Source organism: Hippopotamus amphibius, chromosome 6 (genome assembly GCF_030028045.1).
Source record: "Hippopotamus amphibius kiboko isolate mHipAmp2 chromosome 6, mHipAmp2.hap2, whole genome shotgun sequence".
NCBI lineage: Eukaryota > Metazoa > Chordata > Mammalia > Artiodactyla > Hippopotamidae > Hippopotamus > Hippopotamus amphibius.
In genome coordinates, this window is record NC_080191.1 from 132091452 (window position 1) to 132163540 (window position 72089).

The following is a 72089-nucleotide window of genomic DNA, read 5'->3' on the forward strand; positions in this document are numbered from 1 at the left end:
AGAAGAATCATTTCATATCTCTGTGTCGATTTAAATGAATTATCCTATAGAAATGGTAGACATTTCTCATCAAATGCTTTTACTGTACATCTATGTTGTTGAGTACGTAACCGTATATTTTGCCAGCCAAGTGTTCTAATTCTTTGGTGTAGGCATTGTACAATGAAATTATGTGTAAAGGTGAACAAAATATACTTATTTGTATATACATTTAAAAGTCTATTCATAAGTATTTTACTTCTATATAAAAGGCTTTGTGTTACCACAGACTTGTAACCTGGCCATCTGGTAGAATGACTGGAAAACATCCATAAAAATGAATGATGAAAAGAAATGTCCAAATACTGTTTTATACAGTGTTTTTTTTTGAACCCATACTCCATTTGTGATTTCAAAGCTTGGCATAAAAAAATATTAAAAAATTACTTGCAGAGTCACCTTATGTGGGAGAGACATGATTACTTCTGTCTACATTTTAAATCTGCGACAGAACTCCAAATCTTACCCAGATGCTGGTAAAGGGGAACATTTTCTTCATTTTAGAAATAATACTCAGAGAACACACCCATCTGTCTGTTGTAAGGAAATGTCCAAGTCACATTCACATGTTTATCAAAAGAACCCAAAGTTGTTAGTGAGAGCTAAAATATGCCAGGAACAGGGGGAAGAAAGTCAAGGAAATAGTGGGCAATAGTGTTTTAAAATGTGTTTCTGGTGAAAGTGGTATCTAGGGTATCAGTTATATAAAAAGTACCTCACAGTATAATAAAGTCATGATGTTAGTCTTAAGAAAGATGGCTATGAGATTCATCTCAAATGTGAAGCAGAAAATGTTGAATGAAACAGTTGGTACCTAATTCAGATTTTTACCAGGTGAATAAACATATCTTAGTTTGCAGAAGAACTTTTACCTTTGCTACCCTATATCACTGCATAGTTTAGGGACTTGTACTGTGTAGGCATTTGGAGTGTTTTAGGTTTTCTAGTGCATTAAGATAGCCTTTGGATATAACTTTAATTAAATCCAGCATCACTTATCTAATGCCCTAAAGGGTCCCAAATATAGATGAGTAAGACTGGAATATTTCCTGAAGTTTTCTTGTTCATCAGGAAAAAAAAAAGTCTTAAAGATCTCTGATTTGAGGCAGGGAAGTGCTATAATACAGGGAGAAAGTGTGAAGGGAGCAAAGGGAAGTAACTGGTTAATTTTGATGGAAGCAATCTAGGATGTTTCCTAGATGAGCTGGCACTTGAGCTGGGCCTGCAACAAATGAAGATACAGGAGAAAGCATCCAGCCACTGGCATTTTCATCCATGGGAACCATCTTATAGAGGGTTTTTAGCAGGAAGTGCTCTGATCAGTTCCGATTTGTTTTTGTTTTTCACATTTTAAAAAAGCTGTAAGATAGAATAAACTTACAAAAAAGCACATACATCATAAATGTTTGATTTGGGGATTTTTCTGAAACAAATACCTGTATGACTCTCCTCCTACCAAGTGTAAACAAATAAATCAAGCAAGCAAGCATTAGGAGAATCACAGAAACTCTCAAATCAGGGCTGGCTTCTTGGAGGTGCACCTGGGCGGTGGCACAAGCCCTGGCACTGAGCAGAGTCCTCACTTGGTTTAATGCTCTGCTGTTGCATCTTGAAAATCTTAATAAATTTTGAAGAAAGGACCCTGCGTTTGTATTTGGCATTGAGCCACACAATTTATGTAGCCTTTCCTGTCCAAACCATCATTCTGCAGCACATCCAAATGTGCAGTTCTCCCTGCTAGGGCAAATCATTATTTTTTATTCTCTTTATAGTTTATTCCCTAATTATACATGCATAAACAAAGTAGTTTGATTTTGTCTGTTATGAACATTATAGAAATAGATTTATACAGTCTGTATTCTGTTGTGTCTGGCTTTTTTCCCTCAATGTTATGTGTTTAAGAGTCATCATGTTGTGATTCATTCATTTTCTCAGTGGTATTTTTAATGTGCTCTCTCTGCTGGATTAGGCAGGGTTGGTTGGTACGTGGGGGAGGGCAAGACTGGGAGCAGAGAGACCATTTCGGAGGCTGGGCTTATGGACAATTACAGTGTGAGAGCCCGAGACCTGTAAATAATACTACAGGAAAATTTCTGCTCTCTAGAAACCAGTATTTCAGAGCCCTCAGACTTTTGAAACTACTGCAGATGCAGAACAAACTTAAAAATCCAAAACAACAGCAGCAATAGCAACAAAACACTGCCTTTGGAGCTAAGAAGCAGGCCCTGAGCATTCAGCAACAAGTGATAGTGGAGAGACAGTTCAGGAACCAAAAATGACTCCCAGCATGATAGGTTGGCCAAGAAAAAGAAGAAAAAAGAGTGTTCTATTAGGATAGAATACACACACATATTTATGTGTATATATCCACACATGTATGTGTGATATATACATTTATACATAAACACAATTTTTTTGGCACAGATAAATTAAGGCATAGAAGTCTCATGGACAAGAAATAATTTTTTTTTTTAAGCCAAAGGAAAAATTTAAGAGATGATTTGAAGCTGTGTAGCAAAGTTCGCACCAGCTGGGCTGTGATCATGGCGTCTGTGATTAGAAATGGATTGGGCAGTGGAAAGGGGCAAGGGTTAACAACAATGTGAAATAAAGCTGGACAGCTTTGCGGAGTGCGGCACCATGTGCTCCTTAACACCGTGATTCAGCAATGAGGGTGTGTTCCCTGAGTGCCGCACATTAAAATCACCACAAGCCTTCTAGTGTGAGATAGGACCTATTTACACCAATAGGGCAATATTTTATTTAGTTGGTAGTCCACTAAAGACCCATGAGACACCATAGTTCAGCATTCTGGGAAGGCATTCATTATTAAACACAAGTGACCTTAACTAAAGAAACCATCCCCGGTGCAGCAGAGAGCTAAGGCAATATGACCGAGCCAGTTCAAAGACACACATTCCCCAGTGCTAGTGAAAAGCAAAGGGCGAGGACGTTTTTAAAAACTGTGCTCCTCTAAAATAAAAGGGCGTTCTGAAGAGGATAAACATGTAAAAATGATCACAAACAAATAATATTTGTTAAATTAACTTTTTCTGTGCCCTCATTATGTTGCAGGAATACATTAGGTGGTTTCATGTGTATCTTTTTATCCTCACAACCACCATTGATATCCCCATTTTATAGATGATGACATTGAAGTTAAAAGAAGTTGTATTAGTTATCTTTTGCTGTGTAAGAGATTACTCAAAAGTTTAGCAGCTTAAAATAAGAAATTTTTAGTGCCTCACAGTTTCTGAGGGTCAGGACTCTGGGAGGAGCTTAGCTGGGTGGATCTGGCCCAGGGCCTATCTTGAGGTTGCAGTCAAGCTGTCGGCTGGTGGGGCCAGTTAATCTTCCACTGAACTCTGGAGGATTAACTTCCAAGTTCATCTTGGTTACCTGTAGTCCTGTTACTCACGGCCATTGGAGTAAGGACCTCAGTTCCCAGGCACAGTTCCCAGGAACTCCATAGGGTTCCCTGGCTGTCCTGCAGATAGGCAGCTAGCTTCTCCCAGAGTGAGAAATTCAAGAGAGACAGAGCCCCAGACCAAAGATGCAGTCTTTTATAACTTAATCTTGGCAGCAACATACCTTCACTTCTGGTCTATTGGTAATATAAACCAACCCTGATACACTACGGGAGGGACTATTCAAGGCTGCAAATGCCAGAGTGTGGGAATGGTGGAAGCCATCTTGGAGACTGGCTACCTCAGAAATTAAATAAATTGTCCAGTTGTACAGCTAGAAAGTGACTGAGCCAAAATTTGAAAGTAAGTCTGTCAGACTAAAACTCCAGTGCTCTTTCTACTTCTTGTGACTTTGGGACATCAGGAATCAATAAATGTAAAAAATTATTTTTTTGCAAATTTTTGTGTAAAAAACATTGAGTTAACTATAACTTTATATCATATACACAACCAAACTTGAAGACAAAGCTTTTTAAAATGTCATTTTCAATGAAAAGATAAGAGATTGCATTTATCTCTCATCCAGTATTTATTGAACAGGAATGAAAAAATTGTGTGTAATTTCAATTGCCTGAAAAATTCTGAGTTTCTAAAAGGTATTTTGGTGTCTGGGGTAGACACTATAGGCTGGCTTACCTAACACCATTCTTCACTTATTTCTCCCTTGTCTCCCTCCACTATAAAAAGTAGATAAGTTGATTATGAATTTTCCAAGTCTCCTTTGCAGCTAGAAGGACATTCAATGCAGTACTGGCCAAGGAAATTTAATTGGAAGCCTCGTGGAACTTTTGTTTCTTGGTAGAACATGAAATCCTCCTGGTGCATCCTTGGCCCACCTTCCCATTCCCACCTTCTTCGTCTCAAAAACAGACTTGGCTTCTGGGACTGCATTTCTCTTCACTGAGCTATTGAACCAAGGCCAGAAGAACTCCATTTGTCAGACTTCTTGTTAAGTAAGAAATAAACCTTTGTTTGTTTAGCCCTACCACCCTTAACTGGGTTTCCAGTTAAGTGCAGCCTTAAGTATTCCTAATTCTTTTAGGGTGAGGCAACATGAGAAGATATTACAAATAAAGTCAGCAAATCCTGAGGGAAAGAGGGGGTGTTTGAAAAGTTTTTTGGCTTGTTAAGAAAACTTACTTCTAAATAATTTCCATGTAACTTAAATTCTTGCATACCTAGCTGAGAAGTAAGACAACCACAAGCATTTATCTTGTTAGTAATTTTTTGCCTTAGTCTCTAACAAAAATGCAGGAAGTCCAGACCTCCTTAATTCCTCACAAATAGCCCTGGGACCCATTAGGGGTGTCTCTCCTGCCCTTTCCCCAACCAGCCTCCTTGACTGTTTTATGGGTTTTGGACCATTCATTTTGCTTCTGTGTCAGCTCATTATATTGAGGTGTTTGCTGCAATTTCCTATGCCCAAAATGAGTATTATTCTGCTGGTGTCTGCTGAAGAGGTTACGTGCTGCTTTGGAGGTCTGCCACAGACCCTCTGAGGCTGTTGCAGCCACCACAGCTGCAGGCCCTGGCATCAAATGTTACAGAAGCTGTGGGCCCAAATGCTGCTGGCACCCTGCCAGCTCAGTGGCCCAGAGACTGCACCTCTAGGTGCTCCCACTGGGGCAGTCCCAAGGGTAATCTAAGAGGTAGATGCTACATTGAAAGATGTTACATCTCCCTTTCTCTTTGGTGATTTTTGCTGTCCTTAAATCACATTTATGGTCCTCAGCCATCTCTCCTCTTACCTCTCCAGTGGTAGCTTGGTCCCTTACAGAATAGTGCATTTACTGGCCTGATTTACTGGTCCTGGGCCGTCCTTCCGGCTTGCCTGCATCTTAGAATGAAGCAGCCTTAGGCTCAAGCTGTAATTCTTGATACATGAAAATCATATAAAGTTGGCCTAATGTAATGTGTAGCTATATACACTAATAAAAGTTTTTTTTTAATTAAACAGAATAAGAATAGGCTGAGAGTTTAATATTTGGCAAATTACACAGCATGGTTCTAAAGCATCTGAGAATGTTGCCTGTTCTTACATTATACAAATAGTGCTTGGAAAATCGAAGATAGCCTCTCTTGTCACACCCAACCTCCTCCCATCATTTTTATTTACATTTAATGAAGGATCTTTTCAGAACCACAGGGCTTTACCTCAGAATAACAAAATATTCTACTTTTACACAATAATTCAGCTCACTCAGAGGAAATACAGTGGTATCTGTGAACATTATTTCTATCTCCCAGCCACTAAATATTAACTCCCTTGGGTCAGCCTATAGAAAACATGTTATTCAAGACAGGAAATTATACTACATATGAGATTTAATGAGAAAGATTTATCAGGCATGTAATATTCAGGAATTTCCATTTCATTGTTACAATGAATATACACTTTTAAATATTGCTTATGCCTGGTATTCTATTCAAATCAAATACTGAGAACAGTTTAGAGAAAATCTCAGCCTGAAACCAAGTCAGCAAAATTATCTTTTTTTTTTCTCTTTTTTTTCTGATAAAGAATTTGCAGCCTTGAGAATAAGTCATTTCCCAAACATGCTAGGACACACTTTGGAAAGAGTGAGGGACAGATTTCTTTTAAGCCTCAGGAAAAACTTAGAGCAAAAGAGATGGAAGCCTGGGTCCAAAGTGACAAAGGAAGCACAAATGTGTTAATGATGCAGAAGTCACAGCCCGGCTTTGAATGGTGCTGACACATCAAAGGGCACTGTTTACCACAAAAAGGAAGATCATCTCTGGAGAGGGACAAAACCATTTGGGAGAATGCAGCTGAAGCCCTTGATTCCCTAGTTAATTAGCGGCCAGCAGCCGCTCTGTTCTGCTGCCCCAGAGGTCATGAATTTGAACATGCTTCATCCCACCTTCAAAACAAACAGGCAAACAACCCCAGACCAGGCTGTCATTGGGGACTTTGTCAAGAAAACCACTTCCTGGGCAACATTAGTATACACAATACAAATAGTCCCCCCCAAAATCCATTAAATAAGAGAGGAAAATTCTTTGGTAAATAAGTACTTAAGATAGCTGTCTTATTTAACCAGTAGTTTATAAAATACTTGAGGCCTGCATTAAGCTGTATGTTAAAATAGTCATGAGAAAACTAGAATTAGCCTATTTTTCAAATAATTTTGTGATAAAAAGACAAGACATTAACCAAAATGTTAAGTTTTTGTTTGGGGGTAATTTGTTATTTTTATTATTTGTTATTTTTATTTTATTTTTATCCTGTTGACAGAATACCCTATACAACAGCAACATTTTCTAGACAAATATTCAACTACTCAAAATGACGCAAAATGATTCTCTGAGGTTAGGTACCCAAGGTTTTATTGTAATTTAGCGTGAAATGGAAAGAGAAACTCAAGAGACTACATAGGTAAGGGAGTTTCATTGAGTTCATTTAATTTCCCATTAGTAATGGAATTTTTAACCACATAAGTCACAAGTTTGTGTGTATATTTTCACTAATGGTATGGGCATGTGGGAGATATGGCATTAATTCCATAACTATTTGTATGTATTGAAAAAAGCCTTCAGAAATTTTAATGGAATCTGGTTGGACAGGCTCAAGAGGAATTATCAATATCCTTCTTAATTAAAAAAAAAAAGCTGAACTGGCATCTTCACAAATTTATGTAACCCAAATTTAGCAGCTTAGCAGCTTCATGCTGTGTGCTGAACAGTGGCTGTTAGAAACAGTTTCATTTCTACTCCTATTCCCAAACCCACACCTGGCCTCCCTTCCTTCAGCAGGTACCCTGCCATTTTTATTTACAGAGGGAAGGTTATTTGCAGCTTGAACTCTCTCATATTTTCACCTCCTCAGTTCCAATTTTTAGATCTCTTGCCTCTTCTTCCCTGCTCGCAAGGGAAGGTCCTTCCCCAGCCTTCCCACCAGAGTTTTCAGATGCCTCCCCTGCCCTCTCCTCAGAAACTTCTATTCAGTGGACATCCTGTTGCTTGGATTTCATCTCTCCATCTTTACTGACATTGAATTATTACTTAATAATTTACTGAATTATTGTTCAGTTGCAAAGCAAGCCAGAATGTAACCATAAAAAGAAAACCTTAAAAATGCTAGAAGAAAACACTAGTTGTATAAAATCTCTTGGAGGGTGAGACAGCTTTATATTTGTGACATGAAATTCAGAAAGAAAACCCAACAAGAAAAAGATCAATAAGTTCAAATAGAAGTACTTTTTAAAATATTAATGAAAGAAGAAAGCATAAACAAAGACTACTAACGAACTACTAGTTATTTGCAAAGTACCCTATTAACAGAGGATATCTTTATTGCATAATTTAACCATAATACATAATCAACAATTACAAACCAATAAGAAAAAGCTGAGAAGTTCAACGAAAAAGGGTGATACTTTAACTACTGAGAGCAAATTTTACAGTACATGTGTAAAAATTTAAATCTATTTCATAAGGTATATAGAATTGTGTCATATCTGTTGATATATATTATTTGAGTAGTATTTTATTATAGATTAAGGCCAAGAGTTACGGCTATATCCAATGACAGATTAGTAGTTCATTTTGACTATAAAAACTTTTGACCTCTAGCAACAAATGAAGATCTTTTCTTAATACATAGTTTAGAGATTGGCAAACCATGAGCCTGTGGGCCAGATGCAGCCCACCACCTGTTTCTGTAAAGAAAATGTTACTGGAACACAGCCATGCCCATTTATTTACATATTGTGTATGGCTGCTTTCATGCTACAGGGGCAGAATTGAGTAGTTGCAATGAAGATGTATGGCCTGCAAAATCTGAAGTATTTACTATCTGGCTCTTTACTAAAAATAGTTTGCCAATTGCTTGTTTAGAATATTTAGTTTATATGAAACACAGAAGTGTTTGATCAGTTTCCCAGGATCACTCCTTTTTAATTCCATACAATTATATTCTACAAGGCAATAAAGATTTTTAAAGGACATAATTCCTTAACAGAAAGGATTTGGTTTTTATACTTTAGGGGTGATATGTTCACATTATAATGGTTGAATAATAGGCCGGTAATCTTTCTTTTATATGTAAGTTATAAAACAAATAAAGAAAAAATTTCAGAAGAGTAACAAACTTCTGTAATAAAACTGAATATAATAATCATAGAATTATTTAAATAGACTGAATTCTTTAGTTCTGAGTGTTACCTTCCTAAGACACCACCACAGATCCTTTTCTCTAAACCCCATCACAAGACAGTGTAATTGCATGTAAAATAGAAACGCCTTTGGCAGATTCCTTAAACCAAACCTGATTGCTGACAATAATTTATGAAGGAAACCTCCTTTCCCTCAATATAGATTCTCATTGTCTCCATCAAAGTCTAAAGCAAAGTCTAATGCACTTATTGGTGCCATTGCTGTAGAAGCAGTGATTGGCTTCCCCCAGCATCAGTGGAAGTGGTGGATTTTTGTCCCTGCAAGAGAAAAGGGGGCTCCTTTAATCTGGTGGTTGGTAACAAAAAAGCAAGTGAAAGGAAAGATTTTTCTTAACTTTATTATTTTTTTTAATTGAAGTTTAGTTGATTTACAATGTTGTGTTAATTACTGCTGTACAGCAGTGATTCAGTTGTACATATATATTCTTTTTTAATGTATTCTTTCCCATTATGGTTTATCATAGGATATTGAATATAGTTCTCTGTGCTATACAGTAGGACCTTGTTGTTTATCCATTTTCCATATAAAAGCTTACATCTGCTAACCCCAGCCTCCCACTCATCCCTCCCCAGTGGCAACCACCAGTCTGTGCTCTATGTCCCTGATTCTGTTTCTGTTTCATAGGTAGGTTCATTTGTGTCATATTTTAGATTCCATATATAAGTGATGTCATATGGTATTTGTCTTCCACTTTCTGACTTACTTCACTTAGTATGATAATATCTAGTTGCATCCATGTTGCTGCAAATGGCAAAATTTCATTCCTTTTTATGGGTGAGTAGTATTCCATTGTATATATGCACCACATCTTCTTTATCCATTCATCTGTTGATGGATGTTTAGGTTGTTTCCATGTCTTGGCTACTGTGAATAGTGCTGTGTGAACATAGGGGTGCATGTATCTTTTTTGAATTATAGTTTTCTCTGGAATATGCCCAGGAGTGGGATTGCTGGGTCATATGGTAATTCTATTTTTGGTTTTCTGAGGAAGCTCCATACTGTTTTTCCACAGAGGCTGCACCAACTTACATTCCCACCAACAGGGTAGGGAGGGTTCCCTTTTCTCCATACTCTCTCCAGCATTTGTTATTTGTAGACTTTTTAATCATGGCCATTCTGACTGGTGTAAGGTGGTACCTCATTGTAGTTTTAATTTGCATTTCTCTGATGTTGAGCATCTTTTCATGTGCCTGTTGGCCACCTGTATGTCTTCTTTGGAGAAATGTCTATTTAGATCTTCTGCCCATTTTTTGGATTGTGTTGTTGAGTTGTATGAGCTGTTTGTAAATTTTGGAAAGTTAGCCCCTGTCAGTTCCATCATTTGCAAATATTTTCTCCCATTGTGTAGGTTGTCTTTTCCTTTTGTTTATGGTTTCCTTTGCTGTGCAAAAGCTTGTAAGTTTGATTAGCTCCCATTTGTTTGTTTTTATTTCTATTGCCTTGGAAGACTGACCTAAGAAAACACTGGTATGATTTATGTCCAAGAATGTTTTGCCTATGATCTCTTCTAGGAGTTTTATGATGTCATGTATTAAGTTTAAGTCTTAAAGCCATTTTGAGTTTATTTTTGTGTATGGTTAGAGGGTGTGATCTAACTTCATTGATTTACATGCAGCTGTCCAACTTTCCCAACACCACTTGCTGAAGAGACTTTTTCCCATTTTATAGCTTGTCTCCTTTGGCAAAGACCATAGGTGTGTGGGTTTATTTCTGGGCTCTCTATTCTGTTCCATTGATCCATATATCTGTTTTTGTGCCAATACCACGCTGTTTTGATGACTGTAGCTTTGTAGTATTGTCTGAAGTCTGGGAAGGTTATGCCTCCTGCTTTGTTCTTGTTCTTCAGGATTGCTTTGGCGATTCTGGGTCTTTTATGGTTCCATATGAGTTAGGATTATTTGTTCTAGTTCTGTGAAAACTGTCATGAGCAATTTGGTAGGGATCACATTAAATCTGTAGATTGCTTTGGGTAATATGGCTATTTTAACAACATTAATTCTTCTAATCCAAGAGCATGGGATATCTTTCCATTTCTTTGAATCATCTTCAGTTTCCTTTATTAATGTTTTATAGTTCTCAGTGTATAAGTCTTTTATCTCCTCCGTCAGGTTTATTCCTAAGTATTTTATTTTTAGGGGTGCAATTTTAATAGGTATTGTTTTTTTACATTCCATTTCTAATATTTCATTGTTGATATAGAGAAATGTAACCACTTTCTGTATGTTAATCTTGTATCTTGCTACCTTGCTGAAATTATTTATCAGTTCTAGTAGTTTTTGTGTGGCGTCTTTAGGGTTTTCTATATATAGTATCATATCATCTGCATATAATGACAATTTTATGAGAGGAAAGATCTTTTTAATTTCTCCCGTTCTTCCGTATTTGTTTATTTGGAGTGGAGAGTCTGAGGAGACAAATCTTAAACAGACTAAGATGTGTAACTGTGCTTTCAAAGATGAAACACAGGATCAATAAAGTCTCTTTAAAATTTCCCTTGAGTGAGAATACATTCATCACATAAAAGTGGTGCTCTAAGTCAGTTGTGTTCTTTTCTCTACAGATCAGGGTCTCAGGCAAATATGAGACGTTATAGATGTCAGGCCGTTTATCTTAGAAGAGACTTATTTTTTTTTCTTTTTAAAAAATCGGGTAAAAGAATTAAAATACACCAAACCATTAGTAAGAGTTTATGATAGAACTCAAATCCACTGTGTAGTTGTGTGGTAGTTGCCTCCGTGTGTGTGACACTTCAGCTCAGAGTAACATCTTTATGCAGATATGTGTGGGCTTTATTATCAAAAATAACAGTACATTAATGCATATGTTGAGATCACTATTCAATATTAATCTGATAGCCTCGAGACAATAGCTATTTTGATTCTTCTAGTTCTTTATTTGGACCTATCAAAAAGTTTGTAAAAAGCTTGAATGATTTTAAGAGGTTATTTAATTTAAAATTTAAGACTCTCCTACATTTTCCTTGAAAACTAATTTTAAAAGGAGAAGGGAACCAATCAGAGTACAGGTGATAAAGGCAGACAGTGAACCTATAAAAATTAGGCACACCTTAGTCTCTCTTTAGTTACCATGCTAGGATTTTAGGACAGTTTTAAGATAGATACAAAATCTCATTACAAGTAGTTCAAGCCATTATTCTTACAAGTTGGCTGCCCAAAGTGCAATATGAAGAGTATGAAATGATGATGGTTTGGCTGACTTATGAAATATTTTTAGGGGTATTACTGGAGATTATTTTTTAAAGACCACTGATAAAATAAAACATCCTGAGCCTACTAGTGGATACCTGGTTATGTTATAACATGTTCAGGTACGTAACAAATATTTACTGAGACCTCTGCAAGGCACAGTTAGTCTTATACCAGCTTCCCTTTAAAATAATGATACATGGTCACTCTCAACTTACCTTTGATATTTTCAAAATTAGAATAATGTTTTTAGAATTATTTGTTTATAGATCAAACCAGTTAAAACTATGAGCATGATGAAATAAACCTCTACTTTGTCTAATGAAGAGGACAGATGGGTACTTATTTTCTGGAGGACTTAAAAGATTCATGTTCTAGCAAACTCTCCAAATTCTTTGAAGGCCCAAAACGAGTGTCACAGAAGCGTACTATGGAAGCAAAGGCCAGGCAAGGACCGTTGTTTATGTAACAGTCAATACCAAAGATTAAGCTGTCCTTAACCTGTTAGCTTTTACCTCAGATTGTTTTCTAGAAATGCCTTTTGCATGTCATCTGCAAAAACGTTTGTCTGAAGTCTTCTTCAGAGAAAGGGTTTATCCACTGGGTGCTTGGGTATTTTTACCCCCAGGCAGTACTGACTTAGTGTTTCCATCCATATAAGTATAGACTTTATCATTCCAGCATCTTTAAGATTCAAGGAGACTGAAACATCAGTATACATTTTTCTAAGGATCCAGGAAATGTTATGTCTCACCAAGAATTAATATATCTTTTACCATAAAGAGAGTTTGGAAAAGAGATAAAGTGTCATTGATATACCCATAAATAATTGAGGGACTCCTATGTAGGCACTCTTGCTAGGTGTTATGAGGGACAGAGGTGGCTCCAAAGATGAGCCAGGTATGGACCCTGACCTCAAGGAATTCACAGGGTGCTTAGGGTGACAAGATACAGACATGTAAATAATTATGGTACAGGATAATTGGATTATGATTCATACCATAAGTGAGATACATAAAGACTCCTCCAGATTTCACTGGAAGAAGTGATCAACCTTAAAAATTTGTGCATCAGCAATTTCATTCATTACTTCATTTTGAATCCCAAAGCCCCAGTTGAAATTTTTCTGAGGGAGACCATCTGAGTGTAGTAAAAACTGCTACCAAAGAATACCTAATAGAAATTATTCAAAGTGTGGCAGCTCTTTGGTACCAGAGAGGCCACCAAGATTCAGAAACACTCATCTGCAGACATGACTACCTGGAATCCTGAGGATGGTCTCTTCTAGATAGGGCTGTCAAGACACCTGGGTTGTAATTGTCATGAATTTATGGGGTGCTGCAGCTTTAAAAGCATGTTTCCATCCATTATCTGTTAATTATTATCCCTGAGGATAGGCTGGCACCATGAAAAGGACACCAGGGTTCTAATTCTGCTCACTAGCTCTGTTGTAAAATGAAGGGTTCGATCATCAGATTCTCTCCAAGGTTCCTCAGGTAGCTAGGTGGGTAAGGCAGATTTTATTATCACCACTTTATAGTTAGGGAAACTAAGGTCAGGAGCACTTGAGGGGCTTGCCCAAGGTCTCAGGTAATAATTGATATCCAATACTTGAGATTAGACACCTGGCCTATAAGGACAAAGCATTTTTTACTATATCAGAACCACACCTAACATCTGTGGGCAAGAGGACAGATAGAGGCCCACATAGCATTACTCTAAGTATTTCAGTTATAAGTCAAGATAACACACTGTTAAACTATGATCTATCCTCCCACCTTGACAAATACTTCTTTGCAAGACCTGGATGGTCAGGTGTGAATCACAAATTCTTGGACTCTTCCAAGGGCCAGGCTGGAAGGTGACAGGGAAGGGAAAGCTAACTAGAAGGGACCCCTCTTCCTGCACTTAGGAGGGGCTTAAAGTGTTTGGGAGGGCACACCTCAGCCCACAAGTCCAAGCACTATCCACACTCCAACAAAGACCTATTCCTGCACACAGGGGTGAGTTCAGAGGTTCAAGCAGATCCTAGAAGAGGGTTTGGTACTATTTGGGCAGGGGATTCCAGAATTCTGACTACTGGGGTATGGTCTGGAAGAGGGTTCAAGAGTCAGTCTGATCATACTACCTCAAGATTAAACCTAATAAAGAGTAAAATCTGGGAGCTTTCTTGTGAGAAGGTAGTATTGCCTAATGATTACAAGACCAGGTTCTGCAGCCAAAAACCTGGGTCAGGATGGCAGCGTGGCTACTCATTAGCTGAGAAATCTTAGGCCAGTTACTGAACATCTTAGGGCCTCAGTTTCCTCATCCTTAAAACAGGTATAATAATTATTTTTATGAGGAGTAAGATAGCACATGTAAAACTCCTGGCAGACATTAAATACTGGGTGAACGTGAGGTCCTCTCCAGCTATATTAGGTGTCTTTGCCTTGGAAAGTTTCTGGAGAATTATATAAGCACAACTATAGCCAAGCACTCTGATAACCCCTCTCCCTCTAAATAGCGGGGCCAGGTGCAGGAATGGTCTCCACCCACCCCACCCAAGGCGTTGCATGCTGCCCGCGACCCGCCGGGTCCCTTGGCCAGGAGTTCACGCTGCAGCCGCACACACTAGGGGTTCGGAGAAGGTTAAGTCGCAAACGTGGCCCTGAGTCACGGCAGGACTAAGGCACTGAAACCAAGCGTTAGCACACCTCCTGGTTTATCCTTCCAGTGCGGACGGGTAAACCAGTGGGAAGTGGCGTCGACAGGATATGGAGCCTGGGTAGACGCAGCTCGGTCCCCTCCCACCGCTTCGCCCTGGGGCTCGCGTTAGCATCGCTTCGTCTCTTTGACAGGTCTTGACATCTTTCCTCCGCAAGGAAGGAGAGAGACCCGGAACAAGTCCAGGCATCTCCCTGGTACCTCCCGTGAGTGCGAGCCGAGCCCAATCTAGCAAATGCGCGCCCCAAAATAAAGACGTTTTCTAAAGGCAAGCCTGGGCATTCCCCCACCCCACTGGTTGAGCTGAATTCAGAGTGGCCCATTTCCACATGCTAGCCCCTCCCCCTTCGTGGAAAAAAAAAAACCACCCAACTTGGAAACTTTGCTATTTCTTGAGGACCAAGAACTGCAACCAGCTCCCTTTAACGGACAGTCGTGACTGGGCACCGAGAAGTCACACTCTTTTGAAAACACCAACAAAGGGCTATATTTAGCTGAGCTCTCCGTCTAAATTCCTCTTAATTTTTCACTCTTAGCTTCAAAACGACTAGGTTGGGGAAGTGGGAGGAAGGAGGCGGGGGAGCAGCAGAGAAAGAACAGCTGTGCCTCCGCCTCTCAACTCAATCTCTATAAATAACCAATCACGAGCGGAGGCTACTTTTTAGCCAATGAAGCAGCCCAAACTGATAAAACCTTGGCAGTAGCCAATGGGAGAACATTCGAGGGTGTGAGATTTGCGCCCCGGGACCAATGGGTTCGGAGTCTGTGAGAGGTAATTTGAGCTGGAGTGTGGGTGTGTGGTGCACAGGCTTCCTACTTCTAAGCCCCAAAACCTGCTTTGCCCACTGAGCATGCCCTGACTAGCTGCGGGCGCCGCCGCCGCTTCTGGATCAGGCTGTGATCCGCTCTCCGGGTTTTGGCCCCAGCCGAGTGGGGAGGTGGGTGGGGTCCGTCGAGTCCCAGCCCGGAGACCGCTCTGGTCACTAGAGGCGGCCCTTTCCCTCGTCGGGACAGGGTTTCAAGGCCCAGTGTTCGTGCTTTCTTTGTCCGAGGGAAGAAGTACGAAAAGAGTCGGCCAGAGAAGGCAGGGTACAATAGGGCCGGGCCTTGAGTGGGGGAAGATGCTCCGCCCGCCAATCATGTACTCAAATGTCCTTTGGGTCTCGGCCCCGGGACGCAGACCCGCCGGGGAATGGAGTGCATGAGCTTTGGATAAAGGGAGGCGGCAAGAGACCAACCCAGTCTATCCCTGGTGTAGCCCACGGCGCCCACCTGCTTCTTGCAGAGCCGGGAACCCTATGCGCGAACCCTGAAGCGGGAAAGAAGGCAGCCTCCGTCCCCCCACCGGAGCTCTCCCAGCTCGCCTCTAACACCCACACACCCCGAGACATTTCTTCCCCAGCTCCTAGACTAACGCCTATAGCGAATCCGCTAGTCCTGAATCAAATTGTGAGCCCCACCCCCAGCCCCACCCCCGCCCGGTTCCGGGGAAAACCAGGAGCAGGGGATCCGGCGGGCGCGGCTGGCGGCGACGCACTGGGCATGCTCGCCGGGGCGGGGAGGGCTGGGCTGCGCGCGGCGAGTAGGAAGCCCTCGCCCCGCGGAGGCTGCGGGAGAGAGCTCGATGGGCCGCGGCGGTGGGCGCACGCTCTGCGGGGACTCATGCCACGCGCGTCCCGGCCGGGCGCGCAATTAGCAGCCGCCTCCGCAGCCCGCGGCCGCCGCCTCCTCGCGCTCCTGGGCTGCCGCGGCGACAAGCTACAGCCCTCACCTCACACCGGCTGCCGGCATTGTCCTCCCGATCCGCCGCCCAGGCTGCTGCTGCCGCCGTGGGCTGCTGCGGAGCCCCGGACCCGCGCCGCAGGGACGCGCCGCAGCCGCCGCCGGCCCGCCCGGCGTCCGGAGCTCGCTTGGTGATTTTCGCACCCTGCGCTCTTTGGCCATCCTCTCCGGAGTTTTTGCTGCCGAGCTGGGGACGGGGAGAAGTCCAGCGGCCAAGCGTAGCCTTCCTCCGGCGCGCAGCCCCGACGGGGCCGCGGCAGGCGCGACGAGAGCGCCGACGGAGCCATGAGAGAGTACAAAGTGGTGGTGCTGGGCTCCGGCGGCGTGGGCAAGTCCGCGCTCACGGTGCAGTTCGTGACCGGCTCCTTCATCGAGAAGTACGACCCCACCATCGAGGACTTTTACCGCAAAGAGATTGAGGTGGACTCGTCGCCGTCGGTGCTGGAGATCCTGGACACGGCTGGCACGGAGCAATTCGCGTCCATGAGGGACCTGTACATCAAGAATGGCCAGGGCTTCATCCTTGTCTACAGCCTTGTTAACCAGCAGAGCTTCCAGGACATCAAGCCTATGCGGGACCAGATCATCCGCGTGAAGCGGTACGAGCGCGTGCCCATGATCCTGGTGGGCAACAAGGTGGACCTGGAGGGCGAGCGCGAGGTCTCGTTCGGCGAGGGCAAGGCCCTGGCCGAGGAGTGGAGCTGCCCCTTCATGGAGACGTCGGCCAAAAACAAAGCCTCGGTGGACGAGCTGTTCGCCGAAATCGTGCGGCAGATGAACTACGCGGCTCAGCCCAACGGCGACGAGGGCTGCTGCTCGGCCTGCGTGATCCTCTGAAGCGCCCGCGGCTGCCGCGCTCCGGCCGCGCTCTGCGCACAAAAGCCAAACACGCCCGACTCTTCTAAATGTGATTTCTCGTCTTGCTTTGAGAGTGGACACGACTTGCGTCGGCCGGGGTGTCAAGGGAGCCCGGCTGGCCTCCGTGGCCGCGTCCCCAGCCTCCGCCCCGTGTCCGAGGGGGTGTCCCGTCATGACCATACGAGACCCGATGGAAATGTGGCTCTTTGCAGCATGTACGTTTCTCATTGATTTTGGTTGACGCATATTTCCCCATTGAAGCAGCCGTTGGGGCGCCGTATTGGCAGCTTGACACCGGCAGGCGAAAGTTTCAGCCTGGAAAAAAAAAATGAGGTGGGGGAGGAAGAGGACGGAGAGAAGGTGGAAAGGGTTTTTTGTTTGTTTGTTTGTTTGTTTTTTCTGTCAGCAACGGTTTTTCTAGTTCCAAGTTTTAAATACACGGAAGGAAGTCCGGGAGAACCAAATGAAGGAGCAGGAGGAGAGGAAGAAACTTTTGTTTTTTTCCTTGTTTTCCAGGAGTAGCTGGAAATTAAGATCGGGTTCCTTTTCTGCCAGCTTGGAAGGGCAACCCCGTGACTGATTGCGATTCTGAGGATGTCTATGCAAAGTTGGATTCTTGTTACAGTGTATATCCAATCTGAAGTATTGCACATCTGAACTGGGACTGTTAACACTGATGCCAATACAGTGTGGGGTGCCAGAAAGTGTCTGCTGATATTTGTGGAAAAAAAAAATCTATTTTGTTTACCTACTGTATCAAAGGGGGGGGGGGAGTCTGCGGGAGAACGGTAGTATTTTTTTTTATCAGCTGTGAAAAAAAATGTTACAGATCTGCACATTTTTGTGTGTACTGTTGTGTGTGTATGTGTATGTATGTGTGTGTGTTTTAGATTTAGCTTTTTGTTCTTATTGGTTGGCAGTAACATGGTTTTGATGACTAGCTCTTTAAAATACAGTACAAAGACTTCAGAAATGTGATTCAGGGCCCCCAGCACCCCTGTGTCTGCAGAGTGCCTTCAAAACTCAGCTGTTCCAGCCGGTGCCAACCTGTGAACTTCCCACCAGATCCCAGAATCTGCTATTCCCCCCAAACCACTTCCCAGTTTCCTTTCAGTAATCTTCCTGAAGGAGCCAGGACAATAGGGTCTGTTGTTAGGTGAATTTCTTTATTATTTTCAGCCTTTAAAATGTAATTTACTTGTCTTGCAGTGTTGTTTTGTTTTTTGTTTGTTTTCTTCCTTTTTAAAGTTTTTTGCTTCATTTTGTTCCAGTGTTCAGGTATTTAGCCCCCCTTTTATAAAATTTTTCCTTTTTAATTTTTGGTTTCTGTTATAGGGTGTTCCTCCGGAAGCAAAGAGCAAAATTTTACTGTTGTGATGTACCAAGAGAATTCTAACAATTTGTAATTTCTAATTCCAGACACGCATTTAAATATTGTCTCTTCATTTTAAGATTTTTAATACAAATGTCATTTTTAAAGAAACAAATCTAAACTATTGTTTGTGTTTCTGTGCTTCATACTCAGTAATTTAATACAGTATCATGAGTGAGGTGGACAAGGGCAGGTGCATGATGCCCCAAAGAGTGGTTTGTCAAATTTTGGAGACATGTCTCAGTGACAAGTTGGGTGACATTACTCCCAACTCCTTAAATACGGAAAAAAATCATCAAGGTCTAGGAAGCCTTAGGTTATGGCAATACCCCCTGACTATAAGATGAGCTGGATATTGAATCTGTTCTGCCGACTTGGAGCAGTTTATTTCTCTAGGAAGGGGAGAAACAAACTGTTAAGACTGCCTTAGAGCTGGGAGAGTAACCATCCACCTGGTCAGACAGGATAGTGCTTTTAATTTTTTTTTCTTTTCCTTTTTTAATTTCTTTTTGTTTTGTTTAAACCACCTATCCAGTTGAAAGCATGTTTGAGGAAGATGATTTTCATTTCTGAAGTCATACCTTGTAGTGTTTTCTGCAATACATTTGTATGGGTTGTGGACAGTATCTCAACCCTTTTGAGGCTTTGATTAGGAAATAGATTGTTGGATTAAAAAAGAACAGAAAAAGAAAAAACTGACAGGCCCCTTGCTCTCATTACACTGTGCAGTTTGTGGACCACTTTGACCCCATGAAATTTTGCTTCTAACAGCAGGAGGCAGTGTCAGCTCTTTATTTTGTATTTTATTTTTCTTAAGGGAAGATTTAGTAATATAATCTCTGTAGAATAAAAGAAGGTGTACGACTATGTGTATCTAGAGCACTTGACATACCTTAGGTCCATAAAGTGTAGATGAAGTCTTTTGAAGGGTCTTTTGACAAAGGGATTTATTCTGTTGAGGAAGCCAAAAGAAATCATAGGCCACAGATTTCTTTAAAGCTGTATTTGAAATGTTGTGTTGTCTCAGAATTCCAGCATGAAGGAGGAATAGAGAATTCTGCCTGGGTTTGGTCCTAAAGCTGTTTTTTTCACTCTTGATCTCACTTAAGTTTAGTATCAAATTCAATTAGAAGGCAATGTATATATGCTAAATATAGAAATTAGGAGATACTATTCAGACAGGCTTTGCAAAGATTCATTCTTGAATTTATGTAAATTTATTTGATTCAGTATATATAAAATGTTGAAAACTCTGAAGGCATATATCAAGTACTATACAAAGGATTTTTTAAAAGGCATTTAGTGACTTTCTTATGGTTTTGTTTTGGTTTACTGGAAGCCTTTTGACATAAAATGCTGGCAAGGATCTACCTAACTTAAGAAATGTATACACTGATAGGGAATTTTTGAAAATGGGAAATTGGAAATGAACTAGGTTGCTGGGTGCATTAATCATCTTCACACAGGATTTAGTCACTTACATGACTAAATTCTTTATAGGTCTGGGATGGCAAGGCAGAAGATTTTAATATGCTTTTACTGAGTACTGTAAAATAAGTGCTTTTTGGATTCTCAATGAAAGCAGCTTTATGTGTGCCCCTGGAGCAGGAAAATAGTATTGAGTTTTGTAACCTCCAATATTTTCTTGATGAAATTGAGAGAAATTAGGGATATATTTTTTTAAGAATATGTCAGTTTATTTGGCTAGCAAGAACTCCTTCTAGAATTATGGTGTGAAGAGATAAGAGCCTTTGTTTCCCTGAAAAAGTTGGGCTGACTTAAGAGTGTCAAAGGAAGTGAGGAGGGAGGGAGGTGTTTGCTGTAAGGCAGTCACCTGTCAAAACAGAAACTGGGTGGAAAAAGGAAGCTTTATCTTGGGGAGCAAAAGTTAACTTTTAAACTTGACCCCTGCTGGTTTTTAACAGCTTTTTCTTTTGGTCTCTGACAGTCATCTAAGCTTTATGTCATTTTAAAGGGTTATTTTTGTTCTCCTTTTATAATAGCCTCAGAAAAGTTGAAGGTATCATTGGAAGTCTAACTTTCATATTTGGGAGTTATGGTTCTTCGGTACAACAATGTCCACCTTCTTAACTGCTGAAATAGACTCCATTGAATCACATTTTAGGACCAGATCTAATTGGGACTAGAATTCTTTAGGTGTGTGAGACTTCATGCTTCCTCATTTGTTAACCTTTCCTGTAGGTGGGAATCCTAAAATGCCCCATCGATCTGAATTATTCAAGTAGTTTTGTGTTTTTGTCAGCATGTTATTGCACCATCTTTTGAGTTATATTCCAATATTTCTCACAGATGGGATGGAAAAGTGAGAGAACACTGTATGTAACAGCTGGTCTTGAGAAATAGATATGAAATGCCTGTACCTTCACTATCATAAAAGGATCTATTTACTTTTTACAAGGGCTAGAATAAGCCTGCTACTTATATACATGAGGGTTTAATTTGGAGATCACCACCATGAGTTAAAATGATATCAAACATTTGTCCAGTGTCTACTTAATTGGGAAAGCTTGCTAATACAAGTTTTGTCCTGGTGAAAATGTAGCAAAGTTTTAAGTACTATATAATAGAATATGGTAAGTTTGATTATGATGTTTTACTCAGACTACTGGGAATAATCAAATGCATTTAGTTGAACATGGTGTTAGTTCTAGAAGATACATTTGATCTAATGACAGTAGGATTTTGATAGTTGGAGAAGGCTTTAGGGATCACCTACTCCAGAGGATCTCAAACTTGACCATATATCAAAATCACCTGGAGGTGAAAACAAATCTTGCTAGGCTCTTCCTATAATTTCTTACTTAGTATATCTGGATATGACCTCATAATTTTCATTTCTGACAAGTTTCTAGGTGATGCTGATAGAACTGTTTCAGGGACCACATTTTGAGAACCAATGATCTAGTCCAAACTCCAAATGAGTACTTTACTGAGAGCTACGTAGATATTTAGAGACACAAACTTAAGACCCCTGTCACACATTTAGAGTGCTGCCTACCACAAGGTCATGGGATAATCTTGACTGAATTCTGTAGCTGTTGAGGATATATACCAGTTCCACTAAGACTGTTAAACTGTGGAGTGTGAATGGGGTAGCCACACTGCTGGCTAAGTGACCATGTTCACATTAGTATATGAGTAGTTTGGTTGTAGCTTTCAGTATTAATTCAGAAGGCAATGAAAGTGAATAAATGGTTAGAATAGGGGCATGGCCTAAAGAGGCAGAATCAACAGTTTCTCACCCCCCAAATATATTTTTTAAAAACATCTTTGATAAAGGGAACACTTTCAAGTATTTGTCTTCTCTTCAAGATTAAAAGGCAAAAAATTTAGTTTTTTATGATTCCTAGTAAGGATTTTAAAAAAAATTGTATTTGAGAATTTAAATCTTCAGGTCATAGTAAGCACATGTGTGTGTCTCTGTGTATATGTGTGTGTGTGAGTGTGTTAATACATATATTCAGTTTCTTAGCCAGACTTGCCAGAAATCAGTCAATTCATTGCCATGTAGTTCTATAGTTATCCATCATGGGACAATGCACAGCATAAAACGGTGCCATGCATCTTGTTCCTTACACATCTTAATCTTTTGGCAACAGTGTTGATCTATTTTGTGAATTGGCGGGGGCAGCTATTTATGTCTTTTCTTTGGTTTTAAACAGAAATCTGAGGAAATGTTTTTCTTAAAGCAGGAGAGTAGGAAGTACATGCTTTTTTGTCTAATTGACTACACTTGCTATTTTTTTTTATTATTTTCTAATTAATTTTTTTTATTGGCTGTGTTGGGTGTTTGTTGCTGCGCACGGACTTTCTCTTGTTGTGGCTAGTGGGGGTTCTTCGCTGGGGTGTGCAGGCTTCTCATTGCAGTGGCTTCTCTTGTGCACGGGCTCTAGGCGCGTGGGCTTCAATAGTTGCAGCGTATGTGCTCAGTAGTTGTGGCACACAGGCTTAGTTGCATGTGGGATCTTCCCAGACCAGGGCTTGAACCCTTGTCCCCTGCATTGGCAGGCAGATTCTTAACTACTGCGCCAACAGGGAAGTCCCTAAACTTGCTATTTTTTAAATGAATTATCTGGGAAAATTATGTGTGTCTAAGTTTATCAGAGGTTTGAAGATGTGTGGTTGGTTTATTTGTGGTAATAGTGCAAATACAGCAAAAACATTTTTTAAAAGTAGAAAAGAGAATATTGATGCATTGAGAATACAGGTGCCCAAAAAGGCCTGAGATTGTTCCTTGATTGTTAAAGATTATGGTTACAGTGGGAATTGGTAAACATAGTAGAAACTGATTTATTCATTATTCAACAAGCATTTATTGAACATAAACTATTAGCTGTGGTGTAAGGACTAATCCTTAAATAGGCAGAAGCCAGGCAAGAGACCAATAGCTTTGTGCTTTTATCACCATAAGCTATGAGAATAGTGTATATTAAACAGTAGGAAAAGCACAGTTACCTGTGCCATCAATTATAATAGAATCCTGTGGGTCTGGCTGGCAGGCAATAGAGTAGGGAAAATTTGTTAAAAATTGGAACTTTGCTTTGAAACGTATGTGGATATTGCAAATAAAAGTGGATCCCATGAGGTTTAAGTAACTAATAGTTTTTTTGCACGTGGAACTCTAATTTTGTGCATCATTTCCAACTAACTTTTTGAGATTAGCTAAAATTGAATATTTAGAAATAAGAAGTCAGTTTACTTTTATATTTTCATGTCAAAGGAAAGAGGGGAAATTGACTTACAAAATTTGTTCACTGTATTTTTTTATGAGGAAACAAAAAGTGAAGGACAATTTATATTCTTATGGAAAGAAGCAATTGTTAGCATCAAGTTTTTTTGGGCTCCTCATGTAAAGATGATCCAGGGTAGAGCATTTCTTTTGAAAAAGATAGTCTCCTAGAAATGAGTGTGCCAAAGAATTAAGCTGACGTTTTAAGTTTGCTAAACTTATAGTTATTTTATACAGAAGCTCTTGTGCTCATGCCTTTAGTACTTATTGAAGAAGGCAACCAGTTCAGAGAAAGAAATGTTGGGCGACCAACTATAAGAAGTAACAATAATAGCAATTATTGTAAAATCATATGAACTAAAGGGAGTTGTGATTATTAACTTCCTGCAGTTTGCAAAATGATTTCTAGTGATTTTGTGTAGAATATCTCATGAATTTAACAACATGCTTTTTAAATGTAAAAAGTTACAGAATTATAGAGAAAATACTTTCATCTGAAAGTACTTCATTGTTTATTTTTTAAATCTGATTATTATAGAACCATTTATGTAATGAAAATTTATTTCTTATAGTTTTATAGCTAAAGTAGAGGTCTTCATGTTTTACATCTGACCATTTATAAAACTTTTCAAAATTTGGGTTGAGTCATGAACTCAGAATATTTTAATGTTATTTAATATTTGCCTATCAATATAATATTTCAAAAATATTCTCTTTAAAGGCAAACATTTTATTGAATTATATCTCCTTCAAGAACAGAGCGTCTAGATCTGTACTAGTAATGGCATTATTCTATAAGAACATATGTCAATAAGATATTTAAAAATATATTTTAGATGGTTTGCATTTACATTATAAGTAGGTAAGAGAATTGCAAATATATCTCTAAGTTTGATTTCAACGTCATTCAGCATCTAGTAGAAAAAAGGCTTGAGGTAGGAGTTCCTTACTCTGAGTTTGATTATCTTAGTTTTAGTCTATCACATTACCTGTTATTTTTCTTTTTGTATATCATTTCATTCATCTACCTTGGCTTTATGCAAATGGTTTTCTCTGTCACATATGTAATCCATATTAATTGATAAAAAAAAGTCTAAGAACTGCTTAACTGATGGCCATATAAATGTATTTTCTGTGTAATAATGTAAAGGAAAAAGTATTTTTCACACATTGTTTGAGGTCCAGACTGAAACAGAGCAAACTAGTTAGAGAAGATTGTCTACTAAACAGATATTACCTTTTGATGTTAGCATAGCTTTTGCATTTCGTTTTTAAAATTGATAAAGAAAAATTTTAAAAACTGAATTCAATCATAGGAATATTCATTTTCATATACTTACAAAAGCCTAAAAATAGTTTCAGACCATCTCTTCTTCCTTACTAATCTTCAGCTGAGGTCAACAAATGAGAAATAACCCATGCACTCTCATTCTTTGAGAGAATCTTATACCTCGAAAGGCAGGGCCAACAATAAACAAAAACCTAATCCGAAGGGAAAAACTGTTTTCCTGCATTTTTGAACACATCAGTTTTTATTTTGTCACTGAGGAAACATAAATAATGGTGAGGGCAAGGGAACATTTTCCTTAATCATTTTGGCAATGTTCAGCAGGTGAGCTGGGTACTCTGGTTGCTAAGGCCGGAGAGTGTGATAGAGCTGAGAAGGCAATCACTGCAGGCTGAGGTGGAATCTTTCCTCAGCCCACACACACCCTCATTCCTGCATTCCTACAATCCTAGAAGATTTCCTTGTATCCAGGTTTGTGATTCATTGTAATGCAGGATTTACTCAGGCTTAGGGCTGCCTCTGGCCAAAGGTAAAGAAGCCTTATGGGATGGCGTGATAATGCTACTGTAATTAATTCCACTCTGACTCAGGGTTGCTCAACCTCAATACTATTAATACTTGGAATTGGATAATTCTTTTTTGTGGAGCGCGGTCCTGTGTTTTTAGCAGCATCCCTGGCCTCTACCCACTAGATGCCAGTAGCACCCCTTCCTACCCCAGTTGTGACAACCAAAAAGGTATGCAGACATTGCTGACTAATGGGGGGCACAGAGTGGGGGTGGGGGTGCTGCTTAACAGCTCCTGGTTGAGAACTACTACTCAACTTGATAGGTGGAGTTGGAGGAGGCATAAACCAGAGGAGAGAGGGGTTGACTTAGGAGCAGTGAAGACCTTCCTTACTCCAGGAAAGCGCTGCAATCAGTGATTCTCTTTTAAAATATCAGTGTTCTCTATTGTGCTTGGGACAGTATCACTTTGATCAGCTCATTAAAATCCACACCTAAGAGAAAATCTCAGGGATTGAGATTTTTGGTTTTTGACAATTTAATTCAGAAGGTGGGTGTGCTCTGCTTGGGGTGATGAACTGGATGTTTAGAGAGTACTTCAGGGCATGCCGATGACTAAGTAGAGGGACCTAGAAGGGAGGTCAAGGGCAACAGTGTTGCAGTTCTGTTTCCAGCCCCTTAAACCTCCACTAGGAGATATCTGGAAGGTTTTTAGCCTCACCCACCTTCCTCCACTCACCTCACAATCTCTTTCCTCTTTTCAGTTAATCCAGGTGTCTGTTCCCCACCTGGACTCCTCACTTTGGGGTAGAAGGGATTCATTTTATGTATCCCATTCCCCCTTATTTTCTTTTGCAATTTCTCCCTCCCTCCTTCTTTCTTCCTTCCTTGTGTCCAGGGCTGACCCATGCTGCTTAACTGCACACACCTGCCTGTGCCCAAATCCCTCCTCCAGACTGTCAGGAAGGGGGCAGCAGAGGCAGTAGTGATTGCCTCATAATGAAGTGCCTCTGGAATCTGGCAGTCTAGCCAGCAGAACATAGGCTGTGGCTGCCAAGCTCTGAAATACAGCATTAAGGACTATCCTGTCAACAAGTTCATGGATGTGGAATTAACTCAGTGACCATGGATTTTTAATTTACTCAGTCAGGATTGTTTTTGTTCTTAAGTTTTACATGAAACAGATATCTTAAAATCTGTGTAATATACCTCTAAAAACTTTAAGCAATCAGAGACCCTGCCTGGTGGGACAGTTGTGATTCTACATTTCATAGGAAATCTCACATTTGGAAATCTCACATTCCTGGTAAATAGGAGATGTAACAGCTTTGTAACTGAGGGAGAACAATCTCCAAGCCCATCAAAAGATTCTAACCATCTAGAAGAGTCTCTCTAAGAAAGGTAGGCAGTAAATAAAATAATTCCTTACAATAAAAAGAACTGTTTGGTGAAAGTGGATGAGTGATTTGGGTAGCTGAAACTTGCTTTTTAAATTTGAGAACAATCTTGTATTAGGATGGATGATATTCATAGAGATATTTTATTCTCTGTAGTATCTCTGTATTAAATTGAAAATGGAAACATCCAATTTAATTGGTAATTTGATCACAATTAAGATAGAGAAAACAGATTTGGTATATCTAAATTTCCTCTTATCCTCTGTTTTCCTCTTTTATAATTATCTGTGATGTTTTACAACATTTTTTTCCTTATCTCAAAGTTTTATTGGCTTTGGGGTGTATTATGTTTTCTTTCTAATTAAAAAGTCTATAATGAGGGAAATATTCAGTTATGAGTCACTGTAGCTAGTAGCCAAGAAAATATATGTATTCATAAATTTAAACAAATAAATTAATTGTGTAGGATGTTTTGCAATGTCATTATTTGCATTTACCTTTTATAGCTTAGAAATGATTTTCAATGCAACATTTTCAGTGGAAATGAAATTTACCCTTTTCTTTGATTAATTACAATTTGACTATTATTTGGCAAAAAAGGTAGTAAGTACATTTTTAAAGTATTATCATGAACAGCTCTCTAGTTTATATTTTGTAGCAAAATTGTGAACAATTTTCCTTTTTAACTCTTTCCTCAGAAGAGTAGCACTTCATGAATAGAAAAAAAGCATGTACGAATTATCCAAAAGTCATGCAGTAGTTGTTTGGATTTATCATGATGGTGATGATTTGGCAAAATATTTACCCTCTTAATTACAAGTAATATGATTGATTTGTGTTAGCCTAGGGAAATATCAAAAATACATGCACAATGGGACTAGAGTGCTTTTTTGGTGTTAACAATTTTGGAGAATGTGTAAAGTAGATAACACAGAAATAAATATACAAAAAGTTGGCCTCCTAGAAAGTATTTTTGTTTAGCCATTTTAACATGTGGTTTTAAAAACTTATTTGACGAAAATTATCAGAATGATAACACAGTGTCATTCAGTGAAAATCGCCAGTTTTCGTGTTAAAAACTTTTCAGACCACCCAAATTATCTTCTTTTTCTCCCTTCCCTAGCGCCGCACTTTGACTATTGAGAATGCAGTCTTTTACTTGTCAGAGAATATGAACAGATTTTGTTGTCTACAATGAATTACAAATGTGTATCAGAACTTAAATAGATGATAGGAACCTGATTTTTACATTTTTAGTTTCAGTACACAAACTTTGTATAGAGTGGGTTTCATAAAGCAGTAAAACATTTAATGATAAATAATCAGATAATGACCATTGTAGAGACAGTGAGTGAATTTTATAATTGCTATCAATATCAGTACCATTGAAATTTCATTACCTTAATTAAGTTTGTGAAACAGGTATTTTCTTGGCTATTCTTTATATGCACTTTAGAGTAAAAATTAAATCTTTTTAAATTTGTTATTTAAAAAATTGATCTTTTGGAGTATTTTTCTCTTGGTATTATTCTTAAAAATACTATAGTTGACCTGAATGGAGTTAAAGCTTTTGCCCTAAATACTAAATTATGGTTCCCATAGCAACCATAATTTACTCTCTTATATAACTCCCTGCTTCATGCCATGGTTAATATATGCAATATAACTCTAATTAACTTTCATATTTCCTTAGATTAAGTGTTTGGTTTCCAGAAACAGAAGGTGGAAGAAGGTGGAGAGTGATGCTGTGTTTGTAGAATATGCAGGTTGAGAACAGGAGGAATGCCAAATAATAAAAAGAAGGATTTACTTAGGATTTCAGTCATAATATTTTACTGTGTTTTGATTCAGAAAAAAAAAAAAAACATTAAATTGAGCATTTAAATTCTTGATGTATAGTAAGCATGAATGAAGTTTCTTAACTGACATTATAGATCTTGAATTAGAATCTCAAAAAAATAATTATCAGAACATTTTTTAACTTATTTGATTAGAATACTGTATTATAAGGTGATATACCCTATTTTATTTTAAGGACATAGCCATCGGCAGACTGTGAAGTATGTATTCATGTAGTCAATTAAATATTGAGCACCAAATAAGCACATACCAAGAATAAGATACCATCTGTGCCTTCAATATATTTAATATGTTCTTACATTTAATTTTATTATTGATTTCCTCCACTAGAATGTAAGTCTATAAGGGCGAGGGCTCATCCTTTTATCTTCAGTGCCTAGAAGAGTGCATGTCATGAACCAATACTCAGTTGAATCAGTGAATGAACAATTAGTCATAAGGGGAAAGGAAGTGAGTTTGCACTGCTAAAAACAGGTCAAAATTACTAGAAAAGTTGGAATATTTCAGAGTTCTGCATCAATTGCAGCCAAATATTATAGAATGAAATTTGTGGCCTGTTCTTTTATTCATCAGTTATTAAAATTTATAGCTTGGAATGGCAATGCTATTATAGTGTTAATGGGACATAAATTTTTTCTAAAGTTATCAGAAGCAAAATTAAAAGAGTTCCAGAACTTTTAGGAAATTAGTATATTGTGTTATAAACCTTTGCCCTGCTCTGCATTGGTTTTCCAAATGCAGGTATGCCTTGATTTATGCAGTGGATATGATTCAGGAAAAAACATATAAAAATTGAATCATATTTAAGATATATTAAAAAACATACTATTTAATGGACCCACCATTGAATCATTCAAAAATAGATAAATTATTTTATAGTACAAAAAACCACGAGCTAACAATTTGAATTTGTATTATCACACACTGGATTTTTATGTTAGATATTTGTTTCTTAAATTATTTTTAAAATTTGAACACCTGGAATTCTGTTTTTTTTCCAAATGGCAGGCTCTTATTAAATTTAGTAGTGCTCACCTGAGTCATGTTTCTCTAGATTGTTTCTACTCTATGACTTGATTGTTCACCTTTGTGTCTTTCCCAGTTTATATGCTGAAACTCAGGTCTACCAGGATTAGAGTATTTTTAAATAACCAGTCCTAAATTAGAATTGCTTTCTAAGCAATAGTTTTAACTTTTCAAGAAACTCATAAAATAATTACTTTGAAAGAGAACCTGGAAAGATGGAAACTAGTTTTTCATATTATACGAGGGTGAGTCAAAATTATCCACACTCTGGCTGTAGAATTTATTTTAACTTTTAGAAAAGACAAATACACTATTTTTCAACATAATCTCCTCGCTTTTCAGTACACTTCATCCATCTGTCAACAAGCTTTCATATTCCCTCATTAAAAAATGTTTTAGGCTGTTTTTTCTTCTTCATCAGAAGTGAATCTTTGTCCTCATAGGGCTGCTTTCAGGGGACCAAACAGGTGAAAGTCCAATGGAGCAAGATCAGGACTATAGGGAGGATGCTTTAACACCTTACAATGAAGTTTTTGCAGAGTGTCGACAGTGTGGGCAGAAGTGTGTGGATGTGCATTGTCATGTAAGATCACAAAGCCCTTGGATAGCAGTCCTCTGTGTTTAATCCGAAGTTTAGGCCTCAGCTCTTCAATAAGCATCTCTATGCATTCATACACACTTCTTCAAGACAAAGCACTTCCCCCATACTCTGCACAAAGTCTTCAGTAAATAATGGCACCAGGTATACCCTCAGACCACAGAAAACAAATCACTGCACACTGCTCTGCTTTCATGCAGATCACAAGTGGGGCATCCATTTTTGCTTGCACCACAGTTACAAATGAACTGTATAACACGTTCACACCTGCATAGCTGTGACTGGGGAGATAGTAACTTGAATGGAAAGCACCAGTAAGACAGTGTGACCAACAGAAGTCTTAATATAACCGGAGTGTGGATAATTTTTGACTCACCCTCATAATATTTTACAAAAAATTTAATTTCTTCATTACCAGTAAGATTTTTAGGGGTTTATTTGTGATAGGAGAGACAGCATTTAGAAAAAGAATAAAAAAAAGCCTAAATTATATTGTGCCTAGCAAAGACTGTTAGTAATAAATGTTCCCACTTAGAAAAGTATGTTATATGTAAATATTATATATGTTATAAACATGTAAGTGTATCTACTCTATCGTTGTTTCAGACTTCCTGTTACATTTTTTAAGAAAATCTTATAATTTATCTAATTTAATTCCTTACACTCAGCAAACACTATAAACTTTATGTTAGCTCCACAAGCAGGCATCCATGTACCCAGTAGGGTTTGCTCTGCGGCAGTGGTTCTCAAAGTAGGGACCCCAGACCAGCAACATCAGCATCGCCTTGTTAAAAATACAGATTTACAGGTCCCAACTTGGACCTCCTCTATCAGAAACTCTAAGGGTAGGGTTGAATAATGTGTTTTAATGCATATTCCACATGCTTTTATCCATGGTAAAGTTTGAGAACTGTTCTATGGGATACAGGAAGGAAAACCTGACCTGTTATGAATGGTGCCTGTTTTGTTGGAAAGATAAAACACATACACAAATGACAGTAATAACAAGGTGACAGTGTGAAAAAGGTTGCATTCACCATAAAATAGTCACAGATAAACTGGAATTGGAATTTGTGGAGGAGAGATTAGTTTGCTGTAGAGCAGATATCCCCAGTCATTCACTCGTTGGTTGAAATATTCTAGGTGCTTGGGCTCAGTAAGACATAATCCTTGACTTATTAAATATTTGATTTCAGTTCATAAATAAAATAGGTGGTTCTACTTGCTAATTACCTCACAACTAGAAGAAACTTAAGAGATCACATAATCCAATTTGAGAGTGCATCAGAATCATTTCAATGGCTTGTTAAAACACATATTGCTGAAGCCCAGCATTTCTAATTCAGTAAGTACAGGATGGGGCCTGGGAAGCGATATTTCTAACAAATTCCCAGGTGGCACTGATGCTCCTTGTCTTCAGCTTGAGAATCACTGACATAGTCAATAACTTCAAGTTAAAGCTGGTAATACTAGAGCCCAGAAATGTGACTTGCCCAACAAAGTTAGCTAATGCCTAAGATGGACACAAAACCAGGTTGCCAACTCCAAGTTCAATAGAAGCTCCATTGCAGACTGCCTTTGAAACACCCCTTGAAGAAAGGATGCTTGCTTGACTTCACAGTGTTTCTAAGAACAGCTACGGGAGTAAAGAATTGAAAACTTGATGATACTTCATCTGACTCTTGTTTATATTGTAATTTCTTATTCCAGAATCAGCCCATGTTCATGACATCTGCAGTCTCAATCCTGAACCACCAAGCATTCAATTTTGTGTATGGGTATCTGATCTGTATATAAAAGTAACATTTGAATCACAATAACATTTCAAAAAGGCAGTTCTAAAACTTATTAATATTATCTTCCTGATAATAGGGGCTTCTCAAGACAAAGATCTTCTATTACAAAAACACTTTTCTCTGTAGTAGCTCTCTGTTAGATGACTGGTTGTGGAGCTAACAAAAAACTTACCATCTTCATTGAGAGTAAGGAATGAAAATATGTACTCAGAGACTATTAATAGAGATAATGTGCTGAGTGTTCTTTGCTGATAATTCACTTCTCTTTCAGAAGCATTCATGCTTTATCCATAAATCCATGATTAATATCTCTAATTCTGTAAATTAGAAAAAATATATTCATCTCCTTTTAAGTGGTGATAAAGATAGATTTTAGCCAAATTTAATTAATCTACTTTGCATTCTTGAATGATTGTATGAAAAACTCAGACCCCTCAGCACAAATCATGTAATTGCATTTTAAGAGATAATGTGGGAAAATCAGGCATAGATGAAAATGATATAATCTAAATTGTACTGTGACTTCCTCGGAAAATTTCAAAATCTATTTTAATTGCCTTCATATAAAATTGAGTCTTGTAAGAAAAGTATTTTGATGACCTGAAGGTTAGCACTGAGGAAGAACTAGAAATGAAGAAGAGGCATAGCAGCAAGATGGTGTCTTAGCCTCAGTGGAAGAATCTTGTGGATATTGGAGGGATGATTTGCTTAATCCCATTATGATGAATGGCCTATAAAGGGATGGGAACATGTTATATATATATATATATCTATATCTATATCTATAACACAAACATATATATATACACTTGTTTCATATATATATATATATATACACACACACTAATTTGCTACCACTGAATTAATGTTAGCACATAAAAGATAGGGGAAATATCTGTCTCCACTTCCTTGTAGTTAATCTCTTCTTTCTCCCATTTTGTGAAATAGGGTTTAAAAAAATGTTCAGACTCAAACGCAGTTAAATCTTAGGCACTTTCACTTGTCACAGTCATCATCCAGTCTCCCAAATTAAAAAACAGCTGTTCAGATTCTCTTGGGTAGGACATGATGAGCCTTATTTCCTACTTCCTGTGGAGCTCAGTTTGAACTATTTCTGGTTCTCTAGAACTTCAAGTAATCATCCACTCTTTAAAAGGAGACAAAAACTCAATATTACTTTCTTGAGTAATTTGGATGACCGTTTATTGCTTTCATCGTGAGAACAACTTGTTTATTGTGTTCCTAAATATAGCATTCTTACACTTACATGAAAAAGTTTACCTAGTATATCTGTATTATATTGTGTTGTTAGAAATAGCACAAAGTTGTTTCTTCCCCCGTGAAATAAAGCCAGATAATTGTGTCACCTCTTTCTTTTAATTGTATTTATTTTTTTGGCCATGCCATGCAGCTTATGGGATTTTGGTTCCCCAACCAGGGATTGAACCCAGGTCCTCAGCCATGAGAGTGCGGAGTCCTAACCACTGGACTGCCAGGGAATTCCCTTAGTCTCCTCTTTCTTAATTAGGAGTTTAATGCCTTCAATAATTCCACTTAGGTAGGAATCTGTTTTCTAATATAATTGACTCAGTTCCCTGAAATTGGCTTCTTGGGCTCAAAAAAGAAAAAGTGAAGGTTGAGTGAAAGAGAAGAGATAGTTTAAACTAAAGTGAAATATCTGGAATAGATTTCTTTTCTCCTAAAAGTGGAGATTTATGGGAAATCACAATTCTAAAGCTGCTTTCCGCTCTGAATTCCTAGTTTTAAGTATGTATATAGAGTAACTTCATCATTGAATCAACTTAAGCTCATTACGGATAACATCTAATCAGATGTTTCTAATATCAGTGTACTAAATTGTTTTACCATCACAGCTCAAAATTTAATATGCATGTAAAACACCCTCGGATATTACTAAAATGCAGGTTCTTACTGAATAGACCTAAGATTCTGACATTCTAACAAGCTCAGTGATGATGCAGTTGCTGCTGGCCATGGACCTCCCTTTTAGCATATGGGGCATGTACAGTGCAGCACATAATTGAGTTTTATAACCATGTATCTTGTTCTCTTTCCTCTCATTTTTTCTTTCTTTCTTTTTTATAAAGTTCATTATTGAAATATAATTGCTTTCCACTGCTGTGCCAGTTTTTGCTGTACAACAAAGTGAATCATCTGTATTTACACATATATCCCCATATCTCTTCCCTCCCACGACTCCATCCCACTCTCTCTGTCCCATCCCTCTAAGTCATTATCCATCATCAAGTTGATCTCCCTATTTTATGCAGCAGCTTCCTACTAGCTATTTGTTTTACATTTGATAGTGTATATATGTCAATGCTATTCTCTTGCTTTATCCTAGCTTCCCCTTCGCCCCCACCCCATGTCCTCAAGTCTATTCTCTACAACTGCATCTTTATTCTTGCACTGTCACTGGGTTCATCAGTGCCATTTTTTTAGATTCCATATATATGAGTTAGCGTACGGTATCTGTTTTTCTCTTTTTGGCTTACTTCGCTCTGTATGACAGACTCTAGGTCCATCCACCTCACTACAAATAACTCAATTTCATTCCTATTTATGGCTGAGTAATATTCCATTGTATGTATGTGCCACATCTTTATCTATTTATCTCTTAACGGGCATTTACTTTGCTTCCCTGTCCTGGCTATTGTAAATAGTGCTGCAGTGAACATTGTGGTACATGCTTCTATTTGGATTATGGTTTTCTCAGGGTATATGCCCAGCAGTGGGATTGTTGGGTCACATGGTAGTTCTACTTTTAGTTTTTTAAGGAACCTCCATACTGTTTTCCATAGTTGCTGTACCAATTTGCATTCCCACCAACAGTGCAGGAGGGTTCGCTTTTCTCTACACCTGCTCCAGCAGTTATTGTTTCTAGATTTTTTGATGATGGCTATTGTGACTGGTATGAGGTGATACCTCATTGTGTCTTTGACTTGCATTTCTCTAATGATTAGTGGTGTTGAGCATCTTTTCACGTGTTTGTTAGCTATCTGCATGTCTTCTTTGGAGAAATGTCTATTTAGGTCTTCTGCCCATTTGTGGATTGGGTTATTTGCTTTTTTTGGTATTAAGCTGCATGAGCTCCCTATATATTTTGGAGATTAATCCTTTGTCCATTGCTTCATTGGCAACTATTTTCTCCCATTCTGAGGGCTGTCTTCTTGTCTTGTTTATGGTTTCTTTAGCTGTGCAAAAGCTTTAAAGTTTCATGAGGTCCCATTTGTTTATTCTTGATTTTATTTCAATGATTCTAGGAGGTGGGTCAAAAAGGATCTTGCTTTGATGGATGTCATAGAGTGTTCTGCCTGTGTTTTCCTCTAAGAGTTTTATAGTGTCTGGCCTTATATTTAGGTCTTTAATCCATTTTGAGTTTATTTTTGTGTATGGTGTTAGGAAGTGTTCGAATTTCATTCTTTTACATGTTGCTGTCCAGTTTTTCCAGCACCACTTACTGAAGAGGCTGTCTTTTCTCCATTGTATATTCTTGCCTCCTTTGTCAAAGGTAAGTGCCCATATGTGCGTCGGTTTATCTCTGGGCTCTCTATTCTGTTCCATTGATCTATATTTCTGTTTTTGTGCCAGTACCATACTGTCTTGATCACTGTAGCCTTGTAGTATAGTTTGAAGTCAGGAAGCCTAATTCCCCCAACTCCATCTTTCCTTCTCAAGATTGCTTTGGCTATTCAGGGTCTTTTGCATTTCCATACAAATCATAAAATTTCTTGTAGTTCTGTGAAAAAATGCCGTTGGTAATTTGATAGGGATTGCATTGAATCTGTAAATTGCTTTGGGTACTATAGTCATTTTCACAATGTTGATTCTTCCAATCCAGGAACATGGTATATCCCTCCATCTGTTTGTATCCTCTTTGATATCTTTCATCAGTGTCTATAGTTTTCTGCATACAGGTCTTTTGCCTCCTTAGACAGGTTTATTCCTAGGTATTTTATTTTTTTGTTGGCACTGGTAAATGGGGTTGTTTCCTTAATTTGTCTTTCTGATCTTTAATTGTTAGTGTATAAGAATGATTTCTGTGCATTAATTTTGTATCCTGCTACTTTACTAAATTCATTGATTAGCGCTAGCAGTTTTCTGGTAGCTTCTTTAGGATTTTCTATGTATAATATCATGTCATCTGCAAAGGGTGACAATGTTACTTCTTTTCCAATTTGGATTCCTTTTATTTCTTTTTCTTCTCTGATTGCTTTGGCTAAAACTTCTAAAATTATGTTCAATAATAGTGGTGAGAGTGGGCACCCTTGTCTTGTTCCTGTTCTTAGAGGGAATGCTTTCAGTTTTTCCCCATTTAGAATGATGTTGGCTTTTGGTTTCTCATATATGGCTTTTATTATGTTGAGGTAATTTCCTTCTATGCCCACTTTCTGGAGAGTTTTTATCATAAATGGATGTTGAATTTTGTCAAAAGCTTTTTCCCCATCTATTGAGATTATCATATGGTTTTTATCCTTCAGTTTGTTAATATGATGTATGAGATTGATTGATTTGTGTATATTGAAGAATCCTTGCATTCCAGGGATAAACCCCACTTGATCATGGTGTATGATCTTTTTAATGTGCTGTTGGATTCTGTTAGCTAGTATTTTGTTGAGGATTTTTGCATCTATATGCATCCATGATATTGGTCTGTAATTTTCTTTTTTTGTGACATCTTTGCCTGGTTTTGGTATCAAGGTGATGGTGGCCTTGTAGAATGAGTTTGGGTGTGTTCCTCTTTCTGCTATATTTTGGAAGAGTTTGAGAAGGATAGATATTAGCTCTTCTTTAAATGTTTGATAGAATTCGCCTGTGAAGCCATCTGGCCCTGGGCTCTTGCTTGTTGGGAGATTTATAATCACAGTCTCAATTTCCATGCTTGTGATTGGTTTGTTCATATGTTCTGTTTCTTCCTGGTTCAGTCTTGGAAGATTGTACTTTTCTAAGAATTTATCCATTTCTTCCAGGTTATCCAATTTATTGGCATATAGTTGTTTGTAGTAGTCGCTCATGATCTTTTGTATTTCTGCAGTGTCTGCTGTTACTTCTCCTTTTTCATTTCTAATTCTGTTGATTTGCATCTTCTCCCTTTTTTTCCTGATAAGTTTGGTTAATGGTTTATCAATTTTGTTTATCTTCTCAAAGAACTAGCTTTTAGTTTTATTGATCTTTGCTATTGCTTCCTTCATTTCTTTTTCATTTATTTCTGATCTGATCTTTATGATTTCTTTCCTTCTGCTCACTTTGGGTTTTTTTGTTCTTCTTTCTCTAATTGTTTTAGGTGTAAGGTTAGGTTGTCTATTTGATATTTTTCTTGTTTCTTAAGGTAGGACTATATTGCTATAAAATTCCCTCTTAGAACTGCTTTTGCTGTGTCCCATAGGTTTTGGGTCATGTTTTCATTTTCATTTGTTTCTAGGTATTTCTTGGTTTCCTCTTTGATATGTTTAGTGATTTCTTGGTTGTTTAATAGTGTATTGTTTAGTCTCCATGTGGTTGTATTTTTTACAGTTTTTTCCTGTGATTGATATCTAGTCTCATGGCATTGTGGTCAGAGAAAATGCTTGATATGATTTCAATTTTTTTGAATTTACCAAGGCTTGATTTGTGACCCTAGATGTGATCTATCCTGGAGAATGTTCCTTGTGCACTTGAGAAGAAAGTGTATTCTGTAGTTTTTGGATGGAATGTCCTATAAATATCAATTAAGTCAAGATGGTCTAATGTGTCATTTAGAGCTTGTGTTTCCTTACTTAGTTTCTGTTTGGATGATCTGTCCATTGGTGTAAGTGGGGTCTTATAGTCTCCTACTATTATTGTGTTACTGTCCATTTCCCCCGTTGTGACTGTTAGCATTTGCCTCATATATTGAGGTGCTCCTATGTTGGGTGCATAGATATTTACAATTGTTATATCTTCTTCTTGGATTGATCCCTTATTATGTAGTGTCCTTCTTGGTCTTTTGTAATAGTCTTTACTGTAAGATCTAATTTATCTGATATGAGTGTTGCTACTTCAGCTTTCTTTTGACTTCCATTTGCATGGAGTATCTTTTTCCATCCCCTTACTCTCAGTCTGTATGTGTCCCTAGGTCTGAAGTGGGTTTCTTGTAGACAGCATATATAAAGGTCTTGTTTTTGTATCCATTCTGCCAGTCTGTGTCTTTTGGTTGGAGCATTTAATCCATTTACATTTAAGGTAATTATTGACATGTATGTTCCTATTACCATTTTCTTAATTGTTTTGGCTTTGTTTTTGTAGGTCTTTTCCTTCTCTTATGTTTACTGCCTAGAGGAGTTCCTTTAGCATTTGTTGTAAGGCTGGTTTGGTGGTGCTGAATTCTCTTAATTTTTGCTTGTCTGTAAAGCTTTTGATTTCTCCATCAAATCTGAATGAGATTCTTGCTAGGTAGAGTATTCTTGGATGTAGATTTTTCTCTTTCCAGAATTTAATTATCTCCTGCCACTCCCTCCTGGCCTGCAGAGTTTCTGCAGAGAGATCAGCTGTTATCCTTATGAGTTTTCTCTCATATGTTATTTGTTGCTTTTCTCTTGCTGCTTTTAATAGTTTTTCTTTGTGTTCTATTTTTGTTAGTTTGATTAATATGTGCCTTGGTGTGTTTCTCGTTGGGTTTATTCTGTATGGGACTCTATGCACTTCTTAGACTTGGTTTACTATTTCTTTTCCCACATGGGGGAAGTTTTCCACCATAATATCCTCAGATATTTTCTCAGACACTTTCTTTTTTTCTTCTTCTTCTGGGACGCCTATGATTTGAAATGTTGGTACACTTAATGTTATCCCCAAGGTCTTGGAGAATGTCTTCCATTCTTTTTATTCTTTTTTCTTTTTCTTGATCTGTGGTAGTTATTTCCCTCATTCTGTCTTCCACTTCACTTAGTCATTCTTCTACCTCAGTTATTCTGCTGTTTATACCATCTAGAGTATTTTTAATTTCAGTTATTGTGTTGTTCATTACTGTTTGTTTGCTCTTTAGTTCTTCTAGGTCCTTATTAACTCTTTCTTGTATTTTCTCTATTTTGTTGTTGAGATTTTGGATCATCTTTACTATCATTACTCTGAATTCTTTTTTAGGCAATTTGCCAATTTCTTATTCTTTTATTTGGTCTTGTGGGTTTTTATCTTGCTCCTTTGCCTGCAAGGTGTTTCTTTGTTTTCTCATTTTGTTTAATTTATAGTATTTGCTGTCTCCTTTCCCTGTGCTGCCTAGTAGTAATTCATCTTGTCTCTGTTCTGTTTGGCTTGAGGTATCAAGCACTGGAGCTTGCTGGGCTTTGGTTGGATTTGGAGCTTGGTGTTGAGAATTAGAACTCTGGCGGAGCACTTGCTGATTAATATTCCATGGGGTCAGAAGTTCTCTGGTGGTCCAATGTCCTGGACTCCTCTCTGCTATCCCAGAGGTCCAGGTTTGACTCCCAGCTGGGGCTCCAAGACCCTGAAAGCAGGAAGTCCTCCAATATTTCTAGGTAGGGCTCTGTACCTGTTGTGGAAAGGACTGTGGACATGAGCTCAGACTGTGATCTGGGATTAGTCTTGTGTGTCTTTGTCCCCACAGTCCCCAGTTGCCCTCTGTATCTATAGCCTCTATCGTAGAAACACTCGTCTTTTCAGGTGATCCACAGATGCAGAGTCTATCAAGCCTATCATGGGTATTAAATGTGCTCCTCTATGGCTGTTTCCCTTTTTCTTCTTTGGTCCTGCAGTCCTCGGGGATCACTTTTGGTTTTGGTCCCTTCTTTGTGTGTGGGCTGCTCTCAAGAGTCAGTTCCCCATCCAGGTGAGAGGGGGCGAAAGAGGGTGATTGGGGCTCACTTGCAACTTCAGGTCAGGGGAGGGAGGGATATGGCAGTCTAATTGAAATTTGCAAGAGTGCTTGCAGCAGCAGAGGTCAGTGTGAGCCTGAGGTGTGCCATGCATTCTCCCTGGGAAGTTGGTCGTGAACGTGGGACCCTTGATGTTGGTGGGCTTCACCTACTGCCAGGAGCGTGAGGCCAATGACCTGCCTTACACACAGGACCCTTGGCTGTGGCGGGTGGGCAGGCGGCGGGGCCCAGTGGCACATGGCACAGGGCTGTGGGTGGGCTTTTCGGTCCAGCAGCCGCAGGTCGCTGGTGTTACCTGCACAGGCGATGCTCCGCAGCCTGTGAGTTTGCGGAGAGGAAAGCTCCTCCCAAACACTCTGAAACAAAGGTAGGATTTTCCCCAAACTCCCTCCTGGCTAGCTGGTGCACCTTCCCCGCAGGCTGTTCTCATGCAGCCAGCCCCAGCTCTCTCCATGGTGTCTGTTCTCTGAAGCCCAAGCCTCAGCGCCCAGCCCCCACTGCTGCCATGGGTGAGCAGATTAGCTTCTCCGGCTGGGGAGGAATGCCTGAATCCTCCATGTGGGGGTCTCTCTACTCTGCCCTCTGCACACCTGCCATTGCTCTCTCTTCTGGGGGCTTTGAGGCTCCTCTGTCTGTTCCCACCAGTGAGGGGGCTTCCCTGTGTATTGAAGCCTTACCCCCCTCACAGTTCCCTCCCAGAGGGGCCAGTCTCCTTAGGATTCTTTTGTCTCTTTTTTTCCTTTCTTTCCTTTGCACTACCCAATTACGTGGGAATTTTCTTGCCTTTTTGAAGGTCTGAGGTCTCCTGCCAGCATTCAGAAGGTGTTTTGCAGGAGCCACTCCACAAGTAGATGTATTTTTGATGTATTTGTGGGGAGGAAGGTGATCTCCATGTCCTACTCCTCCACCATCTTTTTCGAGGTCCTTTCCTCTCATTTTTCATTCACATATAGACAACTGCTCAAGATAAGACAATGTTTCTAACTTTCAATGGTTTCATTATAGGAAAAAAGCATAAAAGGAATTGTTTTTCAAGGTAAAGAATTTGAAAGTAGGATGGGATATATTTTGTTTCAATAATGGAAACGATATAGTAAAACCGAAAACTTGGCATCTGTTTTAAATTAAGAAGTTTGAAAATGTGTCTAATTCCTAATGATTCATTTTGACTATACTGGATTCTCCAGTTTTCTTTTAGAAATGAATGTCAGCACTTAGAAATTTAGTGTCACTCAAAATCAGGTTCCATTTTATGAATATTAGTTTTGAACTAAATTTAATTTTAGAATATGTTTTAAGAGTCAGGATATCAACTAAATATGCCATGGTTCAATGGCAGTTGAACTGTTTAATACAGTTTTTTTTCCTCTTAATAAAATATACATTTGAGGAAATAATAGGAACAGAAATTTGGAGTGCCAGTGAAAGAATGGGCTTTTCTATATCCAATTCATAATTCAATTGTAAGCCAAAAGGCTCACAGATAAGACTGTCATTTAGGTATATTTACTGTATGTATATACTGCATATATCTATGTGGAGATATACATGAAAATAATAAGCATCACTGAAAATTTACAGTTCTTTTAAAGCTGCAAAGAGGATTCTGTTCATTACTAACAACACAAATTCAGTAGAGTTATAGTTGTTTTCATTAATTTACATCAACTCTAAAATTTAGAATGTAAATTTTAAATGTTTTTGTAATTAGAAAAGTTATATTTAAGAATAACTTTTCCATAATAGCTTAATTTTTATGGCCTGATCAATACAGCTCATTATATTCCCATGAAAATATGTTTGCTTTTTGATAGAATACTAAAAAATTAATTTTGCATTCAATTTGAGGGCACACTTAAAAAGATTGTTTCAGTATTCAGAGTCTAGTTAACATGAATGTTTGTGATTGAGTTAAATCTTTCTTAACAGTATAGTATATACATGTTTTTAATGAGTTGTATAAATCTGTGTTCATTCCTCCTAAAATATATTAATTTTCAGTTTTTCATTGGGGGAAATGTTGTTTTATATGTCATTTAAATTCTGGGTGGCCCAGGTGGATTTCTGGCTGATTCACAGACACCTCAAACTATCAACTGCAATGATGAATTGCGGTGGTTTACTTAGCAACTACTATGTGTCAGGTACTTTACATATATAATCTCATATAAGCCTCAGAATAATCCTACATGTAGATAACATTTCTTCTTTCACAAACCCAGAGAAATTAAGTAATTTGTGGGGCTGTCCAGATAAAAATACATTGAGCTGGTTTTCTAATGTGCCTGTTCTCTGTCTTCAAAGATCATGATCTTACTCTCATGTGCCTCCTAAGTATAAGAGGCTGCCCCTGAAATGCCAACTAATTTTAAATGTTTGTCTGCAAAGAGTACAACTGTGACTCAGGTTGTTACCGCTGAAGAAAAAAAATAGGTTCTATTACAGTCTAATACTAAATAGTTGGTATGTTGTGATTATTGTACTTTTGATTTTCCCATTCTATTGTTTCATTCTGTTAATTAAGGGTATTTAATTTTTTTATCCTGTTAAGATCATAATCATTGTTTAAAAAATTCTAATCCAATATCTGTAGTTCATTAGAGGCAGCTATGAATGCTGTTTCAGAGTCTCTGCCTTTGGATATATGAGGGTAAGTCAAAAATTATCCTCTGGCTGTAGAATTTATTTGAATTAACTTTTAGAAAAGACAAAGACATCAATTTTCAACATAATCTCCTTGCTTTTCAATGCACTTTGTCCATCTGTCAACAAGCTTTCATATTCCCTCATTAAAAAATGTTTTAGGCTGAGCTGTCAGCCACGAATGCACCTCTTTCTTCACTTCTTCATTAGAAGTGCATCTTCATCCTCATAGGGCTGCTTTCAGGGGACCAAAGAGGTGAAAGTCCAATGGAGCAAGATCAGGGCTTTAACACCTCAAAACGAAGTTTCTGCAGAGTGTTGACAGTATGGGCAGAAGTGTGCAGACGTGCATTGTCATGCAAGATCACCACGCCCTTGGATAGCAGTCCTCTGTGTTTAATCCGAAGTTTAGGCTTCAGCTTTTCAGTAAGCATCTCACTGTAATGAGCAGTGTTAATTGTTGAAACTTTTTCCTGATAATGTTCCAATATTGACCCTTAAGAATCCCAAAAAACTGTAAGCATCAATTTTCCAGCTGATGGTTGACTTTTGAACTTTTTCTTGGTCAGCAGTTGAGGATGTTTCCATTCCATACTCTGCGGTTTACTTTCAGGTTCATGGTGATGAATCCATGTCTCGTCACCAGTAATGATTCTCCTTAAGAAACTTTTACCTTCCTTAGAGTATCAGTGCAAATTTTATTTGCAGCTATCCAAACACTTCTGTTTATGCTCTTCCATGAGTTGTTTTAGTACCCATCTTGCACAAACTTTTTGAAACCTAAGTCTGTCATGGATTACTTCATTTTGAGATGTTAAAGCATCCTCCCTATAGTCCTGATCTTGCTCCATCGGACTTTCACCTGTTTGGTCCTCTGAAAGCAGCCCTACGAGGACAAAGATTCACTTCTGATGAAGATATGAAGACAGTGGCGCATTCGTGGTAAACAGCTCAGCCTAAAACATTTTTTAATGAGGGAATATGAAAGCTTGTTGACAGATGGACAAAGTGTATTGAAAAGCAAGGAGATTATGTTGAAAATTGATGTCTTTGTCTTTTCTAAAAGTTAATTCAAATAAATTCTACAGCCAGAGTGCGGATAATTTTTGACTTATCCTCATAGTTATGAGCATTTCTTCATGATTTTATTGTCTAGTTTCTTCTTTTTTTAATAATAAGGGTAATGAATGTTTGGTATAAAAACAACTCAAACATTAATTTATAAGTAGATTCAAGTCTAATTTCTCAAATGAAACTATTATGCGACAACTAACCTTTTCATAGGAGTCTGTTTCTATAGTTTCCTCTTCAGTACTTTCTAAGGATGAAGTGCTTTGTTGTGCTCATTTATGAAACCCAAGTGTGAGCAGAGAGTGGCAAGGAGAAACAATACAGTCAGCCAGCCCTCTGTATCCGTGCATTCCATATCTGATCCAACCGCAGATTAAAAAATTTTTGTTAAAAAATTCCAGGAAGTTCAACAACAGCAGAACTTCAATTTGCTGTGCTGGGAACTATTTACATAGTGTTTACATTGTATTAGGTAGTATAAGTAATCTAGAGATAAAGTACAGTCGGCACTTGAACAACATGCGAGTTAGGGGCGCTGACCCTCCCCACATTTGAAAATTTGCATGTAATTTATAGTGGGCTCTCCACATATGGGATTCCTCCCTAAAGGTGGTTTCTCTGTATCCTTGGTTCCACATCCTCTGATTCAACCATGGATCATTTAGGCTGCAGTATTTGCTGTTGAAAAAAAACATCTATATATAAGTGGACCTGCTGTAGTTCAAATCCATGTTGTTCAAGGGTCAGCTGTATTCAGGAGGATGTGCATAGATCATATGCAAATACTACACCATTTTGTATAAAAGACTTTAGTATCCAAGGATTTTGTATTCAAGAAGGTCATGGAACCAGCCCCTTAGGATACCCAGGGATGACTGTACAGATTATGTTTGATTTTCCTGTTGACTCCTCCATCCTGTTCATCTCCATTTAAAATCTAACTTGTCACACACTACTCCAAACAAAGCCTTTTATAAAATCCTGCCACCATTTTGGGGTAATAGCTAAAAAATGGTGAATCAATTAATTTACTTATAAATTAATTTATAAATTAATTATCTACTTTGAACTTCAACATAGCTTTTGAAGCATACACATTACTTGTCCAGAAAGCAACTCCGTAATTTTTTTCTAAGAAACTTTTCCACACACTTGTAGAACTCTTATTCAAATAATCATTATTAAAAGTGTGGTTAGACTATTTCCCCAGGGACTTCCCTTGGTGGCACAGCGGTTAAGAATGCGCCTGCCAATGCAGGGGACACAGGTTTGATCCCTAGTCCAGGAAGATCCCACATGCCAAGGAATGACTAAGCCCATGTGCCACAACTACTGAGCCTGTGCTCTAGAGCCCTCGAGCCACAACTATTGAGCCCATGTGCCACAACTACTGAAGCCTGTGTGCCTAGAGCCTGTGCTCCACAACAAGAGATGCCACCACGATGAGAAGCCCGCATACCGCAATGAAGAGTAGCCCCAGTCACCACAACTAGAGAAAGCCCGTGCAGCAACAAAGACCCAATGCAGCCAATAAATAAATAAATAAATAAACATTTTAAAAAAAGAATATTTCCCCAGAAGTTATATCTGCTTTGCACATACAAAGCAATCACCTATCCTCATGTGGCTGTGAAGGAGAGAAAGAAGGATGCAATCTAATAAACATTGGTCAGCAAATTACATTTGTTTACTCACCATAAGACATTTTAATATGGTATGCTTTTATTCTTTATTCCCTCATTAGTTTGTTACACTGTCCATTGGTGTCACTATCCACACTGAAGGAGAATAATATCTGTCTCATGTTCACTTAGGCAGGATGTCCCTGTTCAGGCTCTTTGTTTGAAGCTGCTTCACTGCTTAGAGACTTCTTTTGCATTTATTAGCAGGGCTTTGTATTTTTTCGAGTTTATTTTTCCATATGATTAGTGGGGTTACTGTTAGTTTGCAACAATTATTTCGGTGCAATAGAAGTTTCCAATTTTAAACGCTGCAAGCACAAACTTCTAAAGATGAAAATTTGGGTGCCTAAATGTTATTAACAAAAGTGCTTCCTTAGCTGGAGTCAAAAGATAAAAGTCTCATTTTTTTATTAACTACCTTGGTAAATGTGACTGAAACATTTTATTGAAGGAAGCTTTTCATTTTTTCCTCCATTGAATCAAACAGTACTGTGCAGTGTTTTAATTAGAGCAGAGTATCAGTCAGCTATGCTTTAGGTTTGAAAAATAACAGGAAATAGCTTATAAAATATTGATCTTAAGAACTCAATTCATTCAAGCATTTCAGAATTTTTAAATAATTGGTGTCAAAGTCAGATAATTTTGAAATATTGTGCAAATGGTGGACAACCTGAAATAAGACAATGAGATGAATGCTTCAGTCTCCAATACTGGGAAATACAACTGACTGTATTTTTTTAAGTCTTTTTTTTTTTTTTTCTCTTATGAGGAAAATTGTTTTTAGTAGCTTTAAAATACAAGTCTGAAAAATATAGGTATATTTAACAGGAATAGTGAGGCCTATTTTTTTTTTTTTTTGGGGAGTACACCAGGTTCAATCATCTGTTTTTATACACATATCCCCGTATTCCCTCCCTTCCTTCACTCCCCCCCCCTCGAGTCCCCCCCACCCTCCCCTCCCCAGTCTCTAAGGCATCTTCCATCCTCAAGTTGGACTGCCTTTGTTATACAACAACTTCCCACTGACTATTTTACAGTTGGTAGTATATATATGTCTGTGCTACTCTCTCGCTTCGTCTCAGTTTCCCCTTCACCCCCCACCCCCTCCCATACCTCGAGTTCTCCAGTCCATTCTCTGTATCTGCGTCCTTGTTCTTGTCACTGAGTTCATCAGTACCATTTTTAGATTCCGTATATGTGAGTTAGCATACAATATTTGTCCTTCTCTTTCTGACTTACTTCACTATGTATGACAGATTGTAGTTCTATCCACCTCATGACATATAGCTCCATCTCATCCCTTTTTATAGCTGAGTAATATTCCATTGTATATATATGCCACATCTTCTGTATCCATTCATTTGTTGATGGGCATTTAGGTTGCTTCCATGTCCTGGCTATTGTAAATAGTGCTGCAATAAACATTATCACAGGCCTATTTTTTTTAATTGACTGTACACAAGAAAATCTTATTTAAAAAACATCTGAACATGATTCCCCCTGAAGGGTAGTATATGTAATTACTTACTAATACTAATTACATTATGAAAGTTTGAGGAATGGTTACTTTGTTTTCTTTACAAAGCAGAGTGTATTTAAGATTAGTCCTCATTCTCATTCACTTGCATTCTGATGGATTCTCTTGAGTAGAGGAAAAGGAATGGAGTTAGAGCATTCTAGGGATTGCACTAGGGAGTGTTTCTGTAGCATGAGTATCATCACTCGTAAGGGTTCCTGCATAAAAAGTGCATAAAACTGCTCTTATAGGACACATGACTATAGTGAAAGTTGCTTTTTTCTTGAAATGTCCTATTGTGCCTAAAACTATGGGAATTGGAGTAATTTTTATATAGGAAAAAATAAATGCTTACCTTTTCCTTTTGATTTACCTTAATAACCGAAAATAGGCTTGACCCATCCCCATTTGGCTTCAGATGAATAAAGAATGAACCTTGAATGAAAGAAAAGCCTCAAATTTGTATGTACTTCTTAGGTGAAAATCGCCAAAATTCCAGAAGGATGAAGGTGATTATTAAATGTGTCAAAGCATGATGCTAAAAGATAATAGGAAATACTACTCTGAATTCCCTCCTTTCAAATATATTTTAGAATTTGAAAATTTGGGGAGAATTATATTTTAGAAATAGAAAAAAAATTATCTAGAGCAAAAGACAAATATATAGAGCTTTTTATTGAGTGCTTATGAGGGTATGTGTCCATGCACCCACAAGTACGGCATCTGAATTAGATTTCTGGAAAATAGAATGTGTGGGAGGGGGTTAGTATGGTACAGTAACATTACCTGTTGAGTTTTTTTTTTTTTTGTGAGAAATGAAATGTCACTTCAGGCTAATTTAGGGAATTGAGAGCATGATCTTGAGCTGTTTTACTGATGGAGTCTTTATTAGCTCCTCCCTCTCCCTGTTTCTCAACTACTCAGATTCAGTGAGTGCTGAACTCTGTAGGGAGTGCCCCATCAGATATATATCAAATCTGGAAAACACAAACCAACCCCAACAACTGAGAGTAGGGTTTTTAGAAAAGCAGCACACATTATTTAATTACAGAAGATGATTTATTCATAAGCATTAGGAATATGAAATAAATTCAATTTATGAAGATTGCTTTCTTACTCTGTGCTGTTATATGCAATAAGATATAAGGTTAAATGGCTTATCCTCAGTGACTTGACCTTTCTCTTTATTTTCATTATCTTAACGATTTGATTTCATTAAAGAAACATTAAACAAGGCATTTTTATGGTGAATAACTCAGGCCTGGCACTTCAGAATTCATCTCTTTGGCTGTTAGTTGCAAATAGATTAAGCTATGCATCAGTAATGTTTACAGAATTTAAAATTTTCATTCAAAAATTTTTGTTCTTAAAACTTTTGCTTCATATCAAAGTCACTGTGCTTTAAAAATTATGGTTTTATCAATTCTTTTTTGTAGTGGCAAAAGATAAAGTGTTTAGGAAGATCTGATTTATTTATATATTAGTCACTGAAAGCAAGAAAATGCATGACAGATGATCTTTGTCCTTTAATGCTATAGGACAAATGATATATTAGGAGAGCAGGTGGTACTACAGTCAGTTTTTATTTTAAAATGATTTCCTACGCAATAACTTATTTGACTATAGCTCCTAAACAAATTTATTTAACCCCGGATAAACCCTATTCTAAAGTTTATAATACCTACTTTGATTCATTTTTTTTTTCTCCAAACATTTCCGTTAAAAATTAAATAGTAAAAGAATAAATCTGGTTGGAATTTAGGAATAAAATATATAACCCTTAGCATTTTAATACTTACTTGTGTTCTGTTATTTCCCGGGTCTGCACTGATATAGAAATAGATTCAGGCACCAGTCCATCTGCAGTTTGGCAGATGATAATAGCAAGATGAAAATGCTGATTTAGGGTTTATAAAATAATGATGTTAATTTTTTTAAAAAACTGAAATTTTATTGAACTAACATATCTTTAATTTGAATTAGTGTCCTTAGTACCATCACATTTATGTGTTACATTTTCAAGTTCTATTAATTTTAAGTCACTGCTATTGAAATTAGCTTTTAAAATTAAAAAATCATTTCACTCTACAATTTTTTGTTTGTATTTTGGCACTTGGTCATACCTTCACTGAGAGTTTGCAAATGAGCTCTTTTTTAGAAAAATACCATTTTCTCTATGTGGAATAGAAAAATCATTATAAAGGATACATTTATCTATTCTGTGTTTCATCATCATAGTTAAGCTCTGATGTGGGATTCTGTTACATTTAATTTGAAGACCTCTTTTAACACAGATTTAGGTATAAATAATTGTCTTTTTCCAAATTTTCTAATTCATTAGACTATGACTTATTATTATAATAGGGTTCATATATTTAGGTATCAATAATTTCCGACAGCTCTATAGAAAAGTAGTTACAAATAAATGATGTGTCATGTTATGGGCTGAATTGTGTTCACCCAAATTAATGTAACTTTATTTGAAGATAAGATCTTTATAAAGATAATTAAGTTAAAATGAGGTCATTAGGGTGGGCCTTAATATTATTTACTGATATCCTTACAAGAGAGAGGCAGTTAGGACACAAACATGCACAGAGGGAAGACCATGTGAAGACACAGAGAAAAGACGGCCATCTACAAGCCAAGGAAGGAGGCTCAGAAGAAACCAACTCTTGGTCTCAGAATTCTAGCCTCCAGAATTGTGAGAAAGTAAATTTCTGTTGTTTAAGCCACAGGTACTTTGTTACAGTGGCCCTAACAAACTAATACAGACTTGTTTAAGACCAGAAAACAAGAGTCACAATTAGAATTGGAATTTCCAAGGTTAAATAGCATAATTTCCTTGTTTGTTGCTTTTACCTACATAACCATCCAATGAAAGAGTAAAAGAAGAATTTGAAACTCAGGTATATGTAAGAAGCATTGAGAAGGAATGCAAACTTACTGAAAATGTATTGGGTAACCACATTAAAATACAGAAATAAATTGAAAGCTGAGGCTGATGTAGTAATATAAAATAATCACTAACATATATAGTCTTTATGTACCAGGCATTATTCTAGATATTTCACATTTATCAAGTCTTTTAATCATCACAAGTCTATGAGATCTAGGTATTATAATAATCTTCTTTTTACAAATAAGGAAACTGAAGCCAAAAAGGTTAAATTACTTGCCAAGGTCATATAAATAGTAAGGGGCAGACAGAATTTTGACCCAAATAATCTAGTTCTAGGGTCTATGCTCTTAACGGGTATGAAATATTGCAACAATCTTGAATAACCTTCAGTGTCTTAAGTTCCTGTTGGCTTCTCTTGTACTGTTCTCTGGGAGCTACAGTAAGTGCTGTGACAGACATAAGGGAATGGCAAAGGAAGGCACCTAAATTGTGTGTATGTGCTCTTCAATCACAGAAGACTTACAGCAGGCCTGTGTCTTCGGGGGGTGGGGGGTGGAGGTATTGGTGGAATGTGTGCAAGTAACAGTATCCTGTGCACGGGTGATTTGGGGAAGATTTTATTTAGGGATAACAGTCATATGTACTTCTCAGTGTGGAGGGCAGGTTCTAGGAGGTCACACTAGAGGCAGGAAGATGAATTAGAAAGTTGTTAAAGTGGCCTGAACTAGTGATTGAATCACCAAAATTAAAAGCAGAGGTAGTGAGAGTTGCTGAAGATTGCTTTCAAACTGGCCAGAGAATACCACCAAATTAATGCTTCCTAGTCCTACCATAGAATGAACAAAACCAAGAGTGAAGCCTAGTGCATATTGTGAACTCTGGGTGATGATGGTGGGTCAATGTATGTTCATGGATGGTAACAGATGTGCCACTTTGGTGCCAGATGTTGATAGTGGGGAAGACTGTGCCTGTGTAGGGGCAGGGGGGCTGTGGGAAATCTCTGTATCATCTGCTCAGTTCTGCTGTGAACCTAAAACTGCTCTGAAGATACCGTGGAATAGTCACAGATTTATTGTTTTCCCATTGATTGATTCATTCCGTAGTTCCACAGATATTTATTGACTGCTTACTACTGGCCAGGGACTGTTCTGAATCTTGGGGATACAGCAGTGAGTAAAACTGGTCCAATCCCTGACTGCGTGGAGATTATGGGGAGCACAGACAAGAGCAGATACATATACAACGTAAGGCAGTGAGAGGTGCTATGAAGAAAAATTATGCATCTCAAAGGGATAGAGAGTGATGTGGGTGGTGAGGAGTCCTTTGGATAGGTTTTCAGGGAAGGCCTCTCTGAGGAGGTGAACTTTGACAGACCCTGGAAAGACGTACAAGGGGTTGAGTCATGCAGAGACCTGGGGTTAGAGAAATTCAGGCAGAAGGAGCAGTCAGAGGAAAGGCCCTGGGGCTAGGACAGGTTTGGTACCTGTGAGGAGCAATAAGAAGCTTGTGAGCCTGAGGCTCAGTGAGTCATGGGAGAGCATGAGAGAGGAAGTCAGTGAGTTAGACCCCACGTCACTCAGAGCCTGGTCAGCAGGGGTGAAGACATCAGTTTTATTTTGATTGTGATAGAAAACTGTTAGAGGCTTATAAGCTAGGGGAAAAAAATGATTGATCTAATTTAGATAATGAGGTAAGAGTAAAAGCAGGATGGCTGTTGGATCCTGATGGCTTGGAATAAATTGAAACTGATGGGAAGTGAGTCGATCCCAAGATATACTTATAAGGTATAGCCAAAGGGATTGGCTGAGTTGGACATGGGTTGAGATTGAGAATCAAAGATGATACTGAGAGTTGGTGCAGATAGGTGAATGCTGAGAAGGGGAGCATTGGAAGAGAATCAAGTATGGGTGCAAAAATTTAGAGTTTGGTTTTGTTTTAGGTTAAGATGCTTATTAGACATTCAAGTGGAGATTTTGAGGAGGCAATTGAGTATTTACAGTTCAGGAAAGAGGTCAGGCTTAGAAACAGATAATTGACAGTCATATTTGCATAGACCAGCTAGGCTGTGTGTGGTGGAGAGCTGAGGTCTGAACCCTGGGTCTTTCCAACATTTAGAGGGGGAGGGTCCAACAAAAGAGAGGTAGGAGGTAATCCATGTATATATACCTATGTGACACACACTATAAGTTACCTACTGAGAACAATTTAAGTTGCAAATGTAATAGCAGAACCATTAAAATTATTAAAACAAGAGAACAGGACATTCTAGATTTTGGTGTATATATGAATTAATTCATACCTAAAAAGATGCCCTCAAATCCTCCTTTTCTCCCCTGTTCTATTCCAGGGCAATAATTAAGCTACCATTTTGTTTTAGCCACAAGAAAAACTATCAAAACCTGAACTGCTTTGAGTTTTAACCATGGATGAGAAATGCCAATGCAGATAAGAACCCGTGAGTATGTGAATATTTCAAATTGTGAAGAACTGAATGTATAAAAATGAAATATTTCTTGACTTACTGTGAGGGGCTTATTGTTCTTTTCTTTTTTCTACCCTAAAGCTTTTGTTAATGGTTGCCTATCAGAATCACCTAGGGATCTTTAGGAAAATACCAATAACTGGGCTCTATCCCAGACCAATTAAATCAGAAATCAACAGTTTTTACATTTTTAATACTTCTTAGGAGATTCTAATATGCAACCACAGCTGAGAATTGCTTGTCTCCATGTATATATCACTTTTCATAGCTGTAATTATTATCATAAGTGCAGTGATTTTTTAATTCCTTTCACTTAATATTATCTCATAAATATTTTTTGTATAATATTTATAATTTAAAATTTGCATAATATAGTGACATACTATTATGTATTTATCCATTGTCCTATAGTTAAGATTTAGGTTTCATTTAACATTTTGAGGTCATATAAAACTCTGCAATTAACAATTATTCATCTGTCATATTGTATTCTTAAGCAAAACATTAAAATATTCATTATATTCATATTGCTTTACAAACCTTTAAAATGATTTACAATCCTCTGATGTATTGGAGGAATAAGATTCACCACAATCTCACCCATGTTGAGTATAAAGATTTTTTTTCTTTCAATTGCTAGAGTAATGGCGTGTATTAATGAAGATGTTTTTCCTTGCAAGCTAGAAGTTAGTTAGAAACTAACTCTGAAGGCCCCTTAAAACAAAAAACGAATTACTTTCTTATATGACTAAAAGTTCAGAGAGTATTTGAGTTTGGGCATTGATGGATCCAGGGCCTCAAATAATGCTACCGGATTCAGTTTCTCTTTTGCCAGTAGTCAGCACTGCATGCTTCTTGATGGGCTTTATTCTTGGGCAGGGTAGTGTATCCTACTACTTTAAATTCTTTCATAACTCCGGCCTGTGATTGGGATTCATTCTGACTGGCTCAATCTGAGTTACTCATTGTGGCTACTGTTACCTGGATCTAGAATCCTCATATGTTTCCTCTGGATTCAGGTGTAAGGTTACCAAACCAGAAGGACATAGATTCAGAAATGGAGGGGAGTGGTGCTCTGTAGAGATGCCAGGCAAACAAAAACATCTCTGTAGCATAATGTGATGTTTAACTTTTCTTGTAACATGTGTTCATGTTAGTGTTCTAACATTGTTTCAGTAAAATGTTTAGGATGTTGAGGTAGTAATACATACTACATTATTTCAAAAAATACATTTATGTAAAGAGAGTCTATAGAATATTTATGAAAAGGAGCATAAGTGGTTTTAAGAATACGGATTTTGGTTTTTTAGAATTTCTCTCTGTATATTCCTTTTCTTGACATCTGTAGGTAAGGGTTTGGCTCAAATGTTTATGTATGAAATTAGAAGTGGAGAATGTCCTATTGCACATACAGTGTTCTTTGTGAACACATTGAGCTCCCACAAGTCAGACCTCTGTTTAATTTCAGGAGGGGGTCTATGTAGCAGCTCCCAGAAATGTTTATTTTTAATCTGTTTGTGGTTTATTACAAAGCTAAACCATAACTTTAGTTCACCACCATAATGTTAAAGTTTGCAGGCAAAAACAGCAGTCATATATAATTAAAGTGGTTTTAAAAATGTTGAAAAAATTATTAAACATTTATTCAAGGTGCTGGAACATAACACTCAGGCCTAAAATAAGCCCCATCTGAAGAGAGGATGAAAAAGCAATCTAACAATTTCTTCCCAGAACCAGCTTATCATCTATATGGCACAAGGTATGGGAGCAGAAAGATAGTTTATGCTCATTCCTGAAAGCAGCACTGATATATTAGAATCTAAAATGTGATAAAGTCAAGATCATATTGTGATCTCTAATAGCTGCATGTCACATTCCTATGATATATACTGTGCATTTTAATGTGCTATATTAACAAGAGTACTGCCTAGGAAAAGGTTTTTTTTTTTTTAATGTTTTTCTTTAGTGTTGACAAATTGAGGTCATTTGGCAAAAGAAACAGTGGAAATATAGCAAGGTGGAAAACATTTACAGTTATAACAATGTATAATATTTTGAGATGAATCTGTATTAATTTTTTATATAGGCTGAAAATAACATAAAATTAACTACTACAGATAAATATACAAAAATAAAATATAAATCGATATTCTTAAAAATTGAGGTTCATAGTAATTTGGCTTCTAATTTTAACTCATTCAGTTTACCAGTAATTCATTATATATAAAAGTAATCCAAAGACTAAAAGGTATAAAAATAATATTGGTATTAATCTACCTAAGAATGAAGACATTCTTCACACTTAGAATTTTTTTTAAATGTTTTTGCAACTGTTGATTAGATACAAACTTCTCATTATATATTAATTTCTAGATCTTCAGGTCTGTCAAATCACTAAGCCTTATCACAAATTCAGTCCTTATAAATGTCCCGATAATGGACATCCTATTTATAGGTAATCTCTACATTTCTATGATTGTAATCTGGGTTCATTCTTGCAAATTGACTTTTCCTTAATTTATTCTTAAAATAAAAGCTAACACTGAATATTTCTATGTGCCACTATTATTCTAAAAACTTTTCCGGGATGTTGGTACCATAAATCAAGGAAGTTGTGTCATGTCTACAAACACATAGCTAGTAGATGAAGGCATCCTGGCTTGGGTGTGCAACACTATATGACCTCTCATGCAGCCTTACTGCCTGGAGGGTAGAACGTCTCTCCTCTGAAAGAGCAAAAGTGTCCACAGAGTAGTTAAAGAGCTCTAAGACATAGTTGAGGCTTTTCTCTAGGAAACCCATCAATGAACTTCGGAGAAGATACCACGAACCAGTTAAGGTTTAGCTAAATTTTCCCATAAAACACGACATTCCTTAGGAATTTACCAAAGACTGTCTTTCAAGAAGCTAATATTTAAACTAATTGGCTCAATGGAACTTAGTAGAATCTTACAAAAGACCGAAAAAATTTCTCGTAACATGGTTCTTACTGTGTTGAAGAATCACGCAGACGTTACCATATTAAAGATTGAGTCTTTCTCTTTCTTGCTCTTCATTTTTTTTTGGAGGGGCAGAAATTTTAATGACTATGACAGTCAAAGGTCCCTTGGAATTCTTTTTTATTATAACAAAGCTGATTTTCAAAATTAAAACTAAAAAGCCCATGGGCTAGAATGTTAGTGTTCCAAAAGAGTAACATTTTGGAAAGAATAGAATTGGATAAAAATCACAGCATTAACCACCTACCATGGCAGATCTCAAATAGTCAGTCCTAAAACACCTTTTTTGCTCTTAATAATTACTGAGAGGACTTCCTAGGTGGCGCAGTGGTAAGGAGTTCGCCTGCCAATGCAGGGGACACGAGTTCGAGCCCTGCCCTGGGAAGATTCCACATGCCACGGAGCAACTAAGCCCGTGTGCCACAACTGTTGAGCCTGTGCTCTAGAGCCTGTGAGCCACAACTACTGAGCCTATGTGCCGCAACTATTGAAGCTCATGCACCTAGGGCCCGCGCTCCACAGCAGGAGAGGCCACCACAATGAGAAGCCCATGCACCACAATGAAGAGTAGCCCCCGCTCACAGCAACTAGAGAAAGCCCGTGTGCAGCAACGAAGACCCAATGCAGCCAATAAATAAATTAAATAAATTAATTAATTAAAAAAATAATTACTGAGAATTACAAAAAAGCTTTTTTGTTTCTGTAGGTTATCTATTAATACTCATCATACTAGAAACCTAGAAAATTTTAAGAAATATTTAATTAAAAAATAACAAGTCATTTCATACTAACATCTATAATATGTTTTAATGAAAAAATAACTATTTTCGAAAACAATTAGTGAGAAGAACACTGTTTCATATTCTTGCACACCTCCTTAATGTCTGGATTAATAAAAGATATTTGGATTCTCATGTTTGTTGCTAGATTCAATATGTTTTGATAACGTTGTTTTGATTGAAATACAGGGAGAAAATTTGGTCTCACCTATATACATAGATATGAAGTTGGAAATAGCTTTTTCTTTTCCTTTTTTTTTTAGGTAATTGTGGATATTCTTATTTGATATTAATTCAAACTTTGCAAGTGGTAGTTTCTTAAAATTTGGTTGCAGTGTGGATCTGAAACCATATCAATGAACTTCTTGTCTCTATTATGTAAAAATCCATTGTCTATCTTGCATTTTGAATGAATTCTATAACATCATGCATTGGTTATTTGGAAAATACTGATTCATTAATTTTGCAAGATTTAATTTTGCAAGATTAATTAAAATGTTACTTAATGAGTTCATTAATGAAATGAATTAATGCATTTCATTATACAGTATCAAAAAATTACATTAGTATTTATTACTAGTAGAATTTCCAATCTCATCCAAAATGTCTTTAACTATCAGGAAACTGATAAGCTCAGAGTGGAGGATACAAGTTTTCCTAAATTCTAGCTTTTGATTGAAACTTTGAATTTATCATCATTGGTGATACATACTGCTCATTGTTTTCCTGAAGCAACAATAAAGTGACTAACTTGCCCTGCCTTGCCCAGGACTTTTGCCATTTTAGCAATGAAAATACCTGTGTCCCCAGAATCCTTTAATCCCAGGCAAACAAGGATGGTTGATCACCCTAAGTTACAGGCTTATGTTTTTTAGAAAATATTTCTAAATACCCAAATCTGAATAACCATAGTATGTCAGTCATTCTTTCAAGTAAACTGGTGCTATAGTAACAAGGCTAGTTTAATTCATCACCCAAACAATCACACAAGAGCTTTTCCTGGAAAAAACCATCTGTATTTCTATGTGCAGAAGTGCTTTATGCTCATTTCAATTTTTGTCACACAGAATATTTTTTAAGTATATTCCTAAGTGTGATATACTTTTTCCAATTTTTTTTTTTAAATTGCAAGTGCCTAGTGATGTGGAATACAACTACTAGTAAGTACAATTGCTAGCGTCTTTGCTCTGATTTACGCTAAGGCACTAGCACAGATTTTTTCCTGACATTTCTTTTGCATTATAGGTTTAAATGTTGACATAATGAAAAGGCAGATAATTTTTTAGTATTATTATAAACATAGCTTTGGCTTCATGGAGGCCCTGAAAGGGTCTCAGAGACCTCCAAGGGTTTGCAGATCTCATGTTGAGGACCGCTGATCTCACAGAGTATTGTTTATAGTGTACACATCACAAATATTTGATATTAATTCTTTTAAGTAAACATTACGGCAGTGGCTACTACTCTGCCTTTCATTCATTGTCACAGAGGTTAATATCTGCATTCAAAACCATATGTACCCCTGGAAAAAGTACTTCAAATAACAGTGTCTGGTTATAGATCAGAAGTGTTTTCTCTGTATGTAGAAGGGTACATTTTTAAAATTACTCATTAACCATATGATCTTGAGCATCACTCTGGTTCAGTTTCCTAGACAGTAAGTGAGGCAGGTGGCTTAAGTTAGTGACTGACAATCAGGGAAATACTCCCTCCCTAGAGGTTGTAGCTATATGTAACATGGGGTTTTGTTTTATTGAATTTGTTGTTGAAATTAGGAAGAATTCACTGGCATTCAGTACCCCAGGGTCAGGGTTGCTAAATTACTTCGCAGCCAATAAATCCTACCCCAAATGCCAATAACAATAACAACACTTTCAAGAAATACTGTAGCTTTGTATAGTCAGATAGCAAATGCTTTGTTCCTCCATTAGGAGTATATTTTAAGGAACAGGAAGTTCTGTGTCAAAGAAGGAAAAATGACAACATATTGCTGGAGGGATGCGTGCTAAAGTGAGAGAACAGAGCTATCTGTTCTTGTTAGTAGAACAGTTAAGGATGGAAGGAGAAGAGACTGATGGGTATATGAGAGCTCCAAGTCTTCCTATCATCCACCTTCTCTCTTTCATACCTCCGACTCTCGTTAGCATCATTACAACAAAGTCAATCAAAAAATGTTTACTTATATACTGCATATTCCAAAAGATATTTTCCTGTATTTCTTTATCATGCAATAGGATGCACTGTGAACAAAAGTTCTGAAACAAAAATAAAATTCTTGCTTTTTCATACAACCTACATAAAAAATTGGAATAAAATGAGTAACTTCAGTGTTTTTAGATTCATTAAATTTTTAGCTACCTAATCCCTATTGTTGTAAAATAGGAAACTTATACTCCAAAGAGGGAATGGATTTAGTCAAAACCACATACTTAGTGGCCAAATGAAACTGCTTCCCATCAATTAGAGAACTTAGTTTAAAAGATTATAGCTGGACCAGTTATTTGGAATTTTTTTTATTTTAAAATTTGACTCAACACTTTTTAATTATAGCAAACGTGTATAAATGAAGTGCAATTCTTTTCGTTTCAGTGTCTTATAAAGCTTAGCTTCTTAAGTTACAGTGACTATCAGAAGGAATCATTAATAAAACAAGAGATGATAATATTTTATGCAGTTTTACAGAGAATGTTCTCAATTTTTCATGTGCTTATTTTTTTGTGAATTAGCTGGGAGTTTTGACTTCTGTGTCTTTTCTGCTCCAATATTTTGTTAAGACTCCTAAGAGGTTATCTACCCATAGGCAGAGAAAGGCCAGTATTAATTACCCTTTCGTTTTCTGTTTCTTTGGTTGCCTTAGTAAAATAAGTGAGGAAAAAAGAGTTTTAAACAAGAAACTTTTACTTAATAAATTATTAGCTCTATTTATATATTTGGTACTTCACCTCAGGCCCCTCCTACTTCCATTTTTAGTGGTTGTAAGAAATTGATAGATTCAGTTTGTCTTTGAAATCAGAACAAGTAGATTATAATTCTAGCTCTGCTCCCATCAGCTGGGTGACATGGGCAAGTTTCTTTAGGTCTGTGGAACTCAGTTTCTCCATTTGAAAAATAAAGAATAATATGTATTATATACAATGATTGTGCAGATTAAATTATATGCAGCTTATAAATTACAATGCTTAATGCCTGGCAGAAAGTTGGTACTTAAAAAGGGTTCTTCTTTCTTTAGTTCTTTCTTAAAAAATAAAACTAGTAAACAAATACAACAATTATGGATATATACTTAGTTTAGATTAATTTCACTTTGCTTTACCCTAGTTTTGATTCAGGGTTCAGTTCCTTTTGAAGTCTTATTTTAAATTTTGATATTACTTTCATGGATTTGAAATTTGGGTCCAGGTGATAATTATTTATGTTGTTTCTCTTCTAATGGGGAAAAGCTGTGGATAAAGATTGTTTTAGAAAGAGGAAATGGGCTCAAGGGATTAAGGAGGCTCCATAACTATCCAGGACATAACACGGCATCTGATGTATAGCAGGCTCTTAATAAACTAGTTGAATAATGAAGGTATTCCATCTCTTCTATTCATTGTATGGGCATATCTGGGTGTGGTGGTAGGCAGGTGAAAGCCTCCTTTTAGGGTTTGGTTCAGCGTCGGATATCTTTTAATTGAGGTATTTTATCTGATTGTAAAAATTATAAACATTGTATGTATAACCATTAGAAAACACAAGTGAAAGCAAACAAGAAATTTAAAAAAAACCTGCAGGGACTCCCTGGTGGCACAGTAGTTAAGAATCCACCTGCCAATGCAGGGGACACGGGTTCCATCCTTGGTCCGGGAAGATCCCACATGCCGCAGAGCAGCTAAGCCCATATGCCACAACTGCTGAGCCCATGTGCCACAACAATTGAAGCCCACACGCCTAGAGCCTGTGCTCTGCAACAAGAGAAGCCACCGCAGTGAGAAGCCTGTGCACTGCAACGAAGAGTAGCCCCCTGCTCGCAGCAACTGGAGAAAGCCTGTGTGCAGCAATGAAGACCCAATGCACAAATAAATAACCCCACAGTCATAGTTCTCAGTATTATAACTATAACTACTTTAACACAGACACATTTTTTAAGGAAAAAAGGGACCTGGAATTTAATATCACATTTCTTTTTTGTTTTTTTAAGGTTTGTATTTATTTTAAGAGCTTTTATTGAGATACAGTTAACATACAATAAACTGCATATATTTAGAGTATACAATTTGGTATTTTTTTTCTTATTAGTAATGTATATATGGCAATCCTAATCTCCCAATTCATTCCCCCCCAACCCTCCCCGCTTTCCCCACTTGGTGTCCATATGTTTGTTCTCTACATCTGTGTCTCTGTTTCTGCTTTGCAAACCGGTTGATTTGTACCATTTTTCTATATTCTGCATATATGTGTTAATATACGATACTTTTCTCTTTCTGCCTCACTTCACTCTGCATGACAGTCTCTAGGTCCATCCATGTCTCTACAAATGTCCCAGTTTCATTGCTTTTTACAGCTGAGTAATATTTCATTGTATATATGTACCACATCTTCTGTATCCATTCATCTGTTGATGGACATTTAGGTTGCTTCCATGTCCTGGCTGTTGTAAATAGTGCTGCAATGAACATTGGAGTGCATGTGTCTTTTTGAATTACTGTGTTCTCTGGGTATATGCCCAGTAGTGGGATTGCTGGATCATATGGTAACTCTATTTTTAGTTTTTCAAGGAACCTCCATACTGTTCTCCATAATGGCTGTATCAATTTACATTCCCACCAGCAATGCAGGAGTGTTCCCTTTTCTCCACGCCCTCTCCAGCATTTACTGTTTGTAGATTTTCTGATGATGCCCATTCTAACCGGTGTGAGGTGATACTTCATTGTAATTTTGATTTACATTTCTCTAAGAATTAGTGATGTTGAGCAGCTTTTCATGTGCCTCTTGGCCATCCGTATGTCTTCTTTGGAGAAATGCCTATTTAGATCTTTTGCCCATTTTTTGAATGGGTTGTTTGTTTTTTTTGATATTGAGCTAGATGAACGGTTTATATATTTTGGAGATTAATCCTTTGTCTGTTGATTTGTTTGCAAATATTTTCTCCCTTTCTGAGGGCTGTCTTTTCGTCTTGCTTATAGTTTCCTTTGCTGTGCAGAAGCTCTGAAGTTTCATTAGGTCCCACTTATTTTTGTTTTTATTTCCATTACTCTAGGGGGTGAATAATGTCACATTTCTACCTGACTACTTGTAGGATGAATATTTGTGACCTGGCTACATTAAATCCACACTTTGAAGATCAGGCTTTAGCATTAACGAGGCAAAATGAAGTTTAACAGAAAATTCAGAATGAAATTTTGGGGTAGTTTTAAGGCATGTATAGCTCCTAAGAATTCAAAGTTTTTAAAGGATTGACTATTTATAAACAGTAACATCTAACAGCATCTTATTTATAATTCCTTCAAATCCATACTAATACTATTTCCTGAACTATTTTATTAATGAATTAAGTTGCCTAATACTTCAATCCTATTCATCTTGGGAACTGGATTCAATTTTCAGTCATTTCTAAGCTTATGTTGAAGTCTAAATTTTCTCCTCCATAGAAAGGAAACAGAAGGTAATAGAAAGGGGCTGCATGCCTTCACTTGTTTGACTCCTAGCTTTTAGCACAAAATTGCTGTTCTACACAAAGGGTGTCAACCTCTCTTTTCACCTTCGTGCAAAAGTGAAGAGAGGCAAGGCCACAATCAGCCAATCTGGTTTCTAACTCCAGGCATCTCACTTCAAACGTGACTGAGATTCACCAGCTGTCCCAGGGATGTGTGAAAACTTTGATTTGAGAAACTCCGTGGCCAATAATAGGTTGGACTTGAGAACTTTGCTTTGCAAGTTTATGAACGTTTCCCAGGGCCATAAGAATATGAGCTGTGAATCTAGTACCCTAAACTAGCATTTGTAACCATTCTTTTAAATGCTACTGTCAAATTTTAAATATCACATATAGTTTCTGTAATAATAGTAAATTACAGGAAAGGAAATCTTGCCTTCAACTTTTAAACAATAGTCACCTCTAAAATTCTAGATTTGTTTCTACCATGGTAAGGTTTGCTTGCCTGGATGAACTAAAAGCTTGTACTTCTTCACATCCTGAACTCCAGAATAGCTTAAGTGCTTTTTGGTATTTAGTGCCTATAGATACACGAGATTCAGAGAAGAGGTAAAAGTCGAATTATCCCTTATTGCACCAATTTTGTAATTTAAGATTTGCTCGTAGGGTCTCTAAAAGTTTTCATGCAGTTGGTAGCTCAGCCTATGTTAAGAAATGCCAGGTACATAACTCTGTGTACTTGGCTTAACATTAAAATTTCATTGCTTTCTGACGCTACTTATCATTATCTTCATAATTAAATGCAGTTTTCCTTAATCATCCAGATCAGGCAATCAAACCAGGCAATTTTATCCTTGTCCTCACCTCCCTTTAAAAGAGTATTTGGGGGACTTCCCTAGTGATGCAGTGGTTAAGAATCTGCCTGACAATGCAGAGGACGTGGGTTCGAGCCCTAATCTGGAACGATCCCACATGCTGCAGAGCAATTAAGCCCTTGTGCCACAGCTACTGAGCCTGCGCTCTAGAGCCTGAAAACCACAACTACTGAGCCCAGATGCTGCAACTACTGAAGCCCATGAGCCTAGAGCCTGTGCTGCACAACAAGAGAAGCTGCCACAATGAGAAGCCCGCACTCACCACAACTAGGGAAAGCCCACGGGAACAATGAAGACCCAATGTAGCCATAAATAAATAAATAAGTAAATTTATTTTTAAAAAGTATTTGGTAGCCAAGACATGGAAACAACCTAAATGTCCATTGGCAGATGAATGGATAAAGAAGATGTGGTACATGTATACAGTGGAATACTACTCAGCCATAGAAAAGAGTGAAATAATGTCATTTGCAGCAACATGGCTAGACTTAGAGATTATCATACTAAGTAAAGCAAGTCAGACAGAGAAACACTAATACCACATAATATCACTTAAATGTGGACGCTAAAATATGATGCAAATGATCCTACCTATGAAACAGAAACAGACCCACAGACATAGAAAACAGACTTGTGGTTGCTAAGGGGGCAGGGGGAAGTCAGGCATGGATTGAGAGTTTGGAGTCAGCAGATGCAAACCATTATATATAGAATGGATAAACAAGGTCCTATTGTCTAGCACAGGGAACTATATTAAATATCCTGTGATAAACCATAATGGAAAAGAATATAAAAAAATGTATATTTGTATAACTGAATCACTTTGCTGTACAGCAGAAATGAACACAACATAAATCAGCTATACTTCAGCTTGTCCCAATCTCATGAGAGTGTATACAAAAGTGAATAATGGCAGCAAACAATTGAGGTTTATTATTATTATAGAGAATACTGACCCTTGTAATAGAATCTTTAAAATGATCATTCTTTAGTTTTCTTTTACAATTAAAGATTCAAATTCAGAATGAGAATTCCATCCTTGTTTTTCAGCTCATCTACTTTGCACTCATCCTGTTTATAAAAACAACCTTTCCAAAGGAACCCCAGGCCATTATTGTTCTCCCCTGTTCCTGTCAGTATCCGATTCAGGAATCTTCCTTGAATAATGGGGAAGAATGGGGTTTTCTACTTTATTATCACCACTGCTGAATATGTTCCACATGGATAGTCAAAAATCTGAATGCAATAAAAGGAATAGCAATCCATCTATAATGAATATAATTTAGTCCTTCAGGATGTAGAATTTGCAGTTGTGCAGACCTCCATTACGAACATCAATGATAATTATGCCGTCGCTATAAAAAATAAAGGAAATGGACTGAAACAGCCTTCCTCTGTAATACTCCGCAAGTTGTTTGATAAAAGGAATTTCTTCTATAACTTGCTTACTTGTCTCTTTCTCATAGAGGGGAAGGGTAGAAAGGGGTGGAGAGAGGGAGATAATGAGAGGATGGTCAGTGGGTGTATGGGATACGTCGTTCTTTATTGTGTAAATGTATAACAGGATATAAGAATAGTGATGTTAGCCAGCCTCCACATGGATCTACCATAATGTAACAAGAGGCAGGGACAGAGAGAGGGAACGGAGACAAGTTACACGGTCTCAGTATGGGACGATGCCAGCCAGTTCTCTTCTTTCCTAGGGAGCTTAGGTCAAACAATAAGTGGAAGGCTCCCAAGCTTAGTCACCAGGTCATGACTTGACGGTCAATGTGATCTCTCTCTTCATTTCCTTCCACCCCATGGGGGCTCCTCACATCCCTTGGAACTCTATGCCTGCTGGGTTATGGACAGACAGACACATTTCAGGGCTCCAGCACAGGGTCTCCTGTCCTCCTGAGTCATTCCTGCTTCCCCTCCGGCCTCCCGAGGAATGTGGCAGGCTGTGAGCCAGTGGCAAGGCTTCCCTCCTCCACATCACCAGGCAGAGAGGAGAGAGTCAGCTCCACAGCTTCTGGTCCCACCTTCCTCTGGGTTAATTCCTCCTCACTCTGTTTCAAAATGTAATTAGAGTTAATCCACTCTGTTTCCAGCTTTACCACCTTTTTTGAGCAGGTAAATCAGGTAATTCTCCTCACCAGCTGCTGCTTCCTGCTGATTCGAGTCCTCCTAGAAGGCTGCATTTCCTGTTAAACACCTGATGAGAGGTGCTGCTTACAGTGAGTCCAGTTAATAAATAGCTCCTGCAGCTGAAACCATTTGTCTGAGGGATATTCCATCAGTTATAATTGGAACCTGGAATATTTAAATATTTTCACTGTAGTATGGTGTGATCTAGAGCACCAAGGGAGAAAAAAAGAAAAATGTGTGTGTGTGCGCGCACACGCGCATACTTTTTTTTTTTTTTTTAAGACATCTCTGGAGTTTCCGGAATAGGAGGTAGCCTCCCTCTAAATGAACAAGACTCAGCAGGTCTGGCACAGCTAACCTTGGTCCTTCCTAGCTGGTGTCTTATTGCTGCTTCTTGCCCAGCCTCCTTTCTGTTTTTAACCTGGCCTCCTCTTTTATGTTCACTTATTTCATTACTTGAAAGAAAACAGCAGGACCTGGAAACTCTAGTCCAGTCATGCTCCTGGACTCCTGTCTTGTCCTGTGGTCTCTTTTGATCTAAATTTCTTTCTCACTATTACAAATGTGGCAGCTGAGAAGCCTGGGGAATCTGAAACAAACTAAGGGATTGTATGAGGATGTGTTTGTAAGTGTATGAAGCCAGGTGTGTCCCCCACATCACTATCTCATCTCAGGTTGGCTGCAGCTGTCCATGATGCAGCCTCCCTCCCCAGAGGTTTTTACGGCCACATTGAAGTGTGAATTTCTACATTTAATTATAACATATGGTGAGTTACAGCGTGCTCTGGTGCTGATTTTAACACTTGTGAAGCAACTGGAGGATTGTCCATTCTTAGATATTTAATAGCCTCACAGCTGGAGAAGAGGTATTGCCACAAGCTAGTTTCACAATGAAAGGCCACTGCCAGGATGGTCTGGTTTAGGCTGGCCTGCTTTTCTTGGGCAAAGACAACATGCACTCCAGCCTGCCTTTGTCATACGTTTGATACCCTGGTCTTTATTCTGTATTTTTTGCTTTCTCAGTTGGCTCTTTCAAAAAAAAAGCCAAATTTTAAAAGAAATGGAATTTAAATTGGAAAATGGCCATACACTATTCAGGTAGAGAGGGCATGTGGCATTCTATTAATTTTATGCATTTCATATACATATTTTTATTTGAATTCTTATGAGTGGCTACCTTTTTCTTAAATCTCCTTAGTTCATTCATAAAACTGTTAGCACTTTTTTATGCCAAACACAAAGGGTTTTGAATTTTGTATTTTGTAATTGGTTTTTTCATATTGTATATTTCATATTTTATATTTAAAAACATATTTTGAGTTTGTGTTTATATACTTTTCAAGCTGAGCCATTTTGAAGAACTCCAAGATACAACTTATATTTTCATCTGGAATTGTAATGATTTTCAACTCACTTAAAATACTAGATTTTTAATTAAATTGATCTGTTTTGCAGACTAATTTCATGTGGTAATTAAAATGTTTCCTTTACACACACTTCAGCACATTTTGTTGCTATGGATTCATTTCTCACATCTACTACCTAAAACTGGAAAAAAGAAAAAATAAATCAAGCACAGAATATTTCCATTCTGGATGAGGCCTAATGTCTTTTCAGTTCTGATTCTGTTTCCTACTAAACCAGGAGATGTGTTTTAGAAGGACATGATTGACCTCCATGATGTCAGCTTCAAAACTCAATCTACCATTCCCCACTAAAAGGAATGAGGACTCCTTGAGAATGGCTGATTCCTGGGCAGTGGCAGTGAGGGTACACCATGAGCCTGAGATTTTTTTTTTTAAGTGCCAGAAATAGGGAAGTGCTCAAAAAATGATGAGAACATGTCAAAAGTACACAGAAGCCAGGTTGAATGAGTTCCCACAGGCCAAATATAGAACAATTTGGGCATGAGAGAGAAAAATAGAAAAGAGAAAGGCATATTAATGGAAAATAATTGAATAAAACAAGAATTTATGGGTCGAAACTGTTAATGAATAAATAAGGAATAAAAGAAAGCTGTTCCTTACTGCCTGGTAGATAGGGAAGGCTAATAGATAAGTAAAATGTAAATTACCACTTTGCAACCATCCCAGTGAAATTGATTCAGGATAGAGTGATCAGTAGGCTAAAACCTAGGGGAGGAAAATTTGATTAGGAACAAGATATTTACAAATTACTTAATTTTTCTATGGAACTTTCCATTAGAATTTGTAAATATACTTACGAAGACTATATTAGCATATAAAACAATTAAATCAGTGAATCTTATGTAATAAAATAGTTACAACTATATGCAAATTATGGAATAAACCTTTATAAGTTAGGAATGCACATTTATTTACACAAGGGACATTCCCTGATCATATGAAACTGCAGGGTTCTAACTTTTTTCCTGAAATCACAGAGATTCAATTATCTGGGCTTATTATACAGTTGACTGTTTTTTTTTTTTTTTTAAGTCTTTACTGAATTTGTTACAATATTGTTTCTGTTCTTTATGTTTTGGCCTTTTGACTGGGAGGCATGTGGGATCCTAGCTCCCTGACCAGGAACCAAACCTGTACCCGCTACATTGGCAGGTGAAGTCTTAACCACTGGACCACCAGGGAAGTCCCTATACAGTTGACTTTTGAACAGCAGAGTTGGGGAGAGGGATGGTTAGGGGTGCTGACCCACACACAGTTGAAAATCTGAGTATAGCTACAGTTGGCACTCCATATACATGGTTTTGCATCCAGATTCAGCCAACCATGGATTGTGTAGTACTGTAGTACATAGTTATTGAAAAAATCCACATATAAGTGGACCCAGCAGGTCAAACACATGTTTTTCAAGGGTCAACTGTATTATTATTATTATTTGGCCATTTCTTTATTTACATAGCAGAAAAACATTGCCCTAGGACTCAGGACACTTAGTTTTAGGACTAATTTGTCATTTAATTGCCATTGACTTTATCAAGTCAGTTACCCTTGTGTGGCCTCAGTTTCCTCACCTATGAAGAGGGGAAGGTGAGCTCAAGAGTCTCTGAAAGCCTTTTCAACTTTAAAAGCCTATGATTCTACATGGGATGGAAACTATGAGAACTACACAGAGCAGAAAAGCTGATGAAAGTAACTGGATATATTAAATATGCTTTGATGATTTGTGGTTAGGATACATAAGCAAATGGCCAAACTTCTATAGAAGCTACACAGTTTGATGATAAAAACACTTTCATTTCCCCCAGCACTCCCATACCTTTAATTGTTTTGACATTCATGACAAAGCTGTTGTGAGACAGTATACATCATCAATCCAATTTTTCAGAAAACAAAACAGATCCTGAGAGGTGACTTTTTTATCTATAAATAATCTTAATATTTCTTTCTTGGTCTATCAACTTCAGAAATTTGTATTCACAATCAAATAAAATGAAGAAATTAATGCCCCACATGCTTTCTTCCATCTCTGCTCTATTTACATGTCCCAGCTTTTTACACTGTCAATGTTTCCATCACTTGGGTTGTTCTAAATTGTTGATTATTCTACACTTTGCCAATGGGTTGAGTGAAAAAAAAATTTTTATGTAAAAAGTTTTTTTTTTTTAATTATATAACCTGAGTGTTATTACTAAGGTACAAATCAGTATCATTAGACCCATAAAGAAGGAAATATAACCTTGTGTTAATTAACCTGTACTTGTTGAAGAAGAATGTTCCAAGTGTCAAGGTCAAATTGATTCCTCTTTTTCAATGTATTAAATATCACACAACATTATAGATTTTCTTCCATATTTAGACCATGATCTCTTTATACATCATGTTTGTTGTTTGAAAATTCTAATTAAATTTTTTTCTTGTGGACAGAATTGTAGTATACTTTCATCTTGTCAAATATTTATTTTATTTTTTTAAGAACTTTTATTGAGATACAGTTAACATACAATAAACTGCATATATTTAGAGTGTACAATTTGGTATTTTTTTTCTTATTAGTAATGTATATATGGCAATCCCAGTCTCCCAATTCATCCCCCCCCCCCCCCCCACTGTCCCTACTTGGTGACCATATGTTTTTTCTCTACATCTGTGTCTCTATTTCTGCCTTGCTATCAACCAGTTTATTAATAATATTTCCTACAGGAATATTTCAACGTGAAGACTTACTCTTCAGAGGCTTCTGATTTCCTGTTACTCTTTGGACTGTTGATTTCCTAAGCCTGCTGAACAACTTTTATCTAATTATTTTTCATAGATTTCTTTTTTCTTTGCTGTCATGTTAACTTTTTTCTTGGCTTCCATGACCTTATTTTTCTTGGATTATTTTTTCTTTTTTGCTCTAGTACGTCCCCCAATTTTTTCCCCAGAAGTATGCATGGGAGATAAAATTTTCTAAGCTCTTGCATGTCTAAAAATGTCTTTTGGACTTTAAAAATAATTTAGATAGGTATATAATTCTAGTTTTAAAGGAATTTCCCCTCAGAACTTTTAAAACATTTTCCATTATCTTCTAGCAACCAATTTTGCAGAGGAGGAGATTGACACCAGTCTGATTTCTCATTTCCTTATAGACATAACCTGTTTCTTCTCTCAGAAATGTTTAGGCTCTTAGCTTTGACATAGTGAAGTTTCAGAAAAGTTACCGAGGTGTGGATTCCTTTTCTTTTAAATTTTTTCCATGTCTCATTTTGTGATCCCTTTAAAGTTAAATCATTCATTTAGTCAATAAAAATAGAGAGACTACTCCTTATGTACCAGGCACCCACAACAGGAGCCTTAGCCCTTCACAGACAAGTTATTCAGCTTCTTTAGGGGAGACTTCTTTGGTTTTAGTTTAATTAGGGGACACATCACCCCTGCATGTAGATGTGGGAGAAGAGAACAGGGTGAAAATGGACTCTTGTAGTTTTTCTGTAGACATTAAACTAATACCCTTGATTTTTCATTCACTTTCCCCTGGAATTCTTGCCAATTCCATGCTTTGAGTTTCCAACTTTCTTCTGTGTAATTTCTTAGTTGTAAATTTGACTTCTGTTTATGACAGTGAAATCTAACTTTCATTGAGCTGTGTTCCAGGAAGTATCCTAGTGCTTCAGATAACTTAGCTAACCCACACAACAACCCAATGCGATAGGTTCTGTGGTTTTTCACATTTTATGTAAGGAAACAGAGTTGCTCAGTCATACAGCTTATGACTGAAGGAGCTGACACTTGAATCCAGACAGTCTATGATCCCATCCTCTGCACATCTTGGAGAAATATATAGAAATCTTTCATTGCCTGATACTGGGATTTATTATGAATTTATTTCATTTATATATTTTTTAAACAGGTATTTCAGTGGAATGTGAGGTGGGAAGGCAGAGAAGGAAAGCCATATGTTCTGTCTACAACCTTTAACTGAAATCTATCCATATCTCCTGAATGCCAAATGCATAAATGCTGCTGGCCAAATCTGGTTTTAGGTAGTTGCTTCTGCTATGAGTTTCTGCAGAACCAAAACAGCAGACAATGAGTAGCCAGAGGCTTACTTTTAGAGGTATGACTAACTGTGGTCACTCTTTCCCACTGCTTTAATTACCTTCCACTGACAGCTGGGATGACATCGTGCTGATTGAACCTAAAGATGTAGGTGAATTTCTCTACTTCCTGTCATGCTCATTTCTCTGATTGGGCTGGTCATGGGCTGGTAGATGGAAGGAGGCAGACCACCAAGGGAAAGTGGCACTAGGACTGAGGGAAGGAGGGAATGTAGAATAGAATTTGTGTGGGAAGCTAGGCTTGGCTTCTGCTCCCTGCTAATTACTAAACATCTCTAAGGTGTCATGTGTTGGTCTAGGTATTCCATGTATATCATTCTATTTAATTTTTATAATGACCCTGTAGCAAATTATTATGCCCATTTTATAGATTAGGGCACTAAGGTTTAGAGAGGTTAAGAATTTTGCTCAGGGTTACACACGTAGTATGTTCAGCTGGCTTTCAAGCCCATGTCAATTCCACGCTGCCATGCTTGACTCCCTAGAGGAGTATCTGGAACGGAGTTGGTGTTTTTGCATGCTCACCCTTCCTCCTCCTCTCTTGATATACTCAGGCTCACACAGGCACACATACTCATGCACACGTGAATGAACTAATTCAGTATTTATTGAGCGGTTATGTACCAGGTATTTGGTAGAGTCAAGTGATTGATATACTCCCTTCCATATGTCAAATCATGCTTGTCAAGCACACTGTGATGTAACTCTCTAAGGGGTGGGGGGAGTAGGTGTGGAATCTGTGTTCAGATGGGTGGCTGCCTGTAGATGGGACTGGAAGGGCTGCAGAACAGGCCTTTGTAGAAGAAAAGCTCTTTCTCCTCTACCACTGGGCCTACAATTCTGACTCTAGATATTGGGTCCCTTGAGGTGAGGTATTTTGCCAAGTGATAAAGCACCTTGTTAGGGATCCTTATCACCTTAGTGTGAATTAAACTTATGGGATTTCTCCAAAATGCTAGAGTGATGGATCACAGCACGGTCACAAATTGCTTATATCCCTGTATGCATAGCCCTTTGCGATGGAATTTTTGCCATGACTCCCATCCAAAAGTTGAGTTTATTTCTCTATCCTTTGAACCTGGGCTTGGACAGCTAACTTTCTTTGACTTATGGGACATTAGAAAATGTGGTGCAGGGGCTTGAAAAGTGCTTCCAGTAGGGTTTTCCTTCTCCTGCTGCTAGGGCCTTTTCTGTCACCATGTGGACAGGCATCCTTAAGGATGAGAGACCACGTGAAGAAAGGCCTTAAGCGTCCCAGGTATCCTGGCTATAGCCCCAGACATTAGAGGGAGACCATTTTAGACCCCAGATGAGCTGGCCTAATCCAGAAGAATTAGCTAAATCACTCACAGGATTGTGATACATTATAAATGGTTGTTTTAAGTCAAATCTTGCCATGTTTTTTTTATGGGACAAAAACTGATGATAAATAGTTAAGAGAGCTAGGTACATAGATACATATATAGGTAATTGAGGTAGGTTGGGGAAGGGGGAGTGAAACAGAAAGGGAAGGGGATCGAGGAAAAAAGGCCTATATTTGTGCAACTTGAGAGTTATGAATGCTTGGGTAGAGGCAGGGGAGCCCTTGGGGCAAGTCAACTACAGTAAAGGAGAGAGGGAATACACCAAAACACTTGACTCTTCCTTATGGTTGATCTTTTTATAACTCCAAGAAGGAACATTTAGAACATGAACACTTCACCTAAATGTCAGGGCTTTGCAGTAATTTGAACAATCCAGAAGTAATCTGACACTCTTGTTTACTTTCTATTTAGCAGTCCAACAGAGAGAAATCATTTCTCAACAGATTCATTGAGTTGCATATTGACCCAGAACTGAGTCTAAATACAGCTCTTATCTAAAACTGTGAAACATCAGAAGGAGAAGCCAGCACAATTTGTTCTCTGTCAAACTCCTGCCACCTTGTTTTAACATCCCACTGTGTTAAAGAACAGCAGACCCTGATGTTCTGATTCAGTATCACACTCTCAGCTGGATAATCCACTTTCTCCTTCCTTTGCCCTCACATATAATGCTTTCTGTCTCTTCCACAATGTGAATAACCTACACTGCAATCTGGTTACTTGAATGGATGTCTGTTTCAGAGACTAAGCTTTCTGAGGGCAAGGACCTTATTTTATT

At 37.7% G+C, this 72089-nt stretch overlaps 1 protein-coding gene across 1 annotated transcript; it reads left to right on the forward strand.

The window, feature by feature from the left end:
* Positions 1–16206: 16206 nt before the first annotated feature.
* Positions 16207–29236, forward strand: RAP2B (RAP2B, member of RAS oncogene family). Its single transcript, XM_057739191.1, has one exon. The coding sequence runs from the start codon at positions 16682–16684 to the stop codon at positions 17231–17233; it is 552 nt and encodes a 183-aa protein (XP_057595174.1). The 5' UTR covers positions 16207–16681; the 3' UTR covers positions 17234–29236.
* The last annotated feature ends 42853 nt before the right edge of the window (positions 29237–72089 follow it).

What these genes read in the sequence shown, in the direction of transcription:
- RAP2B (XM_057739191.1), top strand. Translation starts at nt 16,682, where the DNA reads ATGAGAGAGTACAAAGTGGTGGTGCTGGGCTCCGGCGGCGTGGGCAAG.